The sequence below is a fragment of the Salvelinus sp. IW2-2015 genome, linkage group LG23, assembly GCF_002910315.2.
Source record: "Salvelinus sp. IW2-2015 linkage group LG23, ASM291031v2, whole genome shotgun sequence".
Taxonomy (NCBI): Eukaryota; Metazoa; Chordata; class Actinopteri; order Salmoniformes; family Salmonidae; genus Salvelinus; species Salvelinus sp. IW2-2015.
Genome location: NC_036863.1, coordinates 29,337,961 through 29,408,980, shown reverse-complemented (window position 1 = coordinate 29,408,980; position 71,020 = coordinate 29,337,961). Strand labels below are relative to the sequence as shown.

At 42.9% G+C, this 71,020-nt stretch overlaps 5 protein-coding genes, 1 non-coding gene and 1 pseudogene across 20 annotated transcripts in view; 1 reads left to right on the top strand and 6 right to left on the bottom strand.

Moving 5' to 3' along the window:
* The window catches only part of LOC111950279 (death-associated protein kinase 2), a 14,666-nt gene extending 6,177 nt beyond the window's left edge, over positions 1-8,489 (bottom strand). Inside the window, exon 1 of one of the 2 annotated variants that reach the window (XM_023967722.2) lies at positions 7,957-8,489. The gene's annotated coding sequence lies outside the window, so the exon portion shown is untranslated. The remainder of the gene's footprint in view (positions 1-7,956) is intronic. The other variant, XM_023967721.2, reaches the window with a different exon arrangement.
* A 9,297-nt stretch (positions 8,490-17,786) lies between these two features.
* LOC111950277 (transmembrane protein 79) lies at positions 17,787-21,911 on the top strand. Of its 2 annotated transcripts, none has more exons than XM_023967720.2 (5): positions 17,787-17,927; positions 18,452-19,329; positions 19,669-19,782; positions 19,903-20,119; positions 20,319-21,911. In XM_023967720.2, exons 2-5 carry the CDS (start codon positions 18,627-18,629, stop codon positions 20,518-20,520), a joined length of 1,236 nt encoding a protein of 411 aa, XP_023823488.1. In that variant the 5' UTR covers positions 17,787-17,927; positions 18,452-18,626; the 3' UTR covers positions 20,521-21,911. The 2 variants fall into 2 exon arrangements, with proteins under 2 accessions (XP_023823488.1, XP_070290607.1); XM_070434506.1 differs by having other exon boundaries at positions 19,588-19,782.
* A 13,385-nt stretch (positions 21,912-35,296) lies between these two features.
* Positions 35,297-39,779, bottom strand: LOC111950286 (T-complex protein 1 subunit gamma-like). Its single transcript, XM_023967752.2, has 14 exons — positions 39,406-39,779; positions 38,769-38,830; positions 38,612-38,662; positions 38,454-38,516; positions 38,246-38,342; positions 37,866-37,983; positions 37,590-37,776; positions 37,307-37,456; positions 37,055-37,187; positions 36,869-36,950; positions 36,583-36,763; positions 36,152-36,397; positions 35,934-36,065; positions 35,297-35,598 (listed from the first exon to the last, which is right to left on the bottom strand). The coding sequence occupies exons 1-14, from the start codon at positions 39,431-39,433 to the stop codon at positions 35,503-35,505; spliced, it is 1,626 nt and encodes a 541-aa protein (XP_023823520.1). The 5' UTR covers positions 39,434-39,779; the 3' UTR covers positions 35,297-35,502.
* On the bottom strand, positions 35,705-35,840 carry LOC111951226 (small nucleolar RNA SNORA15). Its single transcript, XR_002875586.1, has one exon. It is a non-coding gene; the product is annotated as a small nucleolar RNA SNORA15 (small nucleolar RNA).
* A 106-nt stretch (positions 39,780-39,885) lies between the features above and the next one.
* Positions 39,886-46,021, bottom strand: LOC111950273 (protein disulfide-isomerase A3). The gene is made up of 12 exons (XM_023967713.2): positions 44,855-46,021; positions 44,193-44,271; positions 43,754-43,871; positions 43,563-43,670; positions 43,288-43,417; positions 42,882-43,121; positions 42,237-42,419; positions 42,044-42,152; positions 41,832-41,960; positions 41,660-41,739; positions 41,505-41,562; positions 39,886-41,384 (listed from the first exon to the last, which is right to left on the bottom strand). The coding sequence occupies exons 1-12, from the start codon at positions 45,010-45,012 to the stop codon at positions 41,295-41,297; spliced, it is 1,482 nt and encodes a 493-aa protein (XP_023823481.1). The 5' UTR covers positions 45,013-46,021; the 3' UTR covers positions 39,886-41,294.
* A 6,426-nt stretch (positions 46,022-52,447) lies between these two features.
* On the bottom strand, positions 52,448-62,505 carry LOC111950282 (GON-4-like protein). Of its 13 annotated transcripts, none has more exons than XM_070434495.1 (15): positions 62,282-62,380; positions 61,450-61,769; positions 61,210-61,302; positions 60,127-60,177; positions 59,904-59,995; positions 59,677-59,794; positions 59,201-59,351; positions 58,306-58,513; positions 57,646-57,747; positions 57,473-57,513; positions 57,266-57,387; positions 54,055-54,270; positions 53,833-53,880; positions 53,600-53,764; positions 52,864-53,347 (listed from the first exon to the last, which is right to left on the bottom strand). In XM_070434495.1, exons 8-14 carry the CDS (start codon positions 58,388-58,390, stop codon positions 53,689-53,691), a joined length of 690 nt encoding a protein of 229 aa, XP_070290596.1. In that variant the 5' UTR covers positions 58,391-58,513; positions 59,201-59,351; positions 59,677-59,794; positions 59,904-59,995; positions 60,127-60,177; positions 61,210-61,302; positions 61,450-61,769; positions 62,282-62,380; the 3' UTR covers positions 52,864-53,347; positions 53,600-53,688. The 13 variants fall into 13 exon arrangements, with proteins under 13 accessions (XP_070290604.1, XP_070290596.1, XP_023823514.2 ...); XM_023967746.2 differs by having other exon boundaries at positions 61,539-61,769; XM_070434498.1 differs by having other exon boundaries at positions 61,657-61,769.
* A 7,533-nt stretch (positions 62,506-70,038) lies between these two features.
* Positions 70,039-71,020, bottom strand: part of LOC111950285 (atrial natriuretic peptide receptor 1-like) — a 66,321-nt pseudogene continuing 65,339 nt past the window's right edge.

Sequence of the window (71,020 nt, the reverse complement as noted above, 5' to 3'; positions counted from 1 at the left end):
GTAGTGCCAGTGTATTGCCTAAYGTGAAAACAGTGTAATATACATTACATTCAAAGGGCAATTTTGCATCTTGCATTTGTTGCTATTAGATGAACTGTTAGTTAAAATAACTAAATTCAGAAGATATCATGATGCGTTTGTGATTAAATCAATGTTCTCATGGTATTTCACAGTAAACTAGTGGTTAGAACATTGGGCCAATAACTGAAAGGTTGCTGGATCGAATCCCGGAGTTGACAAGGTAAAAATCTGTCGTTCTGCCCCTGAGCAAGGCAGTTAACCTACTGTTCCCCAGGCACCGAAGACATGGATGTCGATTATGGCAGCCACCTCTGATTCAGTGGGGAAGACACATTTCAATTGAATGCATTCAGTTGTACAACTGACTGGTATCCCCCTTTCCCTAAACATATATTTTGGATCAATGCTTGTGGGGTGAAAGTCTCCAAACAAAATATATTCAAAACCTTTTATTTTGTATTCAAGATTTGCTGTTTTACAAGTCTTACCAGTTTGGAGTTTTGTACACTAAGAGATTAGAAAATGCACCACATACTTATGAAAAGATCACCAAAGCGATTGAAAAAAACTCAAACTACTACACTGCTTCCTTGCATTTCATGTGTGTGTTTGATGGTTAGTCCTGCACTAACACTGATAACTTGAACAAAGGCAGCCACTGACAGCGCCCTTATCCGGATGTTTTATATAGAACAGACATTTTCTGCTGCGTGTCTGTATATGTGTGTGTGTGTGTGTGTGTGTGAGAGAGACGACATCACCTTGCCTGAGGTATGGAAGTTGTTTATGAATGTTAAATGGGTAAGAGAGATGTTATTACATCACGTTAATGAATGCTTAACAAATGTTCCATTATGACTTGTTGATTTAGCAACGAAAACTAAATAATTATTCTTTACACACAACCACCAACACACATCCTTCCATGCTGATGCTGGAGCACAAAGGCATGCTCTGTATCTGTAAATATTTACATATCCCCGGAAATATCCTTCATTTATCAGTGAACACCCCAATGTGCTGTCAGCACGCACACACTAACTAACCACGGGCCTGCTTAACCACAACACAGATGAGAATCATTCTGTGAAAAGAGAAAGACAGAGAGGTGTGTCCATATGCCCATGTGGCTCGTCTGCAGGGCCTGGGGGTTTCTGTGTATGAGTGATGTACGGCATGATAACGGGTTCCAATCAATAGTCGGATAATACATCTATATACTCYTCACACTCCGTCATGGGAAGTTCTATCACTAAATACCAAATCAAATTGTATTTGTCACATGTGCTGAATACAACTGGTGTAGACTTTACCATGAAATGCTTGCTTACGAGCCCTTCCCAACAATGCAGAGTTTAAAGATATTAATAATAACTAAATAGTAACACAAGAGGAAGAAAATAAAACACAAAAGAATGAAGCTATATACAGGGAGTACCAGTACCAGATCAATGTACAGTCATGGCCAAAAGTTTTGAGAATGACCCAAATATACATTTTTCACCAAATCTGCTGCCTCAGTGTCTTTAGATATTTTTGTCAGATGTTACTATGGAATACTGAAGTATAATTACAAGCATTTCATAAGTGTCTAAGGCTTTTATTGACAATTACATGAAGTTGATGCAAAGAGTCAATATTTGCAGTGTTGACCCTTCTTTTTCAAGACCTCTGCAATCCGCCCTGGCATGCTGTGAATTAACTTCTGGGCCACGTCCTGACTGATGGCAGCCCATTCTTGCATAATCAATGCTTGGAGTTTGTCAGAATTTGTGGGTTCTTGTTTGTCCACCCACCTCTTGAGGATTGACCACAAGTTCTCAATGAGATTAAGGTCTGGGGAGTTTCCTGGCCMTGGACCCAAAATATCGATGTTTTGTTCCCCGAGCCACTTAGTTATCACTTTTGCTTTATGGCAAGGTGCTCCATCACGCTGGAAAAGGCATTGTTCGTCACCAAACTGTTCCTGGATGGTTGGGAGAAGTTGCTYTCRGAGGATGTGTTGGTACCATTCTTTATTCATGGCTGTGTTCTTAWGCAAAATTGTGAGTGAGCCCACTCCCTTGGCTGAGAAGCAACCCCAAATATGAATGGTCTCAGGATGCTTTACTGTTGGCATGACACAGGACTGATGGTAGTGCTCAACTTGTCTTTTCCGGGCAAGCTTTTTTCCGGATGCCCCAAACAATCGGAAAGGGGATTCATCAGAGAAAATGACTTTACCCCAGTCCTCAGCAGTCCAATCGCTGTACCTTTTTCTGAATATCAGTCTGTCCCTGATGTTTTTCCTGGAGAGAAGTGGCTTCTTTGCTGCCCTTCTTTGCTGCCCTTCTTGACACCAGGCCATCCTCCAAAAGTCTTGGCCTCACTGTGCGTGCAGATGCACTCACAGCTGCCTGCTGCCATTCCCGAGCAAGCGCTGTACTGGTGGTGCCCCGATCCCGCAGCTGAATAAACTTTAGGATACGGTCCTGGCGCTTGCTGGACTTTCTTGGGCGCCCTGAAGCCTTCTTCACAACAATTGAACCGCTCTCCTTGAAGTTCTTGATGATCCGATAAATGGTGGATTTAGGTGCAATCTTACTGGCAGGAATATCCTTGCCTGTGAAGCCCTTTCTGTGCAAAGCAATGATGACGGCTTGTGTTTCCGGGCAGKTAACCATGGTTGACAGAGGAAGAACAATGATTCCAAGCACCACCCTCCTTTTGAAGCTTCCAGTCTGTTATTCAAACTCAAATCAGCATGACAGAGTGATCCCCAGCCTTGTCCTCGTCAACACTCACACCTGTGTTAATGACAGAATCACTGACATGTCAGCTGGTCCTTTTGTGGCAAGGCTGAAATGCAGTGGAAATGTTTTTTGGGGATTCAGTTCATTTGTATGGCAAAGAAGGACTTGGCAATTAATTGCAATCACTATTCATAATCACTCTTCATAACATTCTGGAGTATATGCAAAATGTCATCATACAAACTGAGGCAGCAGACTTTGTGAAAATTAATATTTGTGTCATTCTCAAAACTTTTGGCCACGACTGTACGGTAGCAGAGTGAACAGTCTATGGCAATTCGGGCCTTCCTCTGACACTGCCTGATATAAAAGGTCCTGGATGGCAGRGAGCTCAGCCCCAGTGATGTACTGGGCTGTTCACATCACCCTCTATAGCGCTTTGCTGTCATTTACCATACCAAGCGGTGATGCAGCCAGTCAAGATGTTCTCGATGGTGCAGCTGTAGAACTTTGAGGATCCGAGGGCCCATGCCAAATCTTTTCAGCCTCCGGAGGGGAAAGAGGTGCTGCCGTGCCCGCTTCACGACTGTGYGGGTGTGGACCATGTTAAGTCATTAATGATGTGGACGCCAAGGAACTTGAAGCTCTCGACCCGCTCCACAACAGCCCYGTCGATGTGGATGGGGGCGTGCTCTCCCCTTTTTCTCCTATAGTCCATGATCAGCTCCTTGGTCTTACTGAAGTTGAGGGAGAGGTTGATGTTCTGGCACCACACTGGTAAGTCTCTGACCTCCTCCCTGCAGGCTGACTCACTGTCACCGGTAATCAGGCCTACCACCGTTGTGTCGTCAGCAAACTTGATGATGGTGTTTGAGTCGTGCGTGGCCACGCAGTCGTGGGTGAACAGGGAGTACAGGAGGGGATTAAGCACAAACCCATCGGTGGGCCTGTGTTGAGGGACATCGGGGTGGAGGTGTTGTTGCCTACCCTCACCACCTGGGGCCGACCTGTCAGCAAGTCCAGGGTCCAGTTGCAGAGGGATGGGTTCAGTCCCAGGGTCCCTAACTTGGTGATGAGCTTAGTGGGGACTATGGTGTTGAACGCTGAGCTGTAGTCTAGGAACAGCATTCTCACATAGTTATTTCCCCTCTTGTCCAGGTGGGAGAGGGCAGTGTGAAGTGCAATTGAGATTGCATCATCTGTGGATCGGGGCAGTATGCAAATTGGAGTGGGTCTAGGGAGTCTGGGATGATGTTGTTGATGTGTGTCATGAACAGCCTTTCAAAGCACTTCATAATTACAGATGTGAGTGCTACAGGGCSATAGTCACTTAAACAATGTTGGTCAGCTTGAAAAATGTTGGGATTACAGACTGGGACAAGGAGATATTGAAAATATCTGAAGACACYTACCAGCTGGCCTGCACATGCTTTGAGAACGAACCCTGGTATTCTGTCTGGCAGGCGGCCTTGTGATTGTTAACCCGTTTAAACGTTTTGCTCACATCGGCCATGGAGAGCGAGATCACACAATCTTTTTATGCTCCCTTCSTGAAAGCCCCTGTTTTTAGGATTATTGTGTGATCTCGCTCTCCATGGCCGATGTGAGAAAAACKTTTAAACGGCTGGATTTCCCTTTGTAATCCATTATCGTCTGCAAGCCCTGCCACATAAAATGAGAGTTGGAGCCCATGTAATAGGATTCCTACTATATTGTTCTTTTGCATGTTTGATGTCTCGTCTGAGGTCATATCGGGCTTTCTTGTATGCGTCCATGTCCAATTCCTTGTAAGCGGTAACTCTGGTCTTCAGCCCAGTGTGGATATTGTCTGTAACTACGCACCCCCAAACACCTTCCTGTGGCTATGGGCTCACAATAATTTTTCTGTCTGTGTGTGTGTGTGTGTGTGTTCGCTCACACCGGTGCATTTGTCTGAATGTCTGTCTGACAATATGCATTGATGCAAATTGGAAAAAATATGGTAAAAAAAACCAGGATGTGTGTGTCTGTGTATGTGTGCATGCATGCATGTGTGAAATGACAGTGTGTCTGTGTATGTGTGCTAGTTTGAAAAGAGAAGAGTCTGATGACAGGGTGTTTGTGTCTATGCCTTTGTTGGGAGACAATGGCAGGACATGTGACGTGTATACAGAACCTGTCAAARGTTTAGACACCTACTTATTCAAGGGTTTTTATTTTTTACTATTTTCTAAATTGTAGAATAATAGTGAAGACATCACAACTATGAAATAACACATATGGAATCATGTAATAATGTATATTTATTTTTTATTTAACCTTTAACTAGGCTAGTCAGTTAAGAACAAATTCTTATTTATAATGACAGCCAACACCGGCCAAACCCGGACGRCGCTGGGCCAATTGTGCRCCGCCCTATGGGACTCCCGATCACGGCCAGTTGTGATACAGCTTGGATTCGAACCAGGGTGTTTATAGTGACGCCTCAAGAACTGAGATGCAATGCCTTAGACCGCTGCGCACTCTGGAGCCCAAAAAAAGTGTTAAACATATCAAAATATATTTGAAATTCTTCAAAGTATCCACCCTTTGCCTTGACAGCTTTGCACACTCTTGGCATTCTCTCAACCAGCTTCATGAGGTAGTCACCTGGAATGCATTTCAATTAACAGGTGTGCCTTGTTAAAAGTTAATTTGTGAAATTCCTTATCATTCTTTTTTTTAACCTTTATTTAACTGGGCAAGTCAGTTAAGAACAAATTCTTATTTTCAATGACGGCCTAGGAACAGTGGGTTAACTGCCTTCTTCAGGGGCAGAACGACAGATTTTTACCTTRTCAGCTTGGGGATTCGATCTTGCAACCGTTCGGTTACTAGTMCAACGCTCTRACCACTAGGCTACCTGCCGCCTCTTAATGCATTTGCTACAATCAGTTGTGTTGTGACAAGGTAGGGGTGGTATAAGGAAGGTGTTTTTTTACCAAATAGGGCCAAGTCCATATTATGGCAAGAACAGCTCAAATAASAAAAGAGAAACAGTCCATCATTACTTTAAKACAYGAAGGTCWGTCAATACGGATAAYTTCAAGAACTGAAAGTTTCTTCAAGTGCAGTCGCAAAAACCATCAATCGCTTTGATATAACTGGCTCTCATGAGGACCGTCACAGGAAAGGAAGACCGAGTTACTTCTGCTGCAGAGGATAAGTTAGAGTTAAATGCACCTCAGATTGCAGCCCAAATAAATGCTTCAGAGTTCAAGTTACAGACACATCTCAACATCAACTGTTCAGAGGAGACTGCATAAGTCAGGCCTTCATGGTCCAATTGCTGCAAAGAAACCACTACTAAAGGACACCACTAATAAGAAGAGACTTGCTTTGGCCAAGAAACACAAGCAATGAACATTAGACCGGTGGAAATCTGTCCTTTGGTCTGATGAGTCCAGATTTGAGATTTCTGGTTCCAACCGCTGTGTCTTTGCGAGATGCAGAGTAGGTGAACGGATGAWYTCCACATGTGTGGTTCCCACAGTGAAGCATGGAGGTGGTGTGATGGTGCTTTGCTGTTGACACTGATTTATTTAGAATTCAAGGCTCACTTAACCAGCATGGTTCCCACGGCATTCTGCAGCGATATGCCACCCCATCTGGTTTGCGCTTAGTGGGACTATCATTTGTTTTTCCAACAGGACAATTACCAAACACACCTCCAGGCTGTGTAAGGACTATTTGACCAAGAAGGAGAGTGGTGGAGTGCTGCATCAGATGACCTGGCCTCCACAATCACCCGATCTCAACCCAATTGAGATGGTTTGGGATGAGTTGGACTGCAGAGTGGGAGAAAAGCAGSCAACAAGTGCTCAGCATATGTGGGAACTCCTTCAAGACTGTTTGAAAAGCCTTCCAGGTGAAGCTGGTTGAGAGAATGCCTCAAGTGTGCAAAGCTGTCATCAAGGCAACAGGGGGCTACTTTGTATTATCTCAAATTTAAAATATATTTTGATTTGTTTAACACTTTTTTGGTTACTACATGATTCCATGTGTTACTTCACAGTTGAGATAGTCACCTGGAATGCATTTCAATTACCAGGTGTGCCTTAAAGTTAATTTGTGTGTGAACTTGTGACTGTGTACATGTGACTCTATGTACGTGTATGTGCATGTGTATTTGACTGCATGTCATATGCATGACCTATTCTGGTCCACTACTAGACTACTGTAACACTAGTAAAACGTCTACTCCAGTACATCCATTGTCAAGGACTGACTGTCCAAATAGAAAAACATATACAGATGCTGTATCTTAATTTGAGCCTGTTTCACACAACAGGAATATAATCCTGTCGCAACAGGAAATGGGAATTGTTATAATCAATAGACATTTTTTGTAGGGGTTGATACCACAGGAGGCTGCTGTGGGGAGGACGGCTCATAATAATGGCTGGAACGAAGCAAATGGAATGGCATCAAACACATGGAATCCATGCGTTTGATACCATTCCACTAATTCCGCACAAGCCATTACCACAAGCCCATCCTCCCCAATTAAGGTGCCACCAACCTCCTGTGGTTGATACATTTTTCATTAAGGCAAACCAAGTCTGACATGTGGAAATTACACATTTTAGAAGCCTTTTTAAACATTGAATACACTACAAGTTTGCATTTCCTGTTGTCCAGGAACATTACTGCAACAGGATGATCAAATTAAGATATGGCATCTGTATAGCCCCAGAGATTAGGACACATATAGGGTATCACCACAGCTATGTCCCATAAGACAGACAGACAGACAGACAGACAGAGAGAGAGAGAGAGAGAGAGAGACAGACAGACAGACAGACAGAGTGCATGAATGAGAAGTGGGTTATTTATATCAAACAATTGTGAAAATTGACATGAAGGGGGGTGGAATGCTTTGGCCACTTGTGTGTGAAGGATAGAATCTAACGTGGCATCATCCATTCAGGCCTGAAACAAGTGACAATGGAAAAGTTGATGCGTAATTTGTGACATTGTAAAAGCGGCGTCCATGGGTTTTGTTTGACATTACACATCCCTTTTTTTATGGCCAACATCGCTTGATTTCCCTCAAATGGAACCAACAGACAGACAAGAGGGAAATGGCTCCTCATAAATAAACCTACTCAAATAAACGGATTTTGGGTCATCTTTCGTTTGAGAAAAAGGTCTGTAGACGGTGGTTATAGTTAAAACTACTCACCCAAATAAATTCACGATAATCTCGGGCGCAGCTATGATGAGAGGTTGGGCGTGTCACAACTTTCAATTTCTTCACCTGTGTAGTAGGCTTTACGAACGCCCGAATGTAAAGTAAATGTGTCTCCCTTGAAATGAAATAATTTGGTTGTGCCGTATTCCAACAGCAACCAGTTTCCGTGCCGGAGAGAGAGTAGTAGCCAGACTGGTTCGACGGCTCCCTTTATTTCAATGCGCTTTGGTAACCCAAGCCTACAGGGGAGCTAGAGATACGCGACATACACCAAGGAAAGCCCTCGCATACTTTAAATTGTTTTTAAACTCCAATATTCATGTAGACTATAAAAGGTGCCTGTGGTGTCCCTGAATCAATCCACTGATTAGTCTACTACAATCCAATTTCTTGGATATGTTGCGTGCCATTTGCAAATAGGCCTACTGCACAGTACACTGGAGTTGTAGCCTACTGTGTGATGTGGTAAAAAAGTACCCTAAAGGCAGGGTTGGGTAGGTAACCCTAAATGTAATCCGTTAGTTACTAGTTACCTGTACAACGTTGTAATCAACATAATTTTGCATTACCCAAACGCAGTAACTTAATCCGATTAGGCTACTTTCMGTTACTTTTGGATTATATTTTCCCATAGACGTAGTGTTAAAAGATKAGAAATTTCCTGACATGCGACTGGTTACTGGCATTTAATGGCCCTTMCGGCAACCTGATTGGTTAAAATGCCTCAAGTGCCGCACACCACTTCCATGTTTGAAAGCATCTCCCGCGAAGAATCAACGTAAAGAGAGACTACATTTGAAAATCTAGAAGAATATACAGACAGTATGTGAATAAAATAGATGGTCGCAGTTAGCCAATGCGAGAAAAGCAGTGAATGAAAGAAAAAACGTGCCTKATCCGCCGATCGAGGCAGTGACAGTACAGGTTGAGGAGGAAAAGGCGGTAGGCCGCAACAGTGCTTTGAGACGCAAATTAGTTGAGATGAAGATGACAACTAGCAGCGATCAACCAGACAACAGTGGCTTTTATTTCACATGTCTCAAATAAACCAACCTGTACCTGATTTGGCCTAAGTGTCTAAACACTGGACTGAAAATCACCATAGACTTCACCAACCAGTGATTAGGTAATTAAGTCATGATAGAATGTGCAGACTGTGAAGGTGATMGTGATGCAGTTAGGAGGAGTGTTTACACKWCCTCCAGGCTGCAGGAGTGCTCCAGGGGAAATGTGGCATTTGATATGTGTGAATATGGTTATTTTAGCCCACGAACTTGGACTTGGTTATGCAGCTCTAAAGAAAATAAGTCCTACGATTCCTTCMTTGCGTCTCAGTTCATATCAGAGACATGAGAGGAGAATGACAGGTAAATAAAAAGGGAGAGTAGCCCATCATTGTCAGGTGACTTGCTGTGTATAAATAATATTTATTTCCTTGCTCCAGCAAATRWATTCAAAGTTAATAAAAAAAGAGTGGTAGGAAAACAGAACTATACAATTAGACTGTAAAATGGGCCTACAGCGTCATAGGGCTGTAGCCTAATGTGATTAGTGGAAATTAGCTTTACATAAAGTAAATACATGCTGATATGCTAATATTTACATAGGGTAACATGCTGATATTTAGTCCTGCAGTTATGTCTGTAATATCGAACCCAGAATGCAAATGAATGTCTGTAATATGGTCGCGATGCCCCAAAACTGTCTTCGTGGGCAAAAGCCGCATTGACGGAGCAGCCATTACACGTTCAATGAGGGAGACACTGCTATAACAAATGTGATGACCAAATTTTGGCTTGGCAGCACTTTGTTGACACTGGAGCAATCAGAGGAGTTGTGAGAGCTGATGSTTCTTCAATGGAGTTTGCCAAGCGTAGGMGCAGGTCCCATGACACTGTCATGAAAGTAAAGCGTCACCAGCAACAACTCAACGAGGGCCTTACATATGGRGCAGGCATAGCTGATTAATGTTCTGCACATTTCAACAGCCATACAAAATCCTTGTATGTGACAAATTGAGCAAAATGATATGAGAATTTTCCCAAAACTGCATATTTGCCCAACAGACCATATTTTCTATTGCTTGAAACAAATGTATTAAACGTGCTAATGTATTTGTAAGAGGTATTTTTGATGTTAATTTGTCAGTTTAGAAGTGATATATGAATAACAGTTTAATTAATGTGACATACTTGGTCATATTTATGGAAAGTACATTTTAATTGCATTAGCCCATCTTTATCKGACATTTTCTTAAAATGACATGTTATCTGTGCGCCAATTCATTTTTCTCAGCCTTCAAAGGACATTCCCATTATTTCACACACAGGTTTTAAAAAAATATATAATTACACACAGGTTCTTAGGTTTTATAGTCAAGACTTTTACAGAGGCTTTTTTTATATCCTGTGTCGTTTTGATTGTGTCATTTTATGTGTAAATATGTTAAAAATATGCCTCCATCATACATGTGAATAGTGTTTTTTTGATAATTCAATGAAATGACAATATTTTGATAAACTGATCTGTAAAAGTCTGACCATTGAGTGTCTTATCACAATAAAACAAAACAAAACATTCTGCCTTGAAGCAATGTGTTTAAAAATAGATTCCYGTAATATGCAAATTAGTGCATATTTAAGGTCGGTTTGACTCGTTTGCATATTTTAATTTTTAAATAAATAAAACTTGTAATACAGTATATTGTATATTGTTAATATTTATGTATACTTTAAACTGGTAAAGTTTCAGTCTGATGAGAGAAAATAAGAAAAAATCCATTAGCCTGTGGTGCCTGGCCTTAAGAGGCATTAGAAGAAGACCAAAAGGATCCATCAAACACATTTGGTGTGTCATCATAGTGGTGTCTCTGACTTGTGGTCAGATGATCACATATATACACTGCTCAAAAAAATAAAGGGAACACTAAAATAACACATCCTAGATCTGAAATGAATGAAATATTCTTTTAAATACTTTTTTCTTTACATAGTTGAATGTGCTGACAACAAATCACACAAAAATTATCAATGGAAATCAAAATTTATCAACCCATGGAGGTCTGGATTTGGAGTCACACTCAAAATTAAAGTGGAAAACCACACTACAGGCTGATACAACTTTGATGTAATGTCCTTAAAAAAGTCAAAATGAGGCTCAGTAGTGTGGTGTGGCCTCCACGTGCCTGTATGACCTCCCTAACAACGCCTGGGCATGCTCCTGATGAGGTGGCGGATGGTTCTCCTGAGGGATCCCTCCAGACCTGGACTAAAGCATCCGCCAACTCCTGGACAGTCTGTGTGCAACGTGGCGTTGGTGGATGGAGCGAGACATGATGTCCCAGATGTGCTCAATTGGATTCAGGTCTGGGGAACGGGCGGGCCGTCCATACGATCATATGCATTCCTCTTGCAGGAACTGCTGACACACTCCAGCCACATGAGGTCTAGAATTGTCTTGCATTAGGAGGACACCAGGGCCAGCACCGCATATGGTCTCACAAGGGGTCTGGAGATCTCATCTCGTGTACTAATGGCAGTCAGGCTACTCTGGCGAGCCCATATGGAGGGCTGTGCGGCCCCCAAAGAAACCACACACACCATGACTGACCCACCGCCAAACCGGTCATGCTGGAGGATGTTGCAGGAGAGAACGTTCTCCAGTCCAGACTGTCACGTCTGTCACATGTGCTCAGTGTGAACCTGCTTTCATCTGTGAAGAGCACAGGGCACCAGTGGCGAATTTGCCAATTTGGTGTTTCTCTGGCAAATGCCAAAGGTCCTGCACGGTGTTGGGTGTAAGCACAACCCCCCCTGTGGATGTCGGGCCCTCATACCCCCCTCATGGAGTCTGTTTCTGACCGTTTGAGCAGACACATGCACATTTGTGGCCTGCTGGAGGTCATTTTTCAGGGCTCTGGCAGTGCTCCTCCTTGCTCACAAAGGCGGAGGTAGCGGTCCTGCTGCTGGGTTGTTGCCCTCCTACGGCCTCCTCCACGTCTCCTGATGTACTGGCCTGTCTCCTGGTGCGCCTCCATCTCTGGACACTACGCTAACAGACACCAAACCTTCTTGCCACAGCTCGCATTGATGTGGCCCATCCTGGATGAGCTGCACTACTGAGCCACTTGTGTGGGTTTAGACTCCGTCTCATGCTACCTACTAGAGTGAAAAGCACCGCCAGCATTCAAAAGTGACAAAACATCAGCCAGGAAGCAATAGGAACTGAGAAAGTGGTCTGTGGTCACCAGCCTGCAGAACCATCCCTTTATTGGGGGTGTCTTGTAATTGCCCTATAATTTCCACCTGTTGTCTATTCCATTTGCACAACAGCATGTAAAATGTATTGTCAGATCAGTGTTGTTCCTAAGTGGACAGTTTGATTTCACAGAAGTGTGATTGACTTGAGTTACATTGTGTTGTTTAAGTGTTCCCTTTATTTTTTGAGCAGGGTGTAGTATTATATACAGTCTAGATGAACTGATAGGGGCTCTGTGTTGAAGCTACCTGCGTCCATCTTGGCCCCAGCCAACCATTGGGAATATATTTTGGAAACTATTAGAAATGCAGTTTTAGTTAATGTCTACATTAGTTTGTTGCCCTTCATTTAATTCGCTATACGCACACCTCAATGCATTAATAAATGGCCACTGTTTAATAATGTTTAACAAATATCTTGCATTACTCATCTCATATGTATATACTGTATTCTATCTATTGCATCTTAGCCTATGCCGCTCATCCATATATTTATATATTCTTATTCCATTCATTTACTTAGATTTGTGTGTAWTAGGTAGTTGTTGTGGGACTGTTAGATTACATGTTAGATATTGCTGCACTGTCGGAACTAGAAGCACAAGCATTTCGCTACACTTGCAATAACATTTGCTAACCATGTGTATGTGATCAATACAATTTAATCTGATTTGATTTCAAATTATATTATGTGAGCTAAACATATATATTTTAATATATCTCCTTTTCACCTCATTTCACACCTGGTTTATTTAACAAAAGACAAATCTTATGGCCCGTCATAAGGAGTCGATAGAGCGCGATGGGACAAGGACATCCCGGCCGGCCAAACCCTCCCCTAACCCAGACGACACTGGGCCAATTGTGCGCCGCGTCATGTGTCTCCCAGTCGCTGCCGGCTGCGACAATGCCCGGGATCAAACCTGGGTCTGTAGTGATGCCTCAGGAACTGCGATGCAGTGCCTTAAACCGCTGTGCCACGAATGAATTTGTTTGCCCTTTAGTGTGTGTGTAACGGCAGCCTTCCTCCTCTTCGTCTGAAGAGGTGTAGCAGGGATCGGACCAAGACGCAGCGTAGTTTGTGCYCMAYATATTTAATTAAGACGAATAACGTGAACACTTACAAAATACAAAAACAACAAACGTGGCAAACCGAAACAGTCCTCTCTGGTGAAACGAACACAAAGACAGGAAACAACCACCCACAAAACAAGCCACCTAAATATGGTTCCCAATCAGAGACAACACAAAACACCTGCCTCTGATTGAGAACCATATTAGGCCAAACATAGAAACAACAAAAACTAGACAACGCAACATGAGAATGCCCACCAAGCTCACGTATGCCGGCCACACGTAACAAGTAAAACACACAAGAATATGCTACAGACAGTCGACGTGCTGTACTTTACTGTATTTATATTTGGGATGTGCTTTTCAACAGAAAAGTACAAAAACACCTTGGAGGCATCTTTTAAGTATCAATTTTAGAATGACTAATGTTATACTTGGCCCTCATACCATTCATGCCACCTAATCATCCCAGTCTCCAATTGCTCATTCATCCCCTCAATACCTTAACTATTCCCCAGTCATTGCTGTTAAAATAAATATAAATAAATAAAAATTACACAATTCACGCCTTACCTTTGAGGCTTCTTGTTGTTGGACTCCAATATGTCATAAACTCACAAATGGATCCTTTTGTTGCATTTAATTCCGTTCAATATTATACTAAATGTCCATTTATTTGGCGCGTTTGATCCAGAAAAACACGGTTCACACTTTGTGCAACGTGATACAATATCTCAAAAGTTACCTGTAAAATGAGAATTGTTCTCAGTCAACTTACCTGTGTAAAATAAGGTAAATAAAAATTAAAAATTAAATAATGTCCCCATGTAACAAAAATAAACATTAATTAAATACCATGTAATTGATTATTGTTTATGTCTCAGGGTTTCGAAACCACGTGTTTTATAACAACTCAATAATGATGAGACGGAAACAGAATTCAGTTCAACCATTTATATGAACGTGCTCATCTCAACACACATTACCATGATGCTCTGCTATACAACTACAGTGCAAATAGTACAACCCTAATACAAAAACATTACAATATTTTTGCGTGTAAACCTCTCTGGGATAGGCGGACGCTACCGTCTCACTTGCCAAAAGGCAGTGAAAATGCAGAGCGCCAAATCCAATAAATGTGAGTGATAAGATAAGTGTTTTGAGGTAAATACCAATTAAACTACACTTGTTGTGAATCCAGCCAAATTCAGAATTCAAATAGCTTTCGGCGAAAGCAATAGAGCTATTATCTGAGGAGCGGTACCATAAGTAAAAAAAGAGAGAAGCATATTTCAACCCTGCAGGCGCGACACATAACGCAGAAATAAAAATATAATTCATGCCTTACCTTTGACGAGCTTCTGTTGTTGGCACTCCAATATGCCCAAAAACATCAGCAAGATGATCCTTTGTTCGATTAATTCCGTCGATATATATCCAAAATGTCCATTTATTTTGGCGCGTTTTGATCCAGGAAAACACCGTTCCAACTTGTGCAACGTGACTACAAAATATCTCAAAAGTTACCTGTAACTTTGCCAAAACATTTCAAACTACTTTTGTAATACAACTTTAGTGTATTTTAACGTAAATAATCGATAAAATTGAAGACGGGATGATCTGTGTCAATACAGGAGGAAAACAAACTGTAGCTAGCTTTCTGGTCATGCGCCTCTATCTAACAGTACACTTCAAGTTACCTCGTTCTGGATGGCCGTACTTCTTTCATTACACAAAAGAGTAAACCTCAACCAATTTCTAAAGACTGTTGACATCCAGTGGAAGCGGTAGGGACTGCAAGAAGGTCCCTTAGAAATCTGGATTCCCAATGAAATCTCATTGAAAAGAGAGTGACCTCAAGACAAGAAAATCTGAAAGATTTGTCCTCGGGGTTTTCATCTGCTAAATAAGTTCTGTTATACTCACAGGCATGATTCAAACAGTTTTAGAAACTTCAGAGTGTTTTCTATCCAAATCCACTAATAATATGCATATCTTATCTTCTGGAGATGAGTAGCTGGCAGTTGAATTGGGTATGCTTTTCATCCAAACGTGAATATGCTGCCCCCTATCCTAGAGAAGTTTTAACGTCACTGATAACAGTTACTGTTTTTTTTGTAATCAGTTACTCCTCACCCTGCCTACAGGTAGACTAGGCCTAAAATATCCCTGGGCTGTTCTCTAGGACCCCCGCTCTGTCTATAATCAATTCTCTCGGAAATCGTTTCATTGCACCAAATAAGGCGAAGGAGAGAGATTAAAATACAAGCCAACCCTCCCCTAGGAAACCATAGGAAAATAAACAAAAGCTGTTATAGAAGTGTCGTCCCTGGATGGAAATGCTTGATAAACATAAGAGGATGCGCACTGTGGTAGGGTATTTTAAACAGGCCCCTCTGTGCACTATTATTATGTGTAGCCTATAGATTTGATCCAAAGCGCATGGCATTTAATTAATTAATCTCACCTTTCATAACACTCATACCAGACAAAAATGTCCTGCAAGCCTGAGTCCAGACACGTGTCAGACAATGATTTAAAAATGCACTAGATGACTGACAGGGTGGCTCTGTTTTGAAGCCATCTTGGCACTCTCCCACCGTTTACATTTTTGGGGGAGCTATAGAAAATTCCATTATTTAAAGTCTACATTTATTTTTGCCATGTTTATTATATTCCATATAAATCAAATCAAATGTTATTGGTCACATACACATATTTAGCAGATGTTATTGCAGGTGTAGCGAAATATACATTAATGCATACTTTTAAATTATATTATGTGAGCTAAATATATATATTTTTTATATATAAAAACATTTTCCTTAAAGTATAATTTTTTGAAAGTTCTAATGTTACAKCCCTCACTACACAAAATGTTTAAATACATGGATTTTTTCCCTTGAAACATTTAATTAAAATACTGTAGACATCTATTAATTCCTATGAAGGGCTGCTTCTTCCGGGGAGTGCCAATATGGCCGACCAGTGGCTTCAAAGCATCTCGCTGGCCAATACACAACATAAGCAATCCAGGGTTTATATACATCATTGATGTCATCGGTTTACGTTCGTTTACGTTGTGTGTAAAGTTCAGGTAACGCTATTGTGACCTCTACTGGTTTCATTAGGTCATAACACCATGGTGCACGAATTATTATGCCATTTATGTATAATGCCTCTAGTATATCATCCATGATGGGTTTATGCCATTTATGTATAATACCTCTAGTATATCATCCATGATGGGTATGGAAAGTGTTTGGGTGGGGCATTTGATTCATCTGAAGAGAAAGTAGTTGGAAGCTATCCACAATAAAATCGTATTACCATGCATAGACCTAGGCTGTGTTCAATAGTAATTGATCAAACAGAGTAGTCTAGAAGTTACAGAAAAAAAAATCTATTCCCGAAAATATAAATTATATGCGGGAATATTGCCTAATTAGCCTATTTAAAGGTGTAGTTCACACAAATTACAAAATGACACATTGGTTTCCTTACCYTGCAAGCAGTCTATGGACAACGTATGACAGCAATCCGTGCTTTGGTTTCAGTGGAGGCTGCTGAGGAGAGGACAAACCATGTGTTTGATGTATTTGATACCATTCCACCYATTCCGCTCCAGCCATTACCACAAGCCCATCTTCTCCAGTTAAGGTGCCACCAACCTCTGGTGTTTGATTTTATTTCCCTGGTTTCCAAATGCTAATGTTTCAGAATTTGTGGCACAAATCCCATTAAAATCATGGAACCGATATAAGCATTTTCTGTGCATCATGTACAAATCATACAAAGTATAAAAAATGTATTGTGAAGCTTATCAAAATCACTTATAGATTATTTCAACATGATGCGCAAAAAAATGCTAATAGTCCCATGACTTGAATGGGATTTGTGCCACAAATGCATTTAGAAACAATATCAGGTAAACTAAACCAAAGCATGGATTGCTGTCATACCTTGTCCATAGACTGCTTATGGAAAATAATTAGCAATTTTGTAATTTGGGTGAACTATCCCTTTAAATGCTAGGYAACTAAATAGATAGACCTCTTGTAGCCTACACCAACATTTAGAATTCTCTGTACTTCATTCTGTCAGTGACAGGGCTGTGTTTCAACCAATATTGCTTTTGGAATTAGATCTTAAAAAGGGTAACCAACATAAGGTGAATAGTACACACCAATACGTAAAATAGTACACATCAATCCAATAACAAACACGTAACATGAAACAAAACATTTACTGTAGGCTATATCCACAATTTCTCACTAATTATTTTCATCCAAAGAAAGTCACATATAAGACTGCTTGAAATACACACGTTGCTGTTTTTTTGTACATTAAATTATTACATTTAATTATTCAATTATTAAAGGGTATGTATCTATAATAGATTAAAGGGAAAATGCGAAAGGAACTAAATATGATCATACTGACAGTTCCTATCGTACTTTCCCTTTAATGTTTGTTTTTTTAGCAACATACCCTTTAATAATTTACCTGAACACACCTGAATTTCCACCCACTGAAAGTTGTTACACAATAACAATAGAAGTAGGAAAACGATGTAAGAGACATTCCATAAAATTCCCAAATTCATTGTTTGATAAGCGTTGAGGTTAGGTGAGTATTACACTTTTATGTATTTTCAGTTGTGTTTTCTAGCTTTGTATAACTAGCAGCCTTCTTGCGTGGCCCGAAAGCCCAACATTTTATCTAGTGCGCTGGTATGAGAAACTTCCGTGTTGTGATATGGAGTGCGCTTTGAAGGTCTGTGTACAACATTTATCTGGACAGTTAACACATTCAGACAACTTTATAACTCTATTTGTTTTTCAAATATTTTTTATTTAGTGGTTTTCTATTGCAAGCGTATTTTCTTCGGTAGTCATGCGTAAAGRCCATAATRAGATGCATTGGGCGGAGCGTTGTTTGCAAGGGGCAGGGAGGGATTCTACTTGTCGTATCGTTCTTGGCTTACCTTACCTGTCGTGGAAWAATTTCAACTTTAGAGACTATTGTTTGATTAATGATACTAGAATGCTGTCTGGAGTTACATCTTGTCGGATTTGGGGCATCATCTCTTGCGTGGGAAGACATGTAAGACCTACAGAATGTGCACTCTGTAAATGTACTTTTCTTTGTAGGTGAAGAAGAGCTGTTTACCATCWAAGCAATAGAGCTGGKACACAAAGAAAGAAACAGACAATGTGATGTGACTTCAGTCAAAGTAAAAACACTCAATCAAGCATAGACACACTGACAGATTCACCAAGACAAACGGACGAAGTCTGGAGACATTGAACACCTAAAAAAAAAACTATGTCTGAGATCCTGCCGTCAAACCTGGAGCTGCTAGAAGACAGCCCCTCCAAAACCAGACGGGTGACTGCTGAACSCCAACCCCCAACATGGGGGGAAGAGGAGAAGGTGATTAAAGAATTGGGGGAAGATTTGGAAAAGAGGAGGGAAGGAGTGGTGGAGGAAGACGAAATGGTTAGTTCGGCTAAATTGGAGCCTACCACTCTGCGATGGCCGGGTGACAGGGATGTAGAGACAACTACAAAGAACAGAAGTGCATTGACTGCGAAAGAAGATAAGGGAAGGGGAAAGAGGGATGACCCTGAGGGAGAGAGGAGGAGGGTGTACTCCATGTGCACCTCTCTTCACGAAGGAGAAAGCCAGATGGAGAGTGAGAGAGGGCTGGATTTGGGAGCAGAGAGAATGAGAATGGAGGAAGAATGGATGGGGAGAGAGGTGCAGCACCCAGGGCTGTGTAAGAGAGGGGAGAARGTGCAGGTAGAGATAGAGGTGGAAGATGGTATGAACTCTTTGCCTGAGAAGGCAGCGCAGGTCTTCAACCCATCCGTCACCATCCTACACTCCTCTAGYGCTCCGACGTCTCCCAGAGATAGGGAGGTATTCTGGGATGTGGACGCAGAGAAGAGCCTCCTCCTCATTCCCCAGGGAACCCCGCCTGATGGCTACTACCACGACTGGCCAGTGGAGCGGGGGTCCTCAAAATGTAAAGAGACRCACCAACATTTCATCTTTCTGTCTTTTGGCTTCCAACCTCTTTCTCTCATTGTCTGTCTTTCTCTTTGCTAGTTTTTCCCTTGTTCATTCAGCCACTGCGGTTCTGCTCAAATAGTTTTGCGTGTGCAAATTCATCCTTCCCCTTCTCCCATATTTGAGGTAATCTGATCTATAAGTGGTAATGTTTCTGTTAGTCTTTCTGCCCTCTGAAGTAAAAAGAAAGTCTCTCCTTTCCTCTCCCCTCCAGGTGGRTGTGACTGTRCCAACAGGGATGCTCTCAAAGTGGGAGTGTCTGTGTTCACTGCAGCTCTGATTTTCCCCCTCCTAGTGTGGGGGGGCTATGTCTTCCTGCCTTTTGATGCCCCACTGCTGGACAGTGCCCCCCTCAGGCTGGTCTACACACTGCGCTGCTCTGTCTTCGCTGTGGTGCCCATCATACTGGGTGAGTGGCTCATTGGTCATTCAGCAGATGTTCTTTACCAGAATTACTCCGGTGTGAACAGCAAGGTGGGTTGAACAACAACACTAACATCACAAGCTAACACTTGTATTGTCCTCCCAGGCTGGATGGTGCTGGGTRTCTCCAGGATGCGGTTGGGGGATGTGAAGCCGCTGCGTGAATTGGAGGCCAGGGAAGTGGGTGTGCACCGGCGCTATGTGGATGACTCCGTCACCCTCTTTCTGCTCTACTTCCTGCAGCTAGCCGTAATGGCGCCCTACCTGAGCCAGGACCTGCTCAAACTGGTGCCCCTGCTCACCATCATCTTTGCCTTCGGCAGGTAAAGAAACAACAATGCAAAAAAACATGTTTATTTTATTGTCACATACACCAGAGAGATGCAGTGAAATCTATTGTCCAATTTCAGTGCCCAGTCAGTCATATCCCGATATGACATGTGATCTCAATATAAGGCCGTCTGGGCAGACTATAGAAATAACTGCATCTGTCTAATGTCCATCTCTCCTCTGTGCCAACAGGCTGATGTACTGGGTGGCAGCTGCACTGGGCAGCAGTGTTCGGGGCTTTGGCTTCGGCCTGTCCTTCCTGCCCACCGTGGCCATGCTGGGTGCCAATCTCTACTTCATCTTCACCATGGACGCTGGGGGCACCATCTTTGCCCAGGATGTGGTGCACCAACAAGACCAACCCMCAGCCTCCCGCCAGAGGTTCTGGGGATAGGAGGATGGAGGAAAGGCTGAAGGAATGGAAGGATGGGGAAGAGAGACAGGATCTGTTTTACCAACTGGTAGAATTTAACTTTCAAAGGGTTACTATGTAAACTGTAGTGGATYGTGCTAGTGTGATTTTAAACCACACTGATGATGTGTAGAATAGACTGGGCAGTGGTAGTCAGTGATAGAGCATGTACAAACAGTTATTGGTGAAAGTTTCTACGTTATAATTCATCTTCTTGCATGGCATTATACCGTCACTTTGGTGAAACAGTAGAATGCATTCTGTAGAAGATMTGCTAATCGACAGAATGTCCGTTAAGTACCATGGAATAATGTTGAAATCACAATTGTCGGCTCAATGCAGAGTTAATGAAAATAGTTTGTAGTTCCACACAGAATTGTGCCACTTSGGGAAGTGTCTACAATAACCAAACCATTGCCTTCCTCAGAAATATCTAGCTAGGCCTGCTGCAGACAAATCATTTGCTGAACTGTACTGTTTGGTTTGACAATTATCTGTACTTGAGGCATCCTGTAATCGATTGTTTTGCATTTGGTTATGAATCTGGTATTACAGGCTAATTACATTAATTGCATTGACATTTGGGACCTAATATCAGGTTTATAGAGAAAAAACTAAGACGTCCTCTAGACCTTCTAGTCAATCAATTTCCTATTGAAAATGTTCAATACAACCAAACACAAAATCATGTTCTGTGATAAGGTCATCGACTACTGAGTGGACATTTTGTCTCATAATTCCATTACTGTATTGCCTTTTAAAAGGACGTCCACACATTAGCAATGCCATGTCATTATAAGAGCTAACAAATAATTTTAAGATAATTGATTTGGTACAAAAATTTTGACATTGAGACCCATTTCATTATTGGAGAATGTGGATTGCATGGCTTTTTGTGCACCCAAAAAATGGCAACCTTGTTATAGAAATCAAACCTGTCCAACAAGTACCTACCTGCACAGGTGGCCCAACCTCCATGCCTTCATCTCTGAAAGCTAATCCTTTCACAATACAGCACAGCTCTGTAAGAGTGATTGTGAATGGAGTTGTTACTGTATTTTAAAATAGACCTATTTTAAAATGTAATGTATGAAATCAGATTTTTAGTGTAGGCATAGACTATAAAATGTATAACTACGCTGATTTCTTTCTACATTTCCAAGTAAACTTTAGCTAATTACAGTCTGAAACAAATTGTAGARTCTATCATTGTCATTCTTATGATTTTCTTTAACTTTTTATATATTTTTTWWAATAATTTATACGTAACAAGTGAWGTTTTTATTTGGCCTTTCATTAGTGAAGCTGACACATTTTTATTGGTATGAAAGCCTTTTAGTTGCCAATAAAAATTAGCAAGCATTTAAGGAAGATCTTTGTGCATTACAGTTGTTTTGAATGGGCACCTGTTTTTGGACTGTGTTATTGCTGTGTTGTGACCAAGTGGGAAGGTGGTATTTATCACATACGACTGGGAGAAATCCACTTGAACACCCCTCCAACTCGTAATTACTAGTGGAAAACCATAGAGATCGTTAGAGGACGCAACATTGTATCGGTCAGATTTTGGCTTCTGTGAGAGCATGCSCTGCGCCATTGAGGCCATCTCTATTTTGAAGTAGTACATTTTCTTCTACTACTACGAGTTGGTAAACAAACTGAAGGGTGCATACATGCCACCTGGGGTGTGTTTGAACAGGTATAAAGCCAAGGTTGGCAATKTACTGTCCACCTGCAGTTATGAAATGTTTGCTCACAAGTGTAATTCATTGGCTGATGACCTGGATGGAAATATACAATCTTTCCTTAACGGGTAGTAAGTCCCACCCAGTTGACTACTTCAAAATGGTGAAAATCCTAATGGCGCTGCCCATGCTAAAACTTGCTTTTGGTCACAAGAGGCCTCTATCTCTATGTGGGAAACTCGTCTATCACCCCCGATCGCAGACTTCACCCACATGCTGACCTCTGGCCTCACCTACTAAGAAAATGACCTTGATAACAGAATTTTCGGCAGTTAAATGTAACAAAACATTATTTATAAAAAAGCTATCTATTGATATGTTTTTTGATAACTATAATTTGTTTACAAGYATGATAGCTGTACTTTAATTTATGGTTGACGCAGCTTGTTGGCCATTAGCCATCCGGCATTTGTCAACGAGTTCAAGGCATGTGAATGCATCCAACTGGTATTTACAACGCYACAACTGGTAATTACTACCTTCCCACTTGGTTATGAATGGAGCATATTGCCTTGTTCAAAACAACTGGGAACTCTGAAAAATACTAGGTTAAATCATGACTTCAGGGATCTTCACGTCAGAAAGTCAGAGCTCTAAAGAGGCCCGAGTTGGAATTCCGAGTTGGATGACCGTTTTTTTTCCGAGTTCCCAGTTGTTTTGAAGACGTCATAACATCGAGCATATGAGAGAGGACTACACTTTTTGACTGAACTAACGGCTCCCATTTTTGTCGGAGGTCAAATATTGTTCACGTCCACCCACACTTCTCGTTTATTTATTGGTCTGGCCACAGGGAAGTCTGGGTTCGGAATTACAAGAAAGCAACCCCTTGYACGTCAGTTTCAAAGTAGGCCTATCTTATCTGTACCCCAGGGGTATTTACCACTAAAGTTATCGAAGTGAAGGGTCAAGACGAGTAAAACATGGCAGCWGCCCCAGCTAGAAGAAAACACGGAGCGTGTCTGCTTCGAATCAAAGAAAATTGTCCATTGCGGAAATTTAGGAAAAACAGGTGTTACGGTAAGAACATGATTKTTTTCAAGAATTGATGGATACAAATATATAGCCTATACAAATGCATAAAATTAACCCATAGACRAATTATACCACCCAGGAAGTTAGGATTGAAGTTGACACTTCATAGATCCCTGTCGGCCTTGCACTGTTTGAATTTGACAGTAAAATGTYTATTGAATTTGTTTGGTGGGCTCTATAGGCCTAAATGCTCTAGCCTGATAATACATTAGGGGTAGGCCTATTATAAATAATATTACATTTGAAAGTTTTATTTACTATAAAGGCTACACTATAAAATGTGTATATCAAGGGAGCAATTATTTTGCTAGGGAAAGATTTTTCCACATGCGAACACGATTATAATAGTGCTGAAGGAATAACAATATAGAAGATAAACATTACATCATTTGTTTACCAGTATACATTTTATGTCAACATAAACATAAACAATGGAGTAGTATGTTCTTCTATTATGATAAGACTACTGTACTTATCAAATTATGAATAATAAGTCATATTCTTCCAAATTAAGGGGTAGGCTATATTGCATTAGTTGAAATTACTGGAAATCTGACTGTGGCTTTAAAATAAGTAAATTAGTAAAATAAGTAAAAAAATAAGTCAGTGTTGTTAAYTGCCAATGCTGATGCTCCTCCATTATTTGCGACAGTTTTGAGGAAGTTGGGGGCCAAAGTAGCAAGGCAACATTTAGTCCCAACTATCATGTGGTTGCTTAAGACTTGTCCATCAGGATTGGCATACCTGTTCAAAAGTACCYGCACTAGTCTACGCCTACACCTCAACACCTCCTGTCAAGTACTTCAGTTGCACTTGCTGTCAAGAGCTGGGTGCCCAGGGTGTGTGCATGTCAGCAGTGTAAAAAGGCTTCCTGCATGCTTCCTGCTCTCCTTCAGCTGGACTGATCTGACAATCATTTGAAGTACAATYGTTTATTAAGCTATCTACTGAAAATTGCTTTCACCAGTCCAGTTATTTCACATCAGTGCAGATGAAGGAAATTAGATAAGGAGAGGAAATCACTTCAGAGTATTGATACTTAGGCCTAATTGTCTTTTAACTTTTTCCATTTGGCAGATGTTACAGCCACATCTTCGGCTGGTGGTGGGGTGTGTTGGGGAGACTTCAGTAAGCACCACATTTCTGCATCCAAAACCRGACCTATCAGCACCATCTATGTAGAGCCCCTCCCTCCCTCCTATCAGTCTATTTACCGTCCCCACCAATCACAGGACCCTATTGGTAAGACCATTAAAACACTMGCATGGCCATCTTTCCAAATGTCTTGTTGAATGGTCTCCAAAGGCTAATAGTTAACTGACCTCCTTTATCAGGAGCCTTGMTATGGTAGTTACTGGTTATTATTAGTATTAGAAGTTACCTCTCTCGATCTCGCTGATAATCCTATTATAAATGGGAGCAATATTTTGGGAACATTGCTCTCACCTATTTAGCTTGTCACATCAGGGATTGTTTTGTTGAAGTAAGGAAGAATGTACGCTGTTGGGAAGTGCTTCACAGAGCCATACACTGAGTATACAAAACATTAAGAACAACTGCTCTTTTCATGACAGACTGACCAGGGGCCTCATTTTATAAACCTTGTGAATGTACAAAATAGACCCCAAATCAAATAAAAAATCAAATCAAATTTGATTTGTCACGTGCGCCGAATACAACAGTGAAATGCTTACTTAMAAGCCCTTAACCAACAATGCAGTTTTGAGAAAAAAGGTGTTCAGAAAGTATTTACTAAAATAAACTGAAGTAAAAAAAGAATACAAAATAAAAGGCCTATGTTACCTCGAGTATKAAATCATCACAGAGAAGGTGAGGAATTTATTATGTAATGATTATGGAAATTAAACATGCGTGTGCCAGTTTTCACACAAAAGTTGGCATTTATAAAAACTGAACTTGACATGAAAATGTGCTCACCTTCCCACAAACTTTAGATCATGCGTAAGCACAGTTTATAGTAGTTGAAGTACTGCATTGCAAGCAGGCAAGTAGATTAGTATTTTCTGCAAATGGAGGATATGAACAGGTTAAACAGGTTAATAACAAGATGCAATCATTTGCCCTTAGTGAGAAGAGAGAAATCTATTTAGTTTGTTTTTGCATTTGAAAATAATTAGAAATAGCCATTTATTTCCAAAGCTATTATTTATTTAATTTCCATGATCAWTGCATAATAAATTCCTCACCTTTTCTGTGATGTTTTCATACTCATGAGGTAGCATAGGTCTACAACAAGGATACCATTCGTCCCATCTCTGGTTGAATTGGACCCACTTCATAGTAGTAAATAGATAAGCTATTTCAAGTATTTTGCTCTATGCCATCTGATCCAAAGTGCAGTTTATTAACGGTGGAACAGGTGGTTGTAGGTTACTTCTGAATACTGTACTTTCACATTTCTCGAGGAGACAATATTGCATTTATACACAATCCATATTTTCATAACCAATGCAGGATAAATGTGTCACCTTTTCTGGCCATGATGGGTTCATATTCCCGAAGTATCCATAGCCTACAACAAATTACCATGCGCAYCTCTCATTTAATTGACCCTTCGCTAAGCCCCACCCCAGAAAATTTGGGCAAACATATTTAATCTCTCCCTATCCCAGTGTGCTCTCCCCACATGCTTCAAGATGGCCACCATTGCTCCTSTAACCAAGAAAGCAAAGGTAACTGAACTAAATGACTATCGCGCCCTGGTGGGACATCTGTCATCATGCTTTGAGAGACTRGTCAAGGATCATATCGCCTTGCTTACCGCCCCAATAGATCCTCAGACGATGCAATCGCCATCGCACTGCACACTGCCTTATCCCATCTGGACAAGAGGAATACCTATGCAAGAATGCTGTTCATTGACTATAGCTCAGCATTCAACACCATAGTACCCTCCAAGCTCATCACTAAGCTCAAGGCCCTGGGTCTGAACCCCGCCCTGTGCAACTGGGTCCTGGACTTCCTGACAGGCCGCCCCCAAGTGCTGAAGGTAGGAAACAACAATTMAACTTCGCTGATCCTCAACACAGGGTCCCCACAAGGGTATAGCCTCCTCCTGTACTCACTGTTCACCCATGACTGCGTGGCCACGCACGCCTCCAACTCAATCATCAAGTTCATMAAGTTTGCAGACGACACAACAGTAGTAGGCTTGATTACCAACAATGGCGARACAGCCTACAGGGAGGAGGTGAGGGCTCTGGAAGTGTGGTGCCATGAAAATAACCTCTCACTTAACGTCAACAAAACAAAGGAGCTGATCGTGGACTTCAGGAAACGTCAGAGGGAGCATCCATCTATCCGCATTGACGGGACCACAGTGGAGAAGGTGAAAGCTTCAAGTTCCTCGGCGTACACACCACTGACAAACTGAAATGGTCCACCCACACAGACAGTGTGGTGAAGAAGGCGCAACAGGCTGAAGAAATTTGGCTTGGCACCTAAAACCATCACAAACTTCTACAGATGCACAATTGAGAGCATCCTGTCGGGCTGTATCACCGCCTGGTATGGCAACTGCACCGCCCGCAACCGCAGACCTCTCCAGAGGGTGGTGCTGTCTGCCCAACGTATCACCGGGGGAAAACTACCTGCCCTCCAGGGTACCTACACCACCCGATGTCACAGGAAGGCCAAAAAGATCATCAAGGACCACAACCACCCAAGCCACTGCCTGTTCACCCCGCTATCATCCAGAAGGCGAGGTCAGTACAGGTGCATCAAAGCTGGGACCGAGAGATTGAAAAACAGCTTCTATCTCAAGGCCATCAGACTGTTAAATAGCCATCACTAGCACATTAGAGGCTGCTGCCTATATACAAGACTTGAAATCACTGGCCACTTTAATAATGGATCACAAGTCACTTTAATAATGTTAACATATTTTGCATTATTCATCTCATATGTATATACTGTATTCTATTCTATTMTACTGCTCATCCATATATTTATATATTCTTAATTACATTCCTTAGATTTGTGTGTATTGTTGTGAAATTGTTAGATATTACTTGTTAGATATTACTGCACTGTTGGAGCTAGAAACACAAGCATTTCGCCATGCCCCAATAACATCATGTGTATGTGACCAATACAATTTTTTAATTTTTAGTTGAGCCATAGCAAATACGTGTATATACAGTGGGAAGAACAAGTATTTGATACACTGCCGATTTTGCAGGTTTTCCTACTTACAAAGCATGTAGAGGTCTGTAATTTTTATCATAGTGGTACACTTCAACTGCGAGAGACGGAATCTAAAAAATCAAAAAAAATCCAGAAAATCACATTGTATGATTTTTAAGTAATTGATTTGCATTTTATTGCATGACATAAGTATTTCATACATCAGAAAAGCAGAACTTAATATTTGGACAGAAACCTTTGTTTGCAATTACAGAGATCATACGTTTCCTGTAGTTCTTGACCAGGTTTGCACACACTGCAGCAGGATTTTGGCCCACTCCTCCATAACGACCTTCTCCAGATCCTTCAAGTTTCGGGGCTGTCGCTGGGCAATATGGACTTTCAGCTCCCTCCAAAAGATTTTCTATTGGGTTCAGGTCTGGAGACTGGCTAGGCCACTCCAGGACCTTGAGATGCTTCTTACGGAGCCACTCCTTAGTTGCCCTGGCTGTGTGTTTCGGGTCGTTGTCATGCTGGAAGACCCAGCCACGACCCATCTTCAATGCTCTTACTGAGGGAAGGAGGTTGTTGGCCAAGATCTCGCGATACATGGCCCATCCATCCTCCCCTCAATACGGTGCAGTCGTCCTGTCCCCTTTGCAGAAAAGCATCCCAAAGAATGATGTTTCCCCTCCATGCTTCACGGTTGGGATGGTGTTCTTGGGATTGTACTCATCCTTCTTCTTCCTCCAAACATGGCGAGTGGAGTTTAGACCAAAAAGTTCTATTTTTGTCTCATCAGACCACATGACCTTCTCCCATTCCTTCTCTGGATCATCCAGATGGTCATTGGCAAACTTCAGACGGCCTGGACATGCGCTGGCTTGAGCAGGGGGACCTTGCGTGCCGCTGCAGGATTTTAATCCATGACGGCGTAGTGTGTTACTAATTGTTTTCTTGAGACTGTGGTCCCAGCTCTCTTCAGATCATTGACCAGGTCCTGCCGTGTAGTTCTGGGCTGATACCTCACCTTCCTCATAATCATTGATGCCCCACGAGGTGAGATCTTGCATGGAGCCCCAGACCGAGGGTGATTGACCGTCATCTTGAACATCTTCCATTTTGTAATAATTGCGCCAACAGTTGTTGCCTTCTCACCAAGCTGCTTGCCTATTGTCATGTAGCCCATCCCAGCCTTGTGCAGGTTCACATTTTATCCCTGATGTCCTTACACAGCTCTCTGGTCTTGGCCATTGTGGAGAGGTTGGAGTCTGTTTGATTGAGTGTGTGGACAGGTGTCTTTTATACAGGTAACGAGTTCAAACAGGTGCAGTTAATACAGATAATGAGTGGAGAACAGGAGGGCTTCTTAAAGTTCTTAAACTAACAGGTCTGTGAGAGCCTGGAATTCTTACTGGTTGGTAGGTGGTCAAATACTTATGTCATGCAATAAAATGCAAATGAATTACTTAAAAATCATACAATGTGATTATCTGGATTTTTGTGTTAGATTCCGTCTCTCACAGTTGAAGTGTACCTATGATAAAAATTACAGACCTCTACATGCTTTGTAAGTAGGAAAACCTGCAAAATCGGCAGTGTATCAAATACTTGTTCTCCCCACTGTATATATATATTATTTGTATGGCACACGAGACTCCTGTCATCTCWGTGAACCAATCCATTGCGGAGGCYGAGACTCAAAGGCTTTGCATGGTCAATCYGACATCTGAAGTGGCCTTACAGCATTTACTGTGATGCAGCCTCTGCAGACATCAGGGCTTTCATACTTCATGCGCTTAGCAGAGCAGAGCTGTTGTCAAGGAAGTGAGTTTGTGTTTATACAGGACGTTCCACCCCGACCTATCTTCAACCAATCATGTCAATGCAGAGCTATATGGAGCGCTACGCATTGTTACAAAATTTGAGAGGYGCACAGCGAAGTGARGCAATACTTAGCCAATGTGATTTATAGRATATTTATTTATATMAGGATATTTTCTAATTGCAGGCTGCAATGTTTTTATTTGTTGGCTTTATGTAGGCTATTTTTACATATGGCAATAGAAGTTACCTTWTAGATTTGTATCATTTTCATTTAGATTTGGATAGAATTTTGATTAACCACATGGCAATGATTTTGAGATATGAATATAAATGAAATGAAACTGTTTCACGAAAATGTGCATATGAAAACCATAACTGGCACCAGATCGGTATTAGCATTTGAGAAAGGTTGCAGACTCCTCGTGTAGCCTATTACCGGCAACTTCAGGAGAGTAATGGCAGAATCTACAAAAGCCAGGAGGATGGTCGGGCCAGGTTAAGTTTTTTTTCTTCTAGTTATCTTGATTTCTCCCTCTTGAGTCATTTGTGTCTTATTTCATCAAACAGTGCGCTTAAAGCATGAGACAAGCTCAATGCATATAGTTGATTTTATTAAAACACATAGGATGTGTCTGTATATGAAAAAATACACAATCTTTTGGGGAGACCAATCCATTGATCGAAAAGAACAGATGACTTTTGGTCTACCAAGATTATTTTTTCTCGGGGACAGCCCTATATTCCTCAAATGCAGAGCCTGTTTTGTTACATTGTTTGTTAATTAACTCAGTCTTATTGACCACCGAATGTTGCGAAGACTAGCCAGCTAGCGAGTTAATATATATATATATTTGTTTTTATGTACTAGCTAGTCTTAGGTAGTTACCCAGTTACCCATGTTATGAATATAACTCTCATCTGCTGTCGACATCAGGAGTCGATTTGAGAGAACTATTTAGCKCCAAAAGTGGTTAGTAGCCTAACTTTGGCTGACAGTGCATTCAGCCATCCAGTGGCTAGCCTTCATTTTACCAGGTTCCTGTGAYGCAATTGTTATGACAGTCCACTACAACATACCAGAGAGTTTCTTGATTAGCAAGGTGATGTGTATTAAAAACACAGTTTGAGATCATTGTGAGGGGATTTTGCCAGTGGAGGGGAATTTGCCAGCAAATTTGCCAGCAAAGGGTCAATTGGGCCTATTAGATACGCTTTTTAAAATTTTATTATTTATACCCCCTTTTTCTCCCCAATTCGTGGTATCCAATTGTTCGTAGTTACTGTCTTGTCTCATCGCTACAACTCCCGTACTGGCTCGGGAGAGACGAAGGTCGAGAGCCATGCGTCCTCCAAAACACAACCCAACCAAGCCGCACTGCTTCTTAACACAGCGCGCATCCAACCCGGAAGCCAGCCGCACCAATGTGTCGGAGGAAGCACCATACACCTAGCGACCTGGTCAGCGTGCACTCCGCCACTGGAGTCGCTAGTGCGCGATGAGACAAGGACATCCCTAMCGGCCAAACCCTCCCTAACCCGGACGACACTAGGCCAATTGTGCGTTGCCCCATGGACCTCCCCAATTGTGCGTTGCCCCATGGACCTTCCCAATTGTGCGTTGCCCCATGGACCTCTGGGTTCGAACCCAGAGTCTCTGGTGGCACAGCTAGCACTGCGATGCAGTGCCTTAGACCACTGCGCCACCCGGGAGGCCCCCTAGTAGATACGCTTTTATTTAAAGTATTTTGCTCAATGCATCAGGAAGGAAGCATGGTTTATAACATACAGGTGAACAGACTGTTGATATTTTGCATTGAAGTGTGTATGGCTACCACTGTAAGCAGACAATGTTTCAGAATTTGGGYAGTGCAGCATAAGCATAGGTTTGAGAAAAAGTCAATGCAAAACATTAGGCCCTATTAAATATAATTCACAATTTACAATTGTTGTCTTTCATAAACTTTTTGTCTGTCCGATAGACTAGGTTTACAGCATATGTCACTGCAAAAGTTTAACATTCTGCCGTCATCTACAAAGACATTTGATCCAGTTTGCTATTGCTATTTCCTTTAGAAGACTGCCTCGGGTTAATTCTAATACTTCCAAAGTATACAGAATATAAGGGCTCTATTGTCACCATGAATGGGCATTTTTCAGGCAACATTTTTTGTATAATGTTTTTGATGTACTTTTTACCCTCTTTTCTCCACAATTGGTAGTTACAGTYTTGTCCTATCGCTGCTACTCCCTTATGGACTCGGGAGAGGYGAAGGTCGGGAGCCATGCGTCCTCCGAAACACAACCCTGCCAAGCCACACGGCTTCTTGACACACTGCTCACTTAACCCGGAAGCCAGCCACACCAATGTGTCGGAGGAAACACTGTCCAACTGGCGAAATCAGCTTGCAGGCACCCGAAATCAGCTTGCAGGCACCCGAAATCAGCTTGCAGGCACCCGAAGTCAGCTTGCAGGTGCACGAAGTCAGCTCGCAGGCTCCCGGCCCGCCACAAGGAGTCACTAGAGCGCGGTGCGACAAGGAAATCCCGACCGGCCAAACCCTCCACTGACCCTGACGACGCTGGGCCAATTGTGTGCCGCCTCATGGGTCTCCCAGTCACGGCCTGCTGTGACACAGCCTGGGATCGAACCCGRGTCTGTAGTGACACCTCAAGCATTGCGATGCTGTGCCTTAGACCACTGCACCACTTGGGAGGCCTTTCAGGCAGAATTGTAATGCATGTTCACGTGCACATTTTCAGGATGGGTCTGATTTATAACAGAAAGATGCGTATGTATGGTATGGCATGCACCAAGTTTATAAATCTCTATTTTTGTACGTGCTCAGTCTTTTCAGAAATGCCACACACAGAGATATTTAGTGTGAAATTTACACAACGGTTATAAATGAGACCCCAGGTGAATCMATGTGAAAGCCATGATCCCTTAAATCCACTTCAATTAGTGTAGATGAAGAGGAGACAGGTTAAAACAATATTTTTATGCCTTGAGACATGGATTGTGTATGTGTGCTATTCAGAGGGTGAATGGGCAAGACAACAGATTTAAGTGCCTTTGAATGGGGTATGGTAGTATGTGTCAGGCGCACCGGTTTGTGTCAACAACTGCAACACTGCTGGGTTTTTCACGCTCAACAGTTTCCCATGTGTATCAAGAATAGYCCAGTACCCAAAGGACATCCAGCCAACTTGACACAWCTTTTGGAAGCATTGRAGCGGGCATGGCCCACATCCCTGCGGATCGCTTTCGACACCTTATGGAGTCCAAGGAAGGTGTTTCTAATGTTTGGTATGCTCAGTTTATACTTTGTACTTCTCACATCACTGATCACGTCCCTTTTTCTGGCCCTCCGCTGAGAGCAGCCGTGGATATGGAGGTGGTTCGACCCCAAGCTCCTATTACGGGGGTCATGAATCTCCCCCCATCCTCTGTACTGGCTCCAGGGCCTCTGGTTCCCAACCTCCAGCCTGCCTGCCAGCACAGACGCCTCCCCTCCGCAGCATCCAGTGAGGCCAGCATGGGTGAGTCAACACACTTAACAGCGGGTGCCGTCTGTTGAGTTTTTTTCCCCTTAATTAAACGGTGTCAGACACAGGTGCGTASGTTTTAAAAAGTCATATCATGCTCAAAAAGCTAAATCAAAGGATAAATACTCACACACTGTTGAAGAGTTTGGAAAAATTTAACAGATGCTAATACCTTCATTGMTTTGTAATGATGAGTAACGTGCTGATTTTCTCTCCAGAGCTGGACAGCGGTATCGACCCAGAGACTGGAGAGAGAGCCCAGAGATGACAACACCACTCTTCCGCTGTTTCTACTGGCCTGATCCTGGAGATCTGGGTCAGATATATTCAGTGTTGCAGATATAATTCATGTCTAGAACAGGTCAAGTGTTTTCTCATCTCCTTTACATTGGTAGGTGAACAAGCTTTAAAAAGTATCCATCAAGGAATATGAGGGGACGTTTTTTTATTAGGGTGTATTGAGGCTTTTGGTACGCTGCCATATGCTTCTGTACAGGGCAGGGAAAGGCACACCTTGAAATGGCATTTCATTGCTCCCTTTTCTCATATTCTGAGCCACTGGCCAGATGAGTCAACAAAGAAGACTCCCTTCATATTGCTTTGAATGGTCCTCTCAGGTCAGCGTATAGAGACGAAGCCCAGGAATCCATGCACTTGTACGGTCTGTTGACACGTACAGTACCAGTCAAAAGTTTGGACACACCTACTAATACAAGGGTTTTACTATTTTTTACATTGTAGAATAATAGTGAAGACAACTATGACATAACACATCAAATAATGTAGTACCAAAAGTGTTTTTAACAAATCAAAATATCTTCACCCGTTGCCTTGACAGCTTTTCCAACAGTCTTGAAGGAGTTCCCACATACGCTGAGCACTTGCTGGCTACTTTTCCTTCACTCTGCGGTCCAACTCATCCCAAACCATCTGAATTGGGTTGAGGTCAGGTGATTGTGGAGGCCAGGTGATTGTGGAGGCCAGGTCATATGATGCACTTCATCACTCTCCTTCTTGGTCAAATGGCCCTTACACAGCTGGAGGTGTGTTGTTGGGTCATTGTCCTGTTGGAAAAACAAATGATAGTCCCAAACCAGATGGGATGGCGTATCACTGCAGTATTAGGTGATAGCCATGCTGGTTAAGTGGGCCTTGAATTCGAAATAATCACTGAGTGTCACCAGCAAAGCACCCCAACACCACCTCCTCCAAGCTTCACGGTGGGAACCACACATGCAGATCCATTCACCTACACTGTCTCACAAAGATACGGCAGTTGGAACCAAAAATCTCACATTTGGACTCATCTGACCAAAGGACATATTTCCACCAGTCTAATGTCCATTGCTCATGTTTCTTGGCCCAAGCCAGTCTTTAATTGTCCTTTAGTGGTTTCTTTGCAGCAATTCGACCATGAAGGCCCAATTCACACAGTCTCCTCTGAACAGTTGATGTTGAGATGTGTCTGTTACTTGAACTCTGAAGCATTTATTTGGGCTGCAATTTCTGAGGCTGGTAACTCTAATGAACTTATCCTTTGCAGCAGAGGTAACTCTGGGTCTTCCTTTCCTGTGACGGTCCTCATGAGAGCCAGTTTTATCATAGGGCTTGGTTTTTGCTACTGCACTTGAAACTTTCAAAGTTCTTGAAATTTACCATATTGACTGACCTTCATGGAAAAGTAATGGACTGTCATTTCTCTTTGCTTATTTGAGTGGTTCTTGCCATAATATGGACTTGGCCTTTAACCAAATAGGGCTAGCTTCCTTATGACCACCCCTACCTAGTCACAACTGATTGGCTCAAACACATTGAAAGAAATTCCATAAAAATGTTAAAATAAGAAACACTTAAAGCAAACCTGTTAATTGAAATTAATTCTATGGGACTACCTCATGAGGCTGGTTGAGAGAATGCCGAGTGTGCAAAGYTGTCAAGGCAAAGGGTGACGATATTTTGATTTGTGGTACTACATGATTCATAGTTGTCTTCACTATTATTCTACAATGAAATAAAGAAAAACCCTGGAATGAGTAGGTGTCCAAACCTTTGACTGGTACTGTATTTTTGTTAAGTTAAACAGTAAAAAAAGTTGACCTATTGCAGGGTTTTATGACTTCCTTAAAGGCCTATTCAACACAGTCAGGGATGGGAGTTATGGCCCAGATAAAAATAGAACCTTTTGACATAACCAGAAGTCATATTTTATTATCTGTACTCAGATCTTGTTTTTCAATATGTGGTGAAATGCAATGTTTTTTTCCCATGCATTTAACTTTAATAAAGCTGAAGAGGATATTTTATGGCGGTTGCCCGTTGAGAAACCTAACCTTAAAAAGGCTCAAAAAAGTAGAACCTGTTTTCACTTTAACTGGGTACTACAGTGCTATAAACAATACTCATGATAGATACTTATTTAATCTGCCATGACAAGAGACAATGAACTGAGTGAGTCAGACAGCATTTGATTCGAATTTTATAGCAAATCAAAAACACATGGCTACGGCGTACGCWTGACTATTGAGACACATACATGGTTGACAATCCAGGACAAACAATGTTTTTTGGAAAATAGCATCCCAAAAGAGAACAGTAGGCTGTTCTACACTACCACAGTCTGTTTGCCCACTGGTCTACCAACCCATTCCTTTCCTCCCMCCCATCTTCACTCAGCTCCCTGTCCTCCTCCTCCAGCCTGGTCATCACCTTTCTTCTTGATTCCAGACACAATGTCATCAATGCGGAGCAGCAAGATGGCCGTCTGAAAGGCAAGAAGAGACCAAAATTACATTAGTGGGGTTCACTGAAACCTTTGACTGTTTATTCAAATCATAAAACAAAAATAGACTAAATGTGCTCTTGAGTTTCATTGTATTCACTTTAATGTGAAGGAGATAAGGCACTGGGAAGCACTCATCCTKTAGAGTAGTAGAAGTGAAAATGTTCTTGCATGGTGTCTGACTGCATTCACTACAGACAAAGTAACACAGAATTCATCCATGCCYTTTACAATATTTTTTTAAACATTCAAACATTTGTTGAAAGTGATATTCTTGTCAAATATATCTGCAACAGCAGCCCATTGGCCCCTCTTACCTCCACAGCAGTCTTGTAAGTCTGGGCCTTCACAGCCAGCGGCTCACAGATGCCAAGCTCCATCATGTCTGCCAAGGTGCCAGTCTCTCCGTTCACACCCCATGATGCACAGGCCTCCAGGGTGTGCTTGGCCTACAGAGGGGGGTAAGATTAATAAAACAATTCTGCTGTGCCCAACAAAATGACAAAGGTGCATATTTTAGAGTAACCACACGTACCCTGAGAGAGGTGAGCACGCGGATGGTGGAGGCTCCACAGTTTTGGATGAGTGTACGGGGGATAACCTCCAGGGCCTGGGCCACGGCACGGTAGGGCCACTGCTCCACCCCRGTCAGGGTCTTGGAACGCTCCATCAGCCTCTTGGACACAGCCATYTCCACCGCCCCKCCTCCAGGGAGTAGAGATGGGTCCAGTAGCACRTTACGACACACCTGCATKGCATCCTGCAAGTTACGCTCCACCTCCTGAGGGACAGAGARASACAYWMWYMAMMMYKKKTTKGKWYCMMMAWKRARSMWTKRRSRKWRWRRGMWWMCMWKRRGRWYMAWWYMWYCCKKYTKKKTWWSGKYYKSCYKRAAAWKRRSYKSYTYYKSCSKWAMSGRRRMMKYYTKMMMWWWTYWTTGTGCATGAGGGGTAACTTGTTACGTACAGCCARKATCTCTTTGCTGGCTCCTCTCAGCAGGATGGTGCAGGCTTTGGGGTCTTTGCACTCTGTGACGAAGGTGAAGTACTCGTCTCCAATCTTCTTGATCTCAAACAGGCCGGCGCCGGTTCCCACGTCCTCCTCACGCAGCTCGTCTGTACGGCTGGCGATGCGAGCCCCACATGCCCTGAGAAAGAGGATAATGATATCAGCGTTAATAGTCAGTTAACAGACAATTTAAAAGGATTAATAGTCATCACATCTTCAGAATACTTTGTGGAATGGACCTTACCTTGAAATGCGGTTGTTGTCAGTCTTTCTGACACGGCGGATGGCTGTGATGTTGGCCTTCATCAGATAGTGCTGTGCCAGGTCTGGGGAGATGAGTGGAGAGATTAGTTTCTCTGGTCAGTGCAGGGGGAGCTTTGGAGGATTAAGAGCAGTTTCTAGAGAATTTTACATAGTGTKTGCTTAGTACCTGAGATGCCCTTCTCAGTGAAGATGAGGTCTGGCTTGAGGCGGATGATGTCTTCACAAATCGTCTGGATATACTCTTCCTCCATCTGAAGGATCCTGGAAAAGTCTTCCTCACGTGTGATCTCAATGTCAGTCTGCATAGGAACACAACATTTATTGGCTAGTACCTGCTACTGTTATGCTTATACTGCATRTGTGTGCTGGTAATGCATTTGTGCGCATGTGTGGATGACTGTACACGCGTTTTCAATACCTGGCTCTCGCCCTTCTTGTACTCCAGGGAGCAGTCCAGCAGGATGATGCGGGGGTTCTTGATCATTCTGCGCATGCGGGGGTGAGTGACGTCCTTGTTGACCATCACACCTTTTAGCACACATGAGTCCTCAATGAAGCCACCAGGCACCTATAACCATGGCAAAACCACGAGGAATCAACCAACCTGGTGTGTCATTTTCCCAATGACCACACCTTTGTCACTGATGTCAATCTTGTAACTGCAAGACATTTAACGCATACACGCAAACGTTAAAGCTTACCTTCTCCACTTTGGCGTACAGCTTAATGTTGATTTCCTTGCGTCCGTGCTCCTCCAACTCCACRGTGCGCACAGCATCCAGGGCAATATTACACGCCATGGTAGACCAACGGCTCAAGGCCTTGGTGCAGATGGCAGAGTTGATGATCTTCAGCATCTGTGCCCTGTCATTCACATCCACCGGGGTGCTGGGAGGGAACAAAGACAGTCGGTCAATAGAACGGAGTGTAAAAGTTWGCGAGGGAGAATTGAGTGTGTAGGTGAATGCAATCTATACCTGATGTCTTTGAGCATGTCGAGCATGTCGTCCAGGGCGTGTCTGTAGGCACTAATGATGACTGTAGGGTGCATCTGCTGCTCCAGGAACTGCTCTGCTACAGACAGCATCTCTCCAGCTAGAGCCAGACCAAAGATTGAAAAGGAATGTTAACCAAGAGCTGTTTTAAAATGTGCACACTCAGTACAATAGCTTAGAGGACGATTGATGATGCATAAGAATCAACATGGCCCTCTCAGAGTAGGAGTGCCACAACATCCAATCCTAAATAGCCTGAAGCTGAAAAGACAACATTCATAATGTTGAAGAAGTTGACTGGATCTCAGTCATTTCCATGTCAATGGAGTGAAATGAAATACTTCCACTACCAGGCSACTTACCAAGGATGATGACTGACGTGGTGCCGTCTCCCACCTCCTCATCCTGGGTGCGGCTGATCTCAATCATGGACTTGGCTGCCGGGTGCTGCACTTGGATCTGTGTTTGTTTACAGGAAAGGTAACTTGAACAGACCTGAATTTGTTTACATTCACCATCTTCCAAAGCAGTGCAAGTGTGCTGATGGGAAATGTAGTGCAGAAACCTCACCTCTCGGAGGATGGCGTTGCCATCGTTGGTCATGACAATGCCACCCATGGGGTCTAGCAGCATCTGTTAATAGATGGGGAACGGTTAAGACAGTTCTATTTTGGCATCACTTTAGGATTTAAGTATCTAAGGGCCAGGAATTGTGTCTTGGTACAAACCTTCATCATGGCTCTTGGTCCCAGGCATGTTCTGATGACATCTGCTATTGCCTGTAAAATTAGACTTCGTAAGGCTGCAGGAATTTCTCATGTTTAAACAAAAGTCAGAAAGAAAATTATGTGGTAATGGGAAGTCGGAGAGGTGTGTCATCTTTACCTTTGCTGCACCGATGTTCCCTTTCTGAACCTTGCGTCCAGACTCTCTTTTCATATTCTGGCCTGAAGAGAGAAGATAATTGAGGTAGTGACAGAGGGTCTCTTAACTTGGCCGACGCTCAAAATGACTGACCATGATGCTGCGGTTTGTACAGTGTATTTGGCAACGTGACTGACAAATTGTAGGCCAATAAGTGTATAGTTAATAGTATTTTTCTKAACTTACATTTGCAAGATTGTCTGCACCATCGTTAGCTACCGTTTTGCCACTGCCCCGAACCAGATACTGAGCCCATCCCCAAAAACGAGGAGACACCAGAGAAATAGCTCACCTTAAATCTAGCTAGTAAGGCAGATAGCAAACTAGCATCCATTAAAAATTACCATTACCAAATAGAACGCTAGCAGAACAGCATCCCTATTTATTCCCCAAATTGGATAAAAGTTTATTGTTGATTGTTCCGCTAACTACGCAGCATGACTATCACAACTCCGAGACATCACCGGCTAGCTAGGCCCGAACCCGGGGCATCACATCGCATGAATGAAAAAGCTCACAAATGTAGCAAAATACACTTAAAACACTTCTGTAATTTAAATAATTGATAAATGTTGTAACTTTTTTTTAAATCACTCACTCAACACGACGATTGGTCTTCCCATCATTTTGGCAGCGTGCGTTGATCAACCGGCTACCAAGTTCTCAAACGCAGCAAAGGAAAGGCTTGTTTGTGGCTGGGCAAAAAMTGACCAATTAAGGACGAGGAAATTTTGATGAACAGCCGTACAACCCAATCTGCGTGACTACGAAAGAGGAAGTCKCCAGTGGGCGCTATCTTCAAGTTAATATTGTTTTCCTCGTATGATTACCCTATCAAATCAAATGTCGCAGTACATATATATAGAAACCCAATAAATTAATAGCTCTGTGGTATMAATTATGTGCATGAAGTCTTAAAGCTACCTGTATCTTCAAACGTTTAACTACATTTACTAGCCTGACCATTTGGTGCTCTTAACGGAACTGTGGGCAGTGCATAATTCCGTATAACCTTCATCACTGTTACACGCGCATGTATTGYATTTTGGGATATGTAGTCCAGAAAGAAACAAGCCCATTCTGTGACGTCTTTGTTATTTATCAAATAATACACATGCATTGGACATTGCCCGATCTTCAAGTTGATAACTCTCTTTTCATGTAAGAAACCTCAAATTATTTCAGTAGTTACACAAATAAAAAGCTAAATGAGATGTAACAGTCAAATTTGATGTAAAACATTAATCTCAGAAGAGGGGCTAGCTGATAGAATGTATAGTTACATGAAAAATAAATAATACCAATAAATATCACTGTAATTTGATAACAAATAAACAGATGTCTAATAAAACGTACTAACATGTGGATTATGTGATATATTGTGTATGTAACACAAAACAAAATAGAGTGATGGAGTGTATTATAGTAAGTAAAAATCAAATGGAGTTCAATGTGATAAATTCAGTACAATGAGGGGACATTTCAAACTTTAAGGTTGCCGCTCCTCAAGAAGAGCAGGTGAGATGCTTGRCATAAAAGTCAAACTGAAATCTAAGCCTGTCCATAGTGCTTCAGTAGTCTTCACCCTATTTTCACACAAAAATGGATAAGTGTCTGCTAAATCAGTTTCCCAAACTCGGTCCCTTTTACCCCCCTTTTCTCCCTCATCGCGGCAACTCCCCAACGGGCTCAGGAGGCGAAGGTTGAATCATGCATCCTCCGAAGCACGCTTCTTAACACCCGCTTGCTTAACCCGGAAGCCAGCCGCACCATTGTGTCGGAGGAAACACCGTTCAACTGACAACCGAGATCAGCCTGCAGGCACCCGGCCAGCCACAAGGAGTCGCTAGAGCGCGTTGAGCCAAGTAAAGCCCCCCGGCCAAACCCTCCCATAACCCGGACGACGCTGGGACAATTGGGCGCCGCCCTATGGGACTCCCGATAACGGCCGTTTGTGATACAGCCCGGGATCGAACCCGGGTCTGTAGTGACGCCTCAGTGCCTTAGACCGCTGCGCCATTCGGGAGGCCCCTGGATCAGTATTTGATTAAATTTTTACCTATTTGCTTAGCAGACACTTTTTTCTTTGTACCTGTAAGCAACTTCGCAAAMACTGTTGCACATAATTCTTCATTTTCTACATTTATCAGTAGTCTGACTGAGGTACCTTACTCAGAGTCAAGGATGCTACACTAGATGCCTTTCTTGGGAATATTAAATCGCAACCATCAAGTTACCAGTTTAATGGCAAAGCCAATCTGCACRTGTGCTTGCAGATGCTCCATCCTCTCACATTGAGAACATTACTCTTTTGAAGTTCCAAGAAAAAACTGCTGATTTTTTAATTTAGAAGTCCTCTATGTTATTAGTATTCAGTGTTGCTGGTAAGGTAGGAGATCTTCTGGTCTGAAACTGTGGGCTGCAATGGGTGGCTCCTTTTTCTCCCTCATAGTTCATTTCATTTCTTTCTTTCTCTCAATTGCGCTCTCACAAGTCTTCTCTGGCAGTGCCCAGGACAAGGGGATGTGTGGCCTCCTCCTTCAGATAGCGGAGGAAATCATTCACCTCACGGCCACCCTATTGACAGATACGGATGGTTAAAASCGTGAAGGAATGTATCAGAATATTGATTACAGAGCATTAMGTGTTATTTAATCCATGTCCTTTGGAGGAGGAAAAGTGGTGTTGTAGYCTAACCTCGTATTTCCGAGGCTGGTCCTTCTGTCCTGCTGGGACGAAGAAAATAGTGGGGAAACTGGGAAGAACAACAACAGATGAGATTAAAATAGCAGATTACAGAGTAGTAGACATAGACAATAGACAAAAATCAAACTACATAAGTAGAGGCTCACCCCTGGACATCGTAGGATGGAGGAACGTCGTTAGCAGTGGCATCCATCTTTGCTATAACAATGTGGGTGTCGGCAGACAACTGTAATGAAGAATAAAAAAATAATGAGCATCTGGATGATGGTTTGTAACTTTCAAAACCAGCTAAGCAACACTTGCAGATGTGAACCTCACCTGTTCCCCAAGCTCTGTGTATTTTGGCTCCAGGCTTTTGCAGTGTCCACACCAGGGTGCATAAAACTCCACCAGTACGTCCTTGGAAGGGTTGTTCACTATCTCCTCAAAGTTGTCYGCCACCACCACCTRCAGMGGCAAAAGGGTTTTGTTTAAATGTCTTCCTAACATTTTTGAAAGCGACAAACGTTTGTTGGTTCTATTCCGCACACCTTGACTGGGCCGTCGTTGTTTTCGGGAGCAGCCTCTGACTTGACCTGCCTCTTCAGTTTACCAGCAAAGTAGTCCTCCAAGAACCTCTCCAGGGATTTCCCGTCCCGTCTGCAACGGACGGACAGATGAGCAGTGTGAAAGCTGGCTAGACTGCATAAGGGTCTGTGATGGTCATGTGTTATTGTAACTCACGTGAACTCCTCCTGCATGCTGTACTTGTGGCCCTCCCTGTTCCTGATGGTGATGAGAGGCAGCTCTCCCCCGTCGGACGGCCCCAGGCCAAACTCCTCCTCCAGCTCTTCCTGGAACTCAGCCCTGTTGGCCACAGCGTAACTCAGCCCCTGAGACTGGAACTGAGTGGCCACTTTCATCACCCTAGGGAGAGAGAAGGGGTAGTGAAAGAGTGATGGAGAGAGAAAAAGAGTGAGGAAGGTATCAGGTAAGAGCAGTTTTTYCCCCCGTGCTGTGGCCCTCACCATCAGGTTCATAGGGACTATGTGACTTTGCACCATGCCATCATCATTCTGTAAAACCTAAAACTATACTGCAATTGCACTTTGTACACCTCTGCACAACACTACATATACACGTCACGGTAGCATCCCTCCCTGTGCATAGATTGACAAATTCCTACTGTAAATTGTATATCCTTACTGTAAATCAGCATATAATGTAGAGTTCTTTGCTTACTTATTTATATTGTATGTAGACTTTGTGCAAATTCCTCTATCTGTATATTGTCTATAGATGGCAGCACCATTTCACTGAGTCAAATTCCAGGTATGTGTAAATGTAATTGGCGAATAAAGGTGATTCTGAAAGGAGAGCAGCTCTCACCTGTTCCTCCAGTAGTTGGTGCCCTTGATGTTGCGGAGGTAATCCACGTCGTAGTAGGCCACCAGCAAGTCCCGTCCCCTCATGTTCTCTCTGTTCTCAACAGTCAGATGGGGGCACAGCCCAAACACATTATCTCTGATGAATTGACGGAGAGAGGCGGTCGAGACAGCCTCATCAGACTTGACCAAGCTGTCCTCAAACTTGCTGTTGAGTCGTGGGGGCCGAAAGAGCACCACCGTGCTGGTTAAGAGAGACACGAGGATTGTGACATCATTATRAGGTACTACTACTTGGCAATAATCTATGATGTCATATCCAACTAATGTGCCCTCATAGTCTAGTGACCAGAGGGCAGAAGGTTCAGAACCCAGGTGGGATTATATGTAAGGGGAGCTACAGCACATACTCTGATTCCACACCGTGTTTGAGGCCCAGGCTCAGGTCTGCAGTGTGGGCAAAGCGGTGGCTGTCTCTCATGGCACTAGATGCCTTCAGAAACTCAGCCATCTGAGAGCTGTCAGCACCTGAGAAAAAACCTGACAGCAGGGAGGGAGAATATAAGTCACTCAAATAGTTCACAAAAAATATAATTTTTTTAAAAAACAAAAAAATGTATGCAATTGCTTTATTTCAATAGACTAAAGGATCTATACTTGGCTGTGATTAATAAAGTGAACTCACCAACTACACTGGCTTCAAAATTGTTGACGAATGCATCCAGGTCTCTCTCATTGTGCAGAGGAACGGAACTGGGACCTGCCTGTTTTTTCATGTAGCTCACAATGCCATCTATGGGAACATGGGACAACATTAGATGAGTCWTGCATACACTAAAACACAAAACAGAACAGCAATGATTTTAAAGTAGCCACCTGCACTCCTGGGTCCATCATAAGCAGCAAAGTCCTCTCCATTGCGGAAGATTTTGAGTGTRGGGTACCCATTGACCCCAAAACGTCCACACGTCTCAGAGTTCACTGTGCAGTCTACCTGGGGGRAATTACAGAAACCATTTATCAATATACCGTTAAATAGCAGTGCATTCAGAGTGGTGGTATGCAGAAGCAGCCCTGATGTTAAAGTTACTGTGGGAACTGATCTCAATTCACCAACAAAAATATAAGAGAAGTGACACAGCTATCATGTACAGTTGACCCCCACATTTTAAAGCAATACCAATCCTGTGGAACAAAAACTGTTGAAAAAAGTGTAAAGTTACACATTTTGAACAAATGGATTGTAACTAATCTGAATGCAAGGAAATACAATGCATCCTTTGGGGTATGTGTGTTGACAAACTAGTATACTCACTTTAGCTAAAGACACTGTCCCTTTTAGTTTTGTTGCTGCAGTTTCATATTCTGGGGCTAGTTGCTGGCAGTGACCACACCTGAAAGAGAGATGAGATGAAGGGAGGCGCCATACAAAGAAAAGGAAGAGAATAATAAAATGTCACATGGGAAAAATGCTAGAGGCAATAGTGTGACAGCTGAGATATCAGGTGGCTCAGAAAAATGTATAAGAGAGACCTAGCCTAGTCATAATCCACTACTCAAATATGTCAGAGCAGAATGCACTGACTCAAGTCATGACTCCAATTATAGCCAACTATATCCAATTATAGCTAACGTGATTTAGTGTCAGTTCACTCTCAGAAGTGAACTGGTAGTGTAATAGCTAACACGATATATCTAGCTATAATTAGTATGCACTGTTTATGGCGAAAATAATAATCTAACACTGTTAGTTTGAGTTGAGCAGACACAGAGTCAAGATAGCGAGCTAGAGAGTAAGACAGTTTTATCGGCTAACGTTAGCTGCAGTTCTAAATGCAAATAGTTAATCTACAACAGTGTGCGGTATAATAGATATTAAAATCAGGAATTTATTTATATTTACTATACATGTTTAGATGGCTGTCGTTTCTTGCATGCTAATGAATTAGCTAAAAAGCTAGCTATAACACTGCTTACCAAGGCGCGAAGAACTCTACCAGCACAGTCTCGTACTCTGCTACCGTATAATCGAAATCAGAATCCCCGAGCTCGAGCACGTCGCTGGCGGCTACAAAGACGTTCTGCTGAGCCAACGCAAAAAGCAAGAACATGCGAAATGGACCCAAGGTACCCATCTCAGCAGAATTAAGTGCTCCCAATAGCGATATACTGTAGCTGATATCCTCTGCTTTTCACTACCTCTCACTGCCGGGTGGGAGTGAGTATAGTAGAGCTGTGACGTGACCAAGAAYATCTGTGTGGGTCTAGTAGACGTCTAGATGTGCGCCTTGGAGATTGAACTCTTACAACATTTCTCATAAACGAAAGGAATTCATCAAAAAGGCAAACGGATAAATTACGTTAAYTTGRTATAAAATATATAACTCTTGTACAGGTATTATTACCGTTCATATTTCCAATATTGTGCCATAAATGCACAACTCAGGGAATTGGAGARAAAAAAGTAAACAAAACATGTACATTCCTGGACTAAACCCCAATTGTCTATTTATAGTATTTATACAACTTTTGCCACACTAAGAGACTATGTTCCCTAGTCCCTCAGTAGTGCATTTGAGTGATAACTAAGACAAAGGGTGTATTTATTTCAATAAATTAGTGATGTACAGTTACACAGTGCTCACTGTTTAAAATTGGTTATGGTAAACTTGAAAAGCTGTCATCTTTCGAGCTGCTGGTGTTGCTTCAGCTCAGTGAAGGCACAGGTGATTCTGATATGAGTTTATTAAGAGTGGTCATAAGCCCTCAACGTTGCKTCCAGATTTCACCAGCCTTGAACTGGTTTCTGGAATAGTTTATATGTGGTATGAATATACTGCAGTCACAAGTATCCTCTCTGCTCCTCTCCTTTGAAGTGTCTTGGTTCTGTCCTTTTTGGGTTGGTTCTGTCCAGTTCAGTCCTGCTCCTTGTCTGTGACTGTCTGCTGTTCAGTGGTCATAGTTTCGTCCTCTAAATTGAACTGGCAGGCAGCGGTGCGGAACAGGTGTATCAGGTCCCGAAACCACCGAGACACCTGGACAGGAGAGAGGTAAAGCAGTCAGTAGACTAGGGTTCATTTCACAAGCCAAGACTTTTCAACAAGTGCATTACTGTTGGATCTTTTATAGTTTGGTTACAAAAAACAACCTTCACCTCATTGAGTGTCTTATTGCCAAGTTGGGTGGAAATTGCCTGGAAAGTACTCTGATTGGCACCTTGCTGCTGACAGGTGGTTAGAATGACATGGTCAGCCTCCCTGTAGCCCAAAGAGGATTATCACTCCTTAAAACCCGTTACGGCTAGACGTTCCGTTAGYGGAACAACATCCAGTGAAATTGCAGAGCGCGAAATTCAAATTAAATTATTAAAAATATTTAACTTTCATAAAATCACAAGTGCAATACACCAAATTAAAGCTTAACTTCTTGTTAATCCAGCCACYGTGTCAGATTTCAAAAAGGCTTTACAGCAAAAGCAAACCATGCGATTATCTGAGGACAGCACCCCATCATACAAACACATGACAATCATATTTCAACCCGCCAGGCGCGACACAAAACCCAGAAATAACGATATAATTCATGCCTTACCTTTGAAGATCTTCTGTTGGCACTCAAATGTCCCATAAACATCACAAATGGTCCTTTTGTTCGATAAATTCCGTCGTTATATCCCCAAAATGTCAATTTATTTGGTGCATTTGATWWAAAAAAACACTGGTTCCAACTCGCCCAACATGACTACAAATTATCTAAAACGTTACCTGTAAACTTGGTCCAAACATTTCAAACAACTTTCCTAGTCCAACTTTAGGTATTTTAAAACGTAAATAATCTACGTTATAGCGGATCAAATGAAAGTGGAGCGAGCCCCAGGTCRCGTGCCCCAAACAAAACAGTACACTAGGCTCGACACCCAGAAAGGAAAGGGCTACTTCTTCATTACTCAAAAGAAAAACATCAACCAATTTCTAAAGACTGTTGACATCCAGTGGAAGCCATAGGAACTGCAACCAGATGCCTCAGAAATCTAGATTCCCATAGAAAACAAATTGAAAACAGTCACCTCAACAACAAAAAATCCTGGACGGTTTGTCCTCAGGGTTTCGCCTGCCAATAAGTTATGTTATACTCACAGACATATTTTAGAAACTTTTTTAGAAACAGTTTTAGAAACTTTCGAGTGTTTTCTATCCAAATCTACCAATTATATGCATATCCTAGCTTCTGGGCCTGAGTAGAAGGCAGTTTACCTTGGGAACGCTTTTCATCCGGATGTGAAAATAGTGCCCCCTAGCCCGAAGAGGTTTTAAAACATTAAAACAAAGACCAAACATTTTCAGGCTGGTCTCTCTCACCTTGTCCAGAGTATGACCTTCTCCCCACTGGCAGTGAGGGAGATGTTTTTGGCACACACATGGGGGATCAGAAGAGGGGTTGGACAGGCTCTTGGCAGTGGGGGCGGTTTCAGTGGGGATTCTCATGATCTCCCGCTCTAAATTCGGATTGTGGTGGGGCCCATCAGACACCCCTGAGCCTTCTCCTCCTACTCCTCTTTTGGCGAGGGCTGTGGTTCTCCCCCTCATGCTTATTCCTCCTCCTCATCCCTTCAATTTTGGTCACCTTCTCCTCATGGGACGGAGACGTGCAGCATTCGCTCAGGAACCCTCCATGACAGGAGACTCGCTGTCTCTTACTGAGAAGCAAATAATTGGTTCGTGTTATTGTCTGCACGTGTAAAAGAGTTAAAGGGGGCTGAACTCCTGATTTGCTTATATATAGATTTGCTTATCAGAAATGCGCAGCCATAACTGGAAGCAATACGAAGAGTTGTCGAACGCCTTCAACACCCGGACCACTTTGTATGGCGCTGTGTAAGGCGAGCGGTTTCTGCTGATCCAGAGTGCCCCATGGTGGGCTGTGGGGGTTTGGTATGGCAAAGGGCAAAGCTACGACAGATTGCATTTTGTACGATTGGATAATTGTGAATGCACTGGAGATACTTTTGTGACTGAGAATCTCTGAGAGGTCCATTGTGTATTTTCCGCTGCCATCTACCGTCATGTTTTCAACATGGATAATTCATGCTCCCGATGTTGCAATGTATCTGCTGATCAGAATTCCTGGCAGCTGAAAATGGTTCAGATTTACTTCCAATGGCCCTGCGATACTCACCAGAACATGTCACCCATTGAGCTGATGTGGGATGCTCTGGATCGGACATGTACACACTTGTCCAGTTCCCTGCCAATAGTCATTGGCCAACTTCAATCACAGCCATGAAGAATTGGCGGACCTTACTCCACAAGAGCCACAATCAATCAGCCTGAACAACTCATATTGAAGGAGTGTGTGGCGCCATGAGGCAAATGGGGGTCACACAAGCATACTGACTTGTTTTCTGATCCCACCCCTTATTTTTTGTTTTAAAGGTATCTATGACCAAAGATGCATATCTGTATTCCCAGTCGTAAATCCATAAAAAGGGCCCAATAATGTTTCTTCATTTGAACTGATTTCCTATGAACTGTAACTCAGTAAAATCTTGAAATTGTTGCATGTTGCGTTTTAATTTTTGTTTTCAGTAATAGATAACTTGACCAGTCTTGTGTCTTGAAAGGTCGTCTAGGCTAGCCAACTTATTTCGCTATTTTAACTTCAGCCACGCTGGTGTGCAAGCCGTGGCAACAATTGGGTTGTGACATTGATTAGCCTCTCTGGGATAGTTAGGGAACAAGTCAATGAATTTACACAATGGAAATGGAACAGATAATTTTACATTGCACATCTTTTAGTTTCTAAAAATGCTATCCAATATTTGTATATTGCATTCTAAAAGATGCATAGTTGGTTTATGTTTTTTAGTCCATAGAAATTGGGCAGCATTGACAAACATTTTGTCATCGTACATTGTCATTACTGATGGTCCACCAACTAGCCCCATAGAGATATTGAATGTCAAACCAAAATTGACCCATAGGCATTAAATCAGGTCGCGTGCAGCGCGCTCCAAACTGATTATTACTTGGGTGCTTGCCAGCTTGTGGGGCAGGTTGAAAATAACCCAACCCAAGAAAACAGTACCTTCATTCTGTGACATACATTCTTTCTATCATCTCGGCAAAATCTCAGTTTAGGACAAGACTGACTTCATGAAGTCTTTATCGATGCACATGCCGTTTTCAAAAAGAGAAGTTGCTTTTTTAGGGGCAGTCGCATCAATTAAGTTTTGGCATTCTACATGGCAACAATTATTTTTCAGCCATATTACTATGAGAATCGTTGCTTTTGGACCAATAAGACAACAATCCTTAATCATACAGCATTGGTAGAGCAATTCCTTACCAAGGATGTGACTGTTGGCCCACGTCGACTTCATCTTTTACTTCAGCGTCACTTCAGCCATATCACTTCTCTGCGTCTGTGCAAGCAGAGTCAGGGTAATATGAAGCAGTTGGGCCACTGGTCGTTGCTAACTGTGTGACAGACCATTTCTTCCTAACAAAGACTGAATAATTTGCCAAATATTTGTACATAATTATGACAACGTTGAAGGTGTGGCAGATGTAACATGCAATATTTAGACTTAGGATGCCACCCGTTAGATAAAATAGACGTTCCAATATTTCACTGAAGAATAAATGTTTAGCTTTTTTACATGGCACATATTGCATTTTTACTTCTCTAAAAATTTGTTTTTGCATTATTTAAACCAAATTGAATGCCTTCATTATTTATTTGAGACTAAATTGATTTTTTTGATGTATTATATTAAGTTAAAATAAAAGTGTTCATTCATTCAGTATTGTTGTATATTGTCATTAATTACAAATATATATAAAAATCGTCCGATTAATCGGTATCGGCTTTTTTTGGTCCTCCAATAATCGGTATCGGCCAATAATCGGTATCTCAGCACCTTGAGATATCAGCTGATGTACGAAGGGCAATATAAATACATTTGATTTGATTTAAATCACGTACCTGCAGCTCAGGCACTGAGAGAACARACTCCTCTGAGGCTGATGACATCACTTCCTCTTCATCTTCATCCTRARTAAGGTCATCAAAGTCCTCCTCCTCCTCCCCTTGCTTCTCCTGCTCTCCATCCCCGTCTTTCTCTCCATCCTTCTCTCCTCCTCCGTTCTGTTGTCCATCTCTTTCTCACTCCCCCTCTCCACTTCCCTTTCCATCTCCACCCTGCTCTCCGTTTCTCTCCTCCTCCACTGTCTCGTTCTCTTTGGTCACCCTTTTCTCATTCTTCTCTCCTCCTCCAGTTTGTTCCTGTGCTCCAGTCCTTCCACTCAACATGCCTATGCCATGCACACCACAATCTTCCTCCTCTTCTTCCCTTTCTTCCCTCTTCTTCCCTCTCATCCTCTTCACCACGATTTCCCTCAGGAGGTATGTCAGGTATGTGCGTTGATGTAGCTGCCATGCACCACCTCTCTAGCCCCACCGCTCTCCTCTCTTCTTCTCCCCCTATCCTGTTCTTCTCCACCCCATCCTCCCCGCTCTCCATCTCACCAACCATCATTCTCGCCAGGGCGTCAGAATGGCTTTCCAGGCTGGAGCAGGGGCTCCCAGAGGGCGACTCAGAAAGTGTCAGGAGAGGACCCTCCTCTTCCAGCTCCCCCTCTTCCTGTAATCCTTCCACCAGTCGGTGGAGCTGCTCCTCTAAACTCTGCCCGGACGCTTCTCCACTGGTAAGAACACTGTTGCTGGGCAACCGGACACTCAGTGCCTGCTGGTAGCCCATTCTGCCATTAGGTAAAGTGGCGAGAGGCAGGAAGGTATGCCATTCGTTAACCCAATAATATTGTGTTAGGGTGCAGGCGACAGACTAAAAGGGAGGCTTTCAGACCGGTGAAACCCATTCTCTGAAGCATTGGATGACACGGACCCRTTTGAGACCAGGCAGTTTTTGGGCACCCAGATCATTTGTGTAGAACCATGGGCCRCAGTTTGTACCAGTACATACTGGTCATTCTTAGGKGCTGAGAGGCTCTGGATGATTGATGGAGACATAATAGCATGGGAGCTGCTAGACTGGAGTGTGAAAGCGTCTGTATTTGTAGCGTTCGGAGTGTATCCAGAAAGGTTTTGGGAGTAGGTTAAGGATGGGTCAAACCCAACTTCATCTTTGACCTCTGCATGGATTGGTTGCCCCAGGTCGCTGTTCTGATTGTCCAGGGAGGGGTTCATAGGGCTGGTTTTGATGCTAAGGGGAAGAGAGAGCGTGTGAGAGAACAACACAGGGCTAGACTTGAGCTGGAGCCTGCTATCCGGGGGTGTGGGGGGATAGTTCTGGGAAACTTCCAAGCTGGGTGGGGCAGGCAGGAGGGGCATGGGCAGAGTATGGGCGAGAGCTACTCTGGTCCACCCCTTCCCACCAGCATGAGTGTCCTGGTGGGAAGGGGTGGAGCGTGAGGGCCGCTTGGCCAATCTTGGCGCAGCACAGGTACGACAGGCAGAGTTATTGACCAATGARGGAGTASCACCATTCTCTGCTGGAAGAGCAAACAAGGGGGGTGGGGGTAATGGCTTTGGGGTAGCCGGCTGGATGAGCAGCAGTTTGCGAAACGGTGCCCGGGAGGGTGTTTTTTTCTGTTTGATTGGGCCTCGTTTGCATCACACACACTGTGACCACGCCCTGACCAAAGAGGGGGGCTCCCATCGGGATGGAGGGTAAGACCTGGACCAATGGCACTGCTCMATGGGCAGGAGTGAAAGGAGSCTGGGACAACGGCAGGGCCCTTCAGATTGTAGTGCTTGGGGCCTTGGCCAATAGGATGACCCCTTGTGAGGGGATATGTCCAGGAACATGGGCCAGAAAGCGGAGTGAATCTGGTGGGGCTTTGGCTAGGGGCGTAAGGGGGGCAGAACGGGTGAATGCGTAGAAGGGACGAGGTTTAGGGGCGATGGGTGGGCGCTCGCCTTTGTAGTTCATGCAGGGGTGTAGGCGAGGGTGACATTCTAGGGAGAGATTGAGGGGATATCGTGTCCCATTGGCGAACGTGTAAGGAGGTCTGGAGGATGTGGAGGTATTCTGGGTGGGGATTTCCCAATGTGGTTATTTTACTTCCATTTAAAAACTTGCCCCCGTGATGAATGGTAACTCTTCTGTATGTATGTGTATATATGTATATATATATACATAGGAATTAGTACCTTTTAGTAGTAACGGGGAAGTAAAATGGAGAATGCTTTTCTCTGATAAGAAATACTGAGCGTGGTGGTGGGTAGTTTTCGTACCCAGAGCCAGTTGGGCATGACGGACATCTCTCTCTCCGCAATGGGGGCGCTCCTTCCCTGGAAATCACCCCTGCCCAGGTCTCCTGCATGGCAGGAACTATGTTGTGCTGACAGGACAACTGAGAGAGAAAAATAACAGATACAATGCCAACATGGCAATAAGGTGGCATACATCAAGGCATGATTCCAAGAACAATGAAGAAAGACTGTGATGAGCATTAATGAGTTTTGTAGGTCACACCCTTAAAGTGTTGTCAGAGTTTGTGGCCACACAGCTCCCTGAACACGGGAGCCGTAGCGGTCTGGCTTCTGTGTACGGATGAGGTAGCACACATGAGCTGGTAGGGGAGATCTGTCTGGTTGAAGTGCTTCAGCCCCAGTTTAATGAGTCTTGGAACAAAAATCCACATTTTGGGGCGACCAATTGGCCTAGCGTCGTCCGGCGTAGGGAGGGTTTGGCCGGTAGGGATATCCTTGTCTCACTCGCGCTCCAGCGACTCTTTGGCGCGGCGCAGTGCGCGCTAACGCAAGGGGGCCAGGTGCAGGTGTTTCCTTCCGGACAATTGTGCGGCTGGCTTCGGGGTGGAGGCGCGCTGTGTTAAGAAGCAGGCGGCCTTGGTTGGGTTGTTGCTTTGGAGGACGCAATAGGCTTTCGACGCGTCATCTCCTGAGCCGTACGGGAGTTGTAGCGATGAGACAAAGATAGTAATTACTAACTAAACGATGGATACCACGAAAAAAATTTGGGTAAAATAAAAAATTAATAAAAAAACATTCAACCATGCAAGGAGGAATTTGATGCTTGGTTGTAGCAGTAAAGATGACATAGTTGGAACTATGAGGGCCTATGTCAGTGAACGGTCATTGAATGGGTTTGAGAGAGAGACCCTCTCTTTTCAACACGGGTTAACACACCTTCAAGTGTTTATATTCAGCTCAATACTGACCRGGCACTCACTGACATAAAATACTCACGTTAGGCATAGCTATTTTTGACCAGGGACTGTGTGTAAATGAGGATTGTTTTTGAACAGGTTGCTGTTGTTGTTTGTGAACATGAGCTCCTGTGGAGTTTGTCTCCCCACACAGGACGTGCTGCATGTGTAAATGTGTGTGTGTGTGTGTGCACGTACCTGTCCTCTCCGCATGTGTAGAAGTTGTTCTTGGTGCGTGGAGGGTGCAGTGCAGGGTCCAGGCTGCAGTGGGGCAGGAGCTCTGGATAGAGGAAGACAGAGCAGGTGGTGAGCAGCCAGGCCGTCTCAGCAGGCAGCAGAGGGTATGTACGCACTGCAGGGACAACCAAACACTTACACACAATCAAGCAATTCACAAACCCACCCTCTGATACATAGATAACACAAAACAGCTACACACACAGGCTATCGATACCATCTTTAGTACATACAATTCAGACTCTCACATCTTTACATATGAACCACACACACACCAGACCTCCTTGTTCATTACCATTGTTAGAGCGTGTTTGAGGCCTGGCAGGGGGGGTTGGCGAGACAGAGCTCTCCTGCTCCTGGACCAGAGACAGCGSCCCCTGGAGGTTACAGGCCCTCAAGATGCTGCTGAAGCCTGGGTCCCGGACTGACCTGATCGCTGGGCAAACGCCTGGAGCTCCTCCTGGGTGGAAGGCACACAGAGACTAGGACTTGAGAATGGTATATAAAGAGCGAGCCTCAGTAACTCACCAGGTATTGCTTGGTGGTGTGGGCCTTGTGGTGCAGGGCCTGTATGTGCTGAACAGAGGCAGACAAAACAGGCAAGGAGCAGGGGGGGGGGCTGTCAGTGAGTCTACCAGTAGAAAATAATTAACATTATTGGTGTCAATAATAAGGCAACTTGAAAAATCTAAATGTTGTATTCCACCAACTTCAGTTCCTCAATTAGGTTTTACGAGCAGGCAAACCTACCTGTTGGAATTGCTGCCGCAGCTGGAGTTTCTGGGTGTGGTCGAGCGTGAGGACGGGGCAGGGCAGAGGTGGCAGCAGCACCATGGGGGGTGATACCGTGACGATGGGGGTGGAACGGCCAGGGACCCAGGAGGGCTCTCCTCTGCTGCAGAGCCTCCATTTCCTCCCTCACAGTACGCCGCCTCTGTTAGCATGTTAGCCAGTGGCTCCTGAAACCTGCAGAGGTCAGAGGGCAGGGGTCAGGAAGGGGAATAATAATCATATTGATGACATAATAATAATACATGACATTTTTTTATAGCACTTCATTGCATAAATCATCTGAGTGCTTTAAAGCATAAAAAAGACAAGCAATTTAGAAAAACATCATTCATGAGATGGAAGGTCCTGAGAGGGTGGGGAAAGTTAATGGCTTGAGTGGTCATCGGAGGAAGATGGTCATAAGGGGAGAGCAAGAAAATATGKCAGGCAGGCAGCACTGAGTCATCAAGGTTTCTCACTGTCCCTCCCATCTGTGTGGMTTCTCCATAGCAGGGCTCGGGTGAAGTTTTGAGCTCAGCTACTGCAGTTCATGGACTCCGTAGTAACGTTAGGTGTAGCTAGCTAGCTACTCCTTCACTACTACCAAAATGAAGTACCCATTGGGTGAATCTAAGACAGACATGTGGCGCCAGAAAGCACACCACATTTCAATAACAATTTAAGAGTAGCCTTGTAGGGAGTAGTCCTCCCTTCGATCCTCATCACTGCAAACCGTCTTGCTTTCAGGCCTATCTCCATCCCAAACCTCTGGACACTGGCTGGCATTTGAATACGGTCATTAAGCAGACTTTATCCCCAAAAATATCAGTACATATGGCCCATGTGGGAGATGGGACTGAAGAGAGACTTGACTGGAATTATCCTGAACAAAAATATAAAAACTCAACATTTTACTGARTTACAGTTCATAGAAGGAAATCAGTCAATGTAAATAAATTAATTCTGCCCTAATCTATGGATTTCACATGACTGKGCAGGGGCACAGCAATGGGTGAGAATAGGCCCACCCACTGGGGAGCCAGGCCCRGCCAATCAGAATTTTTTTTTACCCACAAAATGGCTTTATTACAGACAGAAATATTCCTCAGTTTCATCAGTTGTACAGGTGGCTGGTCTCAGACGATCCTGCAGGTGAAGAAGCCAGATGTTGAGGTCCTGGACTGGCATGGTTAGACGTGGCCTGCAGTTGTGAGGCCAGYTGGACATAYTGCCAAATTCTCTAAAACAACGTTGGAGGTGGCTTATGGTAGAGAAATTAACATTCAATTCACTGGTAACAGCTCTGGTGGACATTCCTGCAGTCAGCATGCCAATTGCACGCTCCCTCAAAAATTGAGACATCTGTGGCAAAACGGAACATTTTAGAGTGGCCTTTTATTGTCCCCAGCACAAGATGCACCTGTGTAATGATCATGCTATTTAATCAGCTTCTTGATATGCCACACCGGTCAGGTGGATGGATTATCTTGGCAAAGGAGAAATGTTCACTAACAGGGATGTAAACCAATTTGTGCAGAAAATTGAGAAATATYTTTGTGCATATGGAACATTTCTGTGATCTTTTATTTCAGCTCATGAAACATGGGACCAACACTTTACATGTTGCGTTTTTATTTTTGTTCAGTATATTTGGATTATGCAATATTCTGCCTAAAATGCTCTACAGTCTACGCAATGGGATCTGACTGAGGTTCTTTGCGTAGCTCTACGTACTTTTGTGCACTGAACTTTTGGAACGTGACGAAAGCGTAGCCCCGCTTGTGTAGACTGAAATCACAGTGGAGACTTAACCCTCTCTCCCCACCTCTTATCCTCTTCTACTTTCCCTAACTTTGCTGAGTCATTAGTGGTAGCACTGTCACAGAGCCCTGACTACATAGTGTGGAAAAACCTGTCTGTCTCTCCCCACGTCATACTGCCTCGTTAACATTTAGAGACACCCATTACAGCCAGGACCAGGACACAGTGACGCAAACGTGTGTGCGCGTGCGTGGACAGTTGCTGGAAGGAAGTAAAGCGCTCTCTGCTCCCGTCAGTTCAGAGAAGYGGCCTGAAAACGGCACGTCGCACACACAGAGATCTCTCAACAGATGTCACAGTTCAAACATCAAARTGGGCACACGTGCCAACCAGCTACTGAACACCTGGCGCACCTGTGTGAGACACAAAGTGAGTTTGTTAGCGGTGTGTGTCTTTTGTTAGTAAGTGTGAGTTGCTGTAGCGCCAATGTGAGTCCTGTGTGTTAGTGTGGATTGTAGCTCTACTGTGAGTTCTGTCCACCTCCTGACACTTCAGAGGAAGAGAAAACACCAGAGCATTTCTCTGCCTCCCTACCCAAGCAGATACAGCACCCCTTCCGCTGCTCTTTCCCGAAGGGAGGACTTGGTGTGTGTGTGTGTGTGTGTGTGTGTGTGTGTGTGTTGTACGTAATCTTCAAGTAATTCCCTAGAATGTCATAGATGGATATGCTCAAACGCATGAGCGGCTGCAGTCACGTATCCTGCAGTTGTTCATAACACATACGACAGATGGCCAATTTGGCTCACAACCAGCACAAAGTCAACAAGAGGAGACCGTGTTTGTAGAAAAGAAAAAAGAGGGTGAGCTAAACAGTCACACATTCACATCCATTAAGGTCTGGGATAGATAGCACTGTTGAGCTCAAGGAGGCGACCAGGAAGCAATGGATTATTTGGCTCATCAYAATGCTATTTTATGAAACAATTGGCATTTTAAGCGCATCTCAAATTCTAGTTGCTTCCTCTTGTTGTTTGCTCCGCATTAAAAGCTCTATATCATTATTAACATGAGGTACTGGGTTGGTGGACCAACTCAGTGACATAGTGGTTAGTTTCCACCCTAAGATCGGAATGTTGGGAGTTCGATCCCCAGCCGAGTCATACCAAAGACKGTAAAAATGGGAACCAATGAGCMTCTGCTTKGCACTCAGCATTAAGGAGATAGATTGGGGATAAGGCCCTGCGATAGACTAGCATCCTGTCCAGGGGGTCKACTTGTACATCAAGCTGACTCATGCTACAGAAACAGSAGATCTGCTCCTACAAGCTGTTCCGGCTCAARGCTACTTACTTACTGGGTTGGCGGTACACTTTTTGAAAGCCCTTTCTTTCCCGAGAGAAATATGGAGAGGGTCAGGTTAGAATCATACCGAATGGCTTGTGGAACGTTGAATTGCAGAGCGCTCAGGGGTGGAGCAGCTTCCTCCCTCTCTTCATCTTCTTCGTGCCCATCGTCATCCTGCCCATTCACTATTAGCTCATCATCCTGGAACTGAAGGGGTAAAAAGAGTGAGATTCAGAAAGAGATTTTTTTTAAAGAAAGAGACTTGCAGATATGATCCCATAATCCTCCTCACTGTCTCGAAAAGCTCCTCCAATAGCTTGTTCACTTCCTTTTCTGAAAGAGAGGGAGAAAGGAAATAGGTTGGTTTATTTTTTTCCTTAAATTAAACAAATGGAATTTACCAGGCCCCTATATGTCTGTCTGTGGTTAGGGTTGATGTATGGAAACAWTATTACAGAGACTCACTGGTGATGCGTACGGCCCGGTCGTTCCTGTAGTCCTCTCGGTCAGGCTCATCCAGATCCTCCAGGAAATTATACTCTGGGTCGTCATCATCATCACCCTCTTCTGAGAGAGAAAAGAGAAGGCGGAGGTAGCAAGAGACACACAGAAACATTTATTTTAAACTATTTCAAAGTAAAGAAAGGTAAATGGCCTAAGGGTAAAAGGGCTGTCAACACACACAACCATAACGAGTGAAGAAGAAGCGGGAGAGATGAGGCAGAGTGGGGGAGACAAACAGGAGCAGAGCAGTGGGGGAAAGGTCAAAATGAGCAAAACATGACAGAGCAAACAGACAGAGAGCAATTAAACCAGCTACACACACCTCCCGTAAAACATGTACACACACACACAGGTTAAATGCAGCTCCATCTGTCTCCTACTGCCTGCTTGACACYTGTCAGTGTTTGGAGGAGTGCCACATGTTTTGTGTATTTCACTAATAAAGTATTTGCTCCTAGAAAAAATTAATCCATGGCCCATTTTTGAGAATGATGTGTTCCTTAATAAGCAACAGCATAAAATCCTGTTGCATCGGTTACTACATGGTTGGACCATTCCATTTCAATAGTACACTGCCCATCCTTGAAMCCTCCCTCATTATCCCTTTCTTTGAATCCTAACCGTCATTCTCCATGTCAGATGTCATGAGGCCCTGCAGCCACTTGCTCCAGTCGCAGTCCTCCAGGGCCATGCTGTAGTCGTACATGTCAGGCGTGATGTCAGGGGCATGTAGCTCCGCCTCCAGCTTGCCCAGGGGCACGTTCCTCAGGGTCCGTTTGGAGCGKGTACAACACGCCACCAGGCTAGACCCTCCACCTCCAGTCAAAGGCTGGAAACAGATAGATGGAACCAATGAAGAAAGAGATTCACATTGACTTTGGTCCTGATATGGCTGAATAGTGTCCCGATAAGAGTCCGATGATTTCCTGCTATAGCTGAATAGTCTGCTAGTATTCATGGGTTGCACATTTCGTCACAATATTGTTTTGAATGTTCTCTTGAGGACTGATGCCCRAATGAACATTCAACTCAATGCATTGTCAATAGTGGTGATGAAGATTTCATCAAAAGTGCATTACAGTGGCTTGAAAACACAGTGATGATTCAAAAGGAGGCAAATAATTAGTAGGAAAACCTTTTGTCATAATTGTGATGTCACCAGATTGACTTTAGATGCAGTACAACTTTAGCTAGCTAGCCATGATTGAGGGGACAGCACTGAATTTTAGCTGGCTATTTWTGACAAACTTTGCTAGCTAATGGAAACATGGCCCTCTCTCTAAAGTAAGTTGTACGACATTATGATGGAAAAGTTTTTTTCGACTCATTATTTTTCTACTTTAGCACTGTCATTCTATTTCCAAGCCACTGTAGTGTAATTAGCCCCCGTCCAAAATGACTTGGCATCAGTCGGGCACAAATATGGCTGAGGCGTCTGTGGAAAGTTCATAACAATAGCAACGACGTGACTAAGTGATGGAAGTGCAACCCATTAATAGTTTAACAGTTTCAGTACCTGGAAGAGTTCGGTGCAGATGGGGCTGAGTTCCAGCTCTTCCTCCACTGCGTGAAGCTTCTCCAGGAAGGTGCAGTCTTGGGCCCTGAGGGGCCGGAGGGGGCCCCAGAGGAACAGTCTCCACCCTCAGATGTCTGGGCTGCCTTGGCTTCTAAACATAAACCAAGAMCAACATTAYAGTAAACTCTTACTCATCCAGTGCACATTGTAAACATTAACTCAGTTAACTCTGACCCTGTATATAGTAGGTTTACTTACTTTCTTATTTCTATTTCTYRTGTGTTTTTGTTCWACCTTATGTTTTCTTTAGTATTAGATTTTTATTGATTACTGCATTGTTCGGTTGAGAGCTGTCAATTAAGGCATTTCACTGTATCTGTGACAAAAAATATATAAAATAATAATTGCATTATTTTCCCCCCAATCATTTCGATAACTTTCAATCAAATGCCAAATGCAGAGGTGCAGCATGTTACCTGTCGGGGACTGTCAAATCTGTTTTCGTCACACTCAAGAGTGTCCAGGGGTTCTGGGCCGCGCCCCTCGGGCACACTGTGGCGACGAGCCTGTGCTGTCCACGTCTCTCCAAAACGTCTGAAACGACAATGTCACAGGCATGACATCGTAGTCACATAGCMCACCCTTTTGACTGATTGAACAAAAATGTATTGACTAACGGAGCAGAGATGGAGCTCTTCTTCACCTCCTCTGCAGTCTCATCCTCCTCATCGGGGCAGTAMTCTTCATCAGAGCAGTCCTCCTCCTCCTCCAGAGGGATGTCAACAAACTGGGGGGCTGGGGAGAAGCAGGGAGCGAGATGAGGGAAAGAGCGAAACAGAGAGACAAAGCAACAGAGACTACAGACAACAGTGAGGAGTAATAAAGTATTTGACATGACACTAGCACTTTGTGTGACAGGGACATACCTTCACTTCAAGGGCCCTTTTGATAGGAGAAATATTCCAGGTGGGGATGCTCTGCAAGAGAAGAGGAAGCCGCTTTAGACTATTGAGATGAATCCAGGAAATKATATTAAGAGGTAGCTAGCTGCAAGTTGTGTTACTGGCCATTGTCTAAAGCGTTCTAAAGCTGCTCCTCCTCGTTGTCAGCCTCTGGCCCCCACAATCCTCTCCATCTTCAGACGGAAGTAAGTAATCAAAACAGAAACCCAATTCTCATACACTAGAAATCTGATTCAGTGTTTCCAAAATGGAGGGTATGTCCACTTCCTATAGAGCAGGTATGAGCAACKCCTCATGAGGGGCTGCAGTGGCTCACGGGTCTGAATACCAACATCCATACCCACACACACGCAGTCAGAGCCAGCCCTAGACTTTTGGGGGCCCTACGTGAAATTGTTGGGAGTAAAACATTTTAGCGACCCCCCTCTTGCCAGTGGAGAGCTAATTTCCTGCAATTCCACACATTTTGCCAAGGGGTTTGGAAAGCAAGTTTGCTGCAATTCTACATATTTTGTCATGGGGCGAAGAGAAGATTTAGCTATCTAATAACTAATTTCATGCAAATGTAAAAAATAAATGCCATGGGGCAGAGAGAAAATAACTGCAGCTTTACAGCTAATTTCCTGCAATTCTACTAATTTTGCCATAAGGTGAAGAGAAACGATTGCGGTTTTGAATATGATATCTGAGTGAGAGTGACAAACAAAATATACATTGCATTGCTTGCTATTTGGGGTTTTAGGCTGGGTTTCTGTATAAGCACTTTGTGACATAATAGATTTTATTTGAATAGGGGCCCCCAGGTTGGTAATTTGACCATGATTACTACAACATGGTTAGCTGGCTAGAATAACTTACAATAAAAAAATAAAAAAKAATTGCTGACATGGGCTAATTGAGTGAGTAACATAAGCAGAAAAACTGCTGATGCACAACCAAATGTTCAAAGGGCAACATGTGTATTCTACTATCCCCCGGAGGGAGGGGGGGTTGGAAATTGTTCTTGTCTATTCAGCGTGTCACAAGAAGCAGAGTTGAGGAGCTCACCAAAGGTGATTACCAGGCCCAGTTCTGTGTCCTCCTCTTCTGCCTCGGAGGGRCTGGGATATAGCTGACAAACATCCCCATTCTTAACCTAGCCTGCAGCAGACACAAAACAAAGATTTCACAATGAGATAGGAGTTAATCACATTCCCACCACTGAAGCATGTAAAACCAATAAATGTAAAACCAATGAAATGCCCTTGCACATAAACTCCCACATCCCTTCATATCTCAGCAACACACACTGTGTTACTTGTCATCCCTCTCTCTTCTCCATTCCCCCTTCCTATTCTCATCCCTCTGTACATGAAGCAATGGTCTTCTGCTTGAACCTGGGAGAGTGTCTCCTTTGTGACAGCCCATCTGGGACCGTCATCCCAAAGCCCTTTCCCTTAGCAGGGGTGGAAATGGAGATATGTCTGTAAACAGAAAGAGTGCAGAGTGGACCACCATTGGAGATCTGGGGGGCACAGGTTGTCTCATCCCTCTTTAAGGCTTTAGAACACATGGGCCGTGGTTTTGGGGTGCTCGATTTGCGTTTCTGGGCTTTCATGCTTCGAGGCCTGAAAGAACACAACAGTTTAACGTTACAGTTACATGAGCGGGGGCTAACGTTAGCAGACAGTAAAATGTACTTTGTCATAGAATAAGACAATAGAATKAAATATTTGCAGTTGTTACTAGCTAGACAAAATATATATAGCCGAGTAAAACAGCTAACGTATGTGTCCCATTTGTGTGCAATTCAAGCTACTAGCTAGCTAGCTGTTATTATCTAGTAGGCTGGTGGTGCCACTTTCTCGGTTGCAGTACAACAAGCACAACCAAGTCAACACAGCTATAGAAAACGTTTCTTATTAGCGAAAATAATCGAAAGATACAAGTCACGCTAATGACCCTGAAGTAGTTGTTTTTGTAGCTAGCTTGTGTTGTTGTTATTAGCTTGCTGACAAACGACGTATATTTGTCAACAAGTAACCTTGTGTGTTTGTGTGTCTCAAAATGGACGCCCGACTTTTTTAGGTCGACAGTACATTGACCTTTCAAATTTAGTAACTTTATTGGTGTCACTGACCCGCAAATCTGCATTTGGTGCCATGAAAAGCTAGCGAGCTAAGTAAATCTCAAAATAATTTACAGCGCCYTTTCCCGCGTGTCACAGATAAATCCATCCCCAATTAATTTCCCCATAGCATTAGAGATCCTACCTCCGGTACAGTGGGCCTGCTATCAGCAGTGCAAGGGTAGACTATTCCATTCACGTTGATACAGCAGCCTACAGTAAATGTTTGTGTTATTAACCACACACACAATCTTTCAAGTTGATTAACCAGGTTGTTTTCTAACAGTTGTGGATTTAATGGATGGAGGAAACATTGACAATTGCACGTACGCACACAGATTATTTATTATATTATTTGTCTTGGTTTTTGTAAAAGAAAAACGAAACAAACGAACAAAATAACACAAAAAAAACTCTATTTATATTATTTATTTGGAGGGATCTGGATAATCTTGCACCTTGATACCTGAAACAAATCATATGACAGCAAAGCTGTGAGATACTAKGAATGGACGCTCCCAAAGACTATTATATACGCACCTCCATTATGATGCATCGTTCCAGAATATTTGGAAAAGCACCAACACAGAATATGAATATGGAATAAACATAGCTACGGATCAAACCTAAAATAACTTTTATCAACAAACTTTAAATGAAAGCAATTTCTACATATAAATGCCTGAAATGGAAACTGTGAGTATTATTATTATTTGTATTCTTTACAATAAACAAGTTTAAGCTACTTTTATCCTAAAATGATAGTCAAAGTGGACTGGTTTTGCCTGTTAAAGCCATTCTAAAAAAGTGCTTTAAAATGTTCAGTACTGGTCAAAGTTCACCCTCAGCCTTCCAAATCAAGATATTAATGTATTTAGTGTAAATTCAACTTGTTTGTAAACTCMGAMTATTCTCTCGCTCTCCAATTTACAGATATCCATAGCATACAAGTCAGGGAACCCCAGGCYCCAAAGTGACAGAGGCCTAGAGGTCAAGTTTCTGGTGTCCAGGGGTAACAGCAAAGCAACACCTCCATCAAAGGGAAAAGCCTCTCACAGGGCTACTGCTGACCTGTACCACCCCCCAAAGTCCCAAAAGGCTAAAGTCCTATATGAGTCCATCGTGCTTGTTGACTCCAGCAACCGCAATGAAATCAGGATGATCCTGAGGATGATTGGCTTCCCCCTGACAGAGAAGCAGCTGAATAACATAAACAAACAAGAAATTWAATTATTGCAAGATATCAAAAAGAAAGAAATTAAAAGAAAGGAGCTGGAAAAGAAATGGAGCCAGCTGCAGAGGCCTAAATGGATCCTCAAGCTTATCAAGCTGCGACAGGGGACAAAACCCGTCCATGGCAGCAGCGGACTGAAGACAACAGCCAGCCAGAGTGAAGGGGGCTCTGCCCGTACATCAGATAAGGCGGCTAGCAACAAGGGGCAAAAGAGAACAGCCAGCCAGATGGAAGGAGAAAGCAGCTGTACCTTAGAGGCATCTGGAAGGGGACAGAAAAGAGCAGCCAGCCAGATGGAACAAGTAGAACTCAACTCATTCATACGCTTCTTCAATATACCTCCCAGCCARAAGAAGTTGAGAGTCATTAATATTTACTCATATGTATTTGCACCCAGCCACATAGCCGATCACATATGCACGCAAGAATAGTTCTTAACATAAAGATTGCAACAATATAAAGTTGGTAAAATAAAATGTCACATAACAGTCATCAGTCAGTGTGTTTTGATTCACTATTCTTAGCAAGAACAGCCAGAGAAAGCTTCCCTTTGGACATGTAATTGAGTCATGTAACCATCCTAGAGCTATACTGCTGATAAAATCTTCAACGCTTGACTTGACTGAAAGCTTTAAAAAAWATATATATATATAATTTCTTAATACTATATACATGGGAACTTGCAGCCACATATTTCAAGTTCTCCTACTATATATTAGGATAAAAAAGTATTTCTCCCCAGTCACTAAATACTGTAGCTAGTCTCACTAGAGTCTCTAGACAGATGGGTTACCTCCCACAATCTTACAATGTTCCAGCTAGTCTCACTAGAGTCTCTAGACAGATGGGTTACCTCCCACAATCTTACAATGTTCCAGCACAGTGCTGGTGCCCTAGCTAGGTCTGGGATTTCCGAGACTACAAAATAGATATAACCCAATTATGTTTTGTTTGTGCTCTATAAAACATTAAATCAACACAATTAATGGTTGAACATTTTGGTAATCTTTTAGCCAGTGGAGGCTCATCAGAGGAGGAAGGGGAGGACCATCCTCCTCAGTGAATTTCATAAAAATGTCAATTGTAAAACATTAAAAAAGTTATACTTTTTAGATAAGACTATACTAAATATAATYACGTCACCAAATAACTGATTAAAACACACTATTTTGCAAAGAAGGTCTACAGTAGCCTCAACAGCACTCTGAGGGTAGCACCATGGTGTAGCTGGAGGATAGCTAGCTTCCGTCCTCCTCTGGGTACATTGACTTCAATACAAAACCTAGGAAACTCATGGTTCTCACCCCCTTCCATAGACTTACACAGTATTTATGACAACGTCCAGAGGACGTCCTCCAGCCTATCAGAGCTCTTGCAGCACGAACTGATATGTTGTCCACCCAACCAAAGGGTCAGAGAATTTAGTCCCGAAAGCATAAACTACAGCTAGCACTGCAGTGTATAAAATGTGGTGAGTAGTTGACTCAAAGAGTGAGAAATACAATAGTTGAACAGTTAAAAAATGTATTTCTTCCAAAATGAAGGAGAAGCAAGAGAGAAATAGAGAGAGTCATTTATTTCACTTTCAGTTTCACTGACTTAGCTAGCAAATRCAGCTAACTASTTTAGCCCACTGAAACACCCTGCTCAAACAGAGGGATGCTTTGTTAGCTATCTGACTATGACTTTCCAACACAAGACTGGAACTCTTCCAAGTCAAGGTAAGCTTTTTGGATTACAAGTTTATTGCCACCGGGGCCCGCCAGTGTAACTGCTTACTGACTGTACACTAATGTTACTGCATGATTGTAGTGGGTTTACTAACGCGTTAATTATATTAGTTATGCTGACTATGATGTTACTTTAGCTAATATGGTGACAACGATGTCGGCTTTGTGTAGCGGTTTGTCTTGGAAAGGTTTTTTAACCCAGGCACATACAGCTGATGTGTTGTGCATTGAAGTCCACAAGCGAAGGGAAGAGAAGGAATGCAACGTGGCTGTTATGAGAGTGAATTGTGTTTATGCGTRATCAGGGGTGTATTCATTCCGCCGATTCTGTTGAAAAAAAATGTTTAAGCGGAAGCAAATGGAACAAAACGGGGATAAACAAACATTGTTTGCAGCTGTTGGACTAATGATTACACCCTATATCAGGCAAGAGTGTGCAAGGCAGTATTGAATGTCACTGTCTGTCACCTCAAATTTGTCTCTCAACCTGTGTGCACCTACGTTGTAAACTTCATTCATGGGCTAGGTTGTAGCAACCTCATGATGGGTGTAGGGAAATTTGAGTATCATGTAGTAGCCTAAACCTATCTTTCTTACATTGAACTGGGTGAATGAAATATGAATGAGAGTCATCCAATATGCTGTAATAGAAATTAGGCCATGCTTAYTAAAAAAATGTTTGTCCTCCCTCATCTTAAACGGCACTGACCGCCACTGCTTTTAGCCATTGTATAATAATTGTTTATGACAGTGTCATTGATCATTTGAATGCACAGAGGTGCTTATAAAGTTAACCTCAGTATGGCAAGGGCATCTGTTAGCCAACCCCGTGGGAGGAGTTCAGTTGTTGACTGACTGAAAAAGACAGCTTATTGACGTCAGTAAGTAGGTGATAGTTCCTGAGAACCAATGATGCATGTGATATACCTGTAATTTAAATATATGGGCACTGCTTTATCTGTCACTTCAGAAGCATATCTCCGAGAAATTGGACACTCCTTCATTACATATCTAGTCTGCAGGTGAATATGGTCCTAAAGTTTTACACTAAATCAATAGCAAAAGATGATCAAGTGTAAAACAATAAGCTACAGCAGGCCAACAGTGAGGTCTACTGGCTTCGTTAAACGCCTTCTGGATGTGCGTAAAAGTTGATTTGCGTAAAARTAATCGGATCCCATTCCGRMAAATCGAAAATGTCAACGCAACTGCGACTCCAACCGACCCAGACGGCTGCAAAGACAAAAAATATATATTTTGAGGACATGGTGATGACACCTGACCGCATCCCAAAGTTTACCATTCCGCCCCTGGGACAGGCACGATGTCTGCAAACTCCAAGAGACCGGGAAGGGTGTGTGCTGCTCTACCCACGTCGCAATACAATTCCACTGTTGCCGCACTCCACATCTGTCTTCTGTCGAGCATTGAGTCACGCYGGTCCTCTTCCGGAGCATCAATACATGGCAAGAGAAGATTTGGTGGATCCAACGACACGGGCGGCAATGTCTCTTCCGCATTTACCCAAAATCACAACGCCATATGGCTTCCTCACTCTGGGCGAAAGCCCCTGCGTCCGAAGAAGGGAGTCATTGTTTTTTAAAGATGACTTGACACAKTCTTGCATGATCAACGGGACACAACGGGCCAGCACGCCCTCGTCGACTAAAAATCATACCCAACGCCCTCTATCAGATTTTTTAAACATCCCTGGCGCAAGGAGGATATCGCACTCCTTTTCGTACAACGCTGCGTCAACTCACCGTTGCGCCTCACGTCAGTCAGAAAACTATCGACATTCTGAGCATCTCTGTCTGGACACTGATCATCCCGGACCTCTGCCACTGTGTTCCCCGGCGAATGGACAAATAAAGCGACTATTCAAGAACCGCCTGGCTTCAGTTCGGGCAATGTACAGACCGGCGAAAAGAGTGGCCCCTTTTGTGCAGAGSGACAACATTTTGGGAACAGGGATCCAGGCATCAGACTCTTGATGTGCCACATAGGCGAAATTGGCACGGGGGATGCCCCCAATATTCACTACAGATCGATTTGTGTTCGTCGTCGTGGCAAAAATGTGAAGAATAGCATGAGATTAGCTATAAAACCTCAAATCATTTTTTCTGCTCCATGGCAAAATGTGTAGAATCGTTGAACATTTGCTTTAAAACTGCAACATTTTCTCTCAGACTCATGACAAAACGTATAAAGTAACATGATAAAACTGCACATTCTTCTCTCTTCCCCATGGCAAAATGTGCTTGTTTTCCCCAACAATTTGTTTTGTTGGGGGGGGCTTCCACTTATACTGTGTTTTCAAAATACCCCCCCCCCCCCCAYAYACCCCCCAATAGAGGCATAATAAGTAATGTCAAACTTTGTAGAATTGCAGGAAAATAGTTTTAAAAAGTTGCCCTTGTTGTGCCATATAAGGTATTAGGTCAAATTAAATAACATTGCTGTTCTTTCAATCCACAACATTGTCCAGGTTTCCCAGATACATTTCACAAACATTTGAACACAATGTTCAGTATACTGTCCTACTATATGGACTATTTTCCTTCTGTGAAAACTTATCCATGCCCTTGACTTGAAGAAATGAATGTATTAAAAAWAWWWWTKTACCTTGTCTATTTCAGTTTTACCCCAATAAATGACAGTTGAAATTAATCAACAAACAAGCAAGATAAATGAAATAGAGTAAAATAAAGTTTAGTACCACATTTCAAAGSTACAATAGAAACAGTTATATATATTGTCTTCTTCACTCAAGCACTTGATGTTACAGAGATCAAACACATTGTCACGCCCTGACCTTAGAGATCCTTTTTATGTCTCTATTTTGGTTGGTCAGGGCGTGAGTTGGGGTGGGCATTCTATGTTTTGTGTTCTATGTTTTCTTTTCTGTGTGTTTGGYCGGGTGTGGTTCTCAATCAGAGGCAGCTGTCTATCGTTGTCTCTGATTGAGAACCATACTTAGGTAGCCTTTTCCCACCTGTGTTTTGTGGGTAGTTGTTTTCTGTTTTGTGTTGCTGCACCTTACAGGACTGTTTCGTTTTCGTTTCACTCTCGTTGTTATTTTGTTTAGTGTTTCTGTTCTAATAAAAATAACATGAACACTTGCCACGCTGCGCTTTGGTCCGATGACTACTCTTCATCCGAAGACGAATATCGTTACACACATACTTCACAGGCTTCAAGACACATTAGATAATGACTACATTACCTTATGATGGATGACAGGTTACAGTTTAAGGCTTATTCTAATACCGACCTTTGGGCTCTGACCCAAGGGAAAGGGTTATATTTGATCCTTGGGGAGAGAGAGAGCGATTAGTCAGAGATGATTGACTGAGAAAGAAAAGAGGGAGAGGGACAKGGAGAAAGAACCCGAAACTACAGTATTGCTAATTTTGTCTAGGCTGCCCTGGATTAGAGGAGGGTTTAATGAAGTAATCTAAAGATATTTGATAATAGTGAAAGTGGGGATCAGATATAGTTTAAATGAGATTCGGTAAGTGATTAAAGGGTTTGGTGGAGAAAAAGTACCTGTTAAAGACTTGTAAARGTGCCTGCTTTTTTTTACCCTCTCACACACATGCTCTGAATAGTGAATACATTTACATACACCCCACCACTGATAGGGACACACAGAAATAAAACAGCCACTAATACCATATTTACTGATTCAAACAGAAAAACAAAAGGTGAAAATACATGTTAACAGGCTGATATATGAGGTCTTACAGACAGTATTGATCTGTTCAACACTTCTCAACAGATGAACACTGTTGGCTTGAGAYGCAAAAAACAAGACCATTCTCCATGACTCTCAAACGCAAAGGTTACTGTGAACACCAAACCAAAATATGGAACTTTATACACATCTAACCCAGAATTCCTTTATACACATCTACCCCAGAATTCATTTTGTCCTTTCGACACGGTTTGTTATTGCAAAGTTATAGAGGTTCTCAGTGTGTACCCTTTTTAAGAGTTCCCTGGTGACCTCTTCATTTTATTCCAGGGGTGTTTTCAGAGTAGCTGTTCAGACAAATCCATTCAGGAAATCAGGAGCCAGTGTGTGTCCAGCTGTCAATCCACAATTTTCATAAAGCTAGCCTCTGTCAAGAGCCTGTCTTTCCAGCAGAAATGGTTACCTTTCTTCAATTACTGTTGAATACAGGTAACTGCCAAAATAAAGGAAACACCAACATAAAGTCTCTTAWTAGGGTGTTGAGCCAGAACAGCTTCAATTTACCTTAGCATAAATTCTACAAGTGCGACACCATTCTTCCATGAGAAATTCCATCATTTAATGTTTTGTTGATGGTGGTGGAAAACGCACCAGAATATCCCATAAGTATTCAATTGGGTCAAGATCTGGTGACTGAGACGGCCATGACATATGGTTTACACCGTTTTCATTCTTATCAAACCATTCAGTGACCACTCGTGCCCTGTGGATGGGGGCATTGTCATCCTATGGGGGAGCGTAGCCAAAAGAATAGTCTGMCCAGCATTTTTATATATGACCCTAAGCATGATGGGATGTTAATTGCTTAATTAACTCAGGAACCACACATGTGGAAGCACCTGCTTTCAATATACTTTGTATCCCCCATTTACTCAAGTGTTTCCATTATTTTGGCAGTTACCTGTAATGTTCAAAATCATGCCACTTTCAATGTGTATGATGTAAGCTCAGCTATATATTTTCACTAACAACAATAATGCATTACACTGAATCTGATTAGACAGATTGAGAGGCAATCGTACACTTCAGTGAGAATAATGAAACTGTATATGGTGCCGAAGAAGTGGGACGCTTGACTTTATTTCACCAGAGTAAGAGGATGTATCTTAAGTGCATTTCTGTGAATTGCCCTTTAGGCAGTAAAAAAGTAATCTATTGAGAAATAAACAACATCTGTATTGTACAAAATAATAAGACTGATATGACTGTAAACAGACAAATCATATACACTGATGAGACATTAGACACACACACACCCACCCACCCATCACCCACATATATATAGATATTTATATATAAAGCAAGTCATTTTAACTCCAGAGTAGGCTCAGTTATTGTGGTTGGGGTCTGAGGATACATGATCACAAACACTACCGTGGAAATTAATCAAATGATAAATCCCAGACCCAAAGTTTGAACGTCATTTCCACGTCATTTCAACCCCCAAAATGTATGTGATGATGTTGAATCAACGTGGAAAACTGATTGGATTTGCAAAAAAGCATTTCGTCTTTTTTTCTGAATCCAATGTTGATTTCACGTTGAATTAGTTGACAACTCAACCAAATTTAAATCAAAACTAGACTTTGAACTGACGTCTGTGCTGAGTGGGATACTGTGTACTCATAAAAGACATGAATTCAAAAAACAGTTACATAATGTGACCACCAGATAGCAATATCCACAACCTCCTGTAAAGGTTTGTTTGTGAACCATTTTTTTTTTACCGATCTAAATACCATCAGTGTTGCATCCAAAACCTCCAACATAGAAATAAAACTGGAAAAACGTATACACAGAACATCACACACACACTCTCAGAGCATGTAGCTTTCTATATGTCCTTAGAATCTAGATGTTCAAGTGCAGGAGGGCTGAAGTCAAGAAAGATCTCCACATCCTCCTTCTCCTTCTCCCGCATCTACCTCCCCCATCCCCACCTCATTCATTCACCAGGCCTCTTCATTTGTTTACTTGCTCCAGAACATCAATCAGTGGTTCCCATTATTTGCTCACATTTTCCTCCACCA

What these genes read in the sequence shown, in the direction of transcription:
- LOC111950282 (XM_070434497.1), bottom strand. Translation starts at nt 58,390, where the DNA reads ATGTACGACTACAGCATGGCCCTGGAGGACTGCGACTGGAGCAAGTGG. An exon ending in ATCTGACATGGAGAATGACG is followed by an intron (nt 57,748 to 58,305) that starts GTTAGGATTCAA and finishes TTTCTCTCTCAG; the next exon opens with AAGAGGGTGATGATGATGAC. An exon ending in CCGGGCCGTACGCATCACCA is followed by an intron (nt 57,514 to 57,645) that starts GTGAGTCTCTGT and finishes CCTCTCTTTCAG; the next exon opens with AAAAGGAAGTGAACAAGCTA.